The sequence below is a fragment of the Pinus tabuliformis genome, chromosome 6, assembly GCF_031772625.1.
Source record: "Pinus tabuliformis cultivar Carrire ecotype Pingquan chromosome 6, CPIR1, whole genome shotgun sequence".
Taxonomy (NCBI): Eukaryota; Viridiplantae; Streptophyta; class Pinopsida; order Pinales; family Pinaceae; genus Pinus; species Pinus tabuliformis.
In genome coordinates, this window is record NC_142292.1 from 37,367,243 (window position 1) to 37,439,331 (window position 72,089).

Genomic DNA, 72,089 nt, shown 5'->3' on the forward strand with positions numbered 1-72,089 from the left:
AAGATTTGGATTTGGATCTCTGTTGGAGAGAGGAATGGCAAGGTTTTATTCAGGAACTTAATCGCACAAATGTCAGGATAAAGGACTCTCCAGACTCTCTGGTTTGGGCTCATGCAGAAACAGGTCGATATTCCCCAAAGGCAGGCTATGACTTTCTGATGAAAAGAAAGGGGTGGGAGCCCCCGGTTTGGTGGGCGAAGCCCCTCTTCAAGTTAAAATGCCCCAAAAAAGCCAGAATTTTCCTATGGTGTGCTTTAAAAAACAAAATCCCCACGTGGGATATTCTTCAAGCTCGATTCCAGCTGGGGCCGAGCAGATGTCCTCTTTGCAAAACGGAAGCCGAAACGGTCTCGCACCTTTTTGTGAGCTGTCCTTTCACTAAATCAGTTTGGGTGGAAACAAAACAGCTTCTGAATTTTTCAGGGAATTGGGAAGGCGTAAATTTATCAGCTGCATGGGAATATTGGTGGACGCACTATCCTGAGAAAAACATGAGAAATCTCCCTCCTATCGTCTGCTGGGGCATTTGGATCGCTCGAAATGGTAGCATTTTTAATGAAAAGGTCACCCCTGTGAACGTCATCGCTTTGCAAGCCGCGGCCATTTTAGCTAGCCTACCTGAACCAGAGGAATCCCAACCTAACCAGCGAGCGGATGTCGCTATCAGAGAGGGCATCCCCTGGGCATTCTTTGACGGGGCAGCTCAGAACAATATCACTGGTGCCGGAATTATCATCCACCTTAGTCCCTCGCACTCCCTAAAAGCATCTGTTGGTCTTGGGTCGGGTTCAAACAATTTCGCTGAATTATCAGCTTTAAAATTGCTTCTCTGCTGGCTAATTCATAGGAATATCCTCACAGTCCAGATTTTTGGAGACTCGGCAAATGTGGTTAACTGGGTCAATGAGAAATTTATTTGCAGAAATTATATGTTGATGCCTCTATTAGAAGAAGTCCAAAGATTAAAGTCCCATTTTAATATTTTCTCCATTGCTCACATTTACAGGGATAAAAATGAAGAAGCCGACCGGTTTTCTAAAACAGGCCTACAGCAGGCTCTGGGATCTTGGAGGATAACGGAGCAAGTTCAGGATCAGATCCGTGTGTCGGATCTTCCTCCTTACTTTTAGTTACTGTTTTTCTTTTTATCTCATCAGTAGTTTCTTGTTTTGAAATACTCCTGAGGCAGGAGAGACTGTGTTGTATTTTTGGTTCTTTTTTACCTATGAACTTGTATTGGGCTGTTTTCCTGTATAAAAGGAGGCCCAGATATTATGGTGACAGGTATTGAACTACAAAATTTTTGACAGGGCTGTTTCAAGCCGTGAACAGGAGTGCTCACTCAGCCTCTTGTTTAAAAGTTATGGTAAAGCGATATCACTGAGGAGATGTAAACATCTCTCTGGCACAAGAAAACTCAGTTGAATGTTTACACATTCTTTTTTGTAGCTTTTTTATTTCTCGATTAATAGAAAAGCGCGGTATTTTTTCCCCGGAAAAAAAAAAAAAAATCATGGATTCCTTGATCACCATGATGAATATGATTTATTATATTAGCTATGCAGGTGTTATTTGATGTGTGCTTGTTTGTGATTACAGGTTCTCAAAAGGAAGCTCTTTCGGATGGTTGAAGCATGGTTGCCACAAACTAGCATTGGACTTAAGGTAGGGTCTAAAACACCTCTTTAGTTTTTATTAATGAATCGAAATATGTTTAGAGAAAGGTATATTTGCTTGTCCTGTTTGTTGCTAGATATCTGTTGATACTAGGGAGATCAGTTTTGTCCACAAGAATGATTTATCTGGCAAAAAAATTGGCGACTCCGCTGGGAAATTGAATTTGGTTCTTTGGTTTTCCTTTTTCTTTGACTTGAGAAACTTGTTCCTTTTTCTGGTTTTTACTCGATGTGTGTGGGATTGGGTAGTTTTTAGGATCTAGATTCTTTTTGTTTTTTCCGAAGTTTATAGGGAACCACACTGTCGTTTTACAGACAGTGCGAACCTCTTCGCATTTTTCCTTTAGTACACAGAGTGATACTGCATTTGGTTCTACTGGAAGCCTACGGACCTTGTTAAAATTTTTGAACAACCTAAAATTTTTTCTTCCAGTTAAGTTTAGTTTTTTATTTATGACTTTTAGTGTCTACCCACATCTGTATGTGCTCTGTCAAGAATCTCTTGTGAGTGAGTTCCATTGGAATTTTTGTTTTAGGTGATTTTCTAGAAGTTTTGCGTGCCTGGATTAATTTTCGCTTGGTCTTTGTAGTGACTCAGAGATTAGAAGCCTAAGAAACCTTAGACTACCCTGGTATTTTTTTTCTTCTTGATGAGTCTAACTCATTTGTGAAATCTACCCTTGCTGAGAAATAGATTTCGTTTTCTCTTTGCAAAGCTTTGAACAAACTTGCTTGTAAGTTTTGAATTTCATTTTTATAAAAGAAACATAGCTGGGTGTTTTTTCTTTTCGTTATTCTGAACGAATTAATCCTTAGTTTACTAAATAAGTAGGTAAAACTTCCTCGAAAAGAATTTGAAGCTTTTATTTCAATTAGTTTTTTAGAAGTTTTTAGATCTCAAGATTATTTTCTTATAGTTTTGAGTGTTTTCTAGAAATTGTAGAATCTCTTTTGAAAGAAATTGTTTTCTGTAGTTTTTGAGTGTTGAAAATGAAAGTGATTTTCTGTGAGCATAATTAGTACTCTCATTTTGAGTTTATTGAAAAAGACAAAAAAGATTTTCTTTTCATTTACATGTGGAAAGAAAGATTTGTTTTCCAAAGAATTGAATTCTCAACTCTTTCTTTTAGCTAGGAATTCATTGAAGGAAAAAGGATTGTTTATCATTTTAAGTGCATTTTTTAGTGTTTTTGGAGTTGATTCTTCACACCATCAAAGTTTCATCTCCATACCTATTGACTTAAGAAACAACCAATAAAAATAACGCTTAATTAAAATTGATCTAGCAACCTTTTTATTTCTAAGGCTCTTATCACCAATATAGCTTAGGCTAGTATCTTAGAGTAGGGAGTAATTAACTCTCCAAGATAGTTAAAACAAACAAGTAGCTATATCTTGCGGTAGGAAATAAAATCCAATTGTAATTGATATAATCTGGGAAGCTCCTCTTAAAGGAGTCAATCACGATATCATGTCTGAACCTTTGAGACAATCAAGTCTGTCTCATTGGGAAAGATAGAAGATTTGCGCGTATTAAAAACAATAAACCTCATATTAACCATTGTCGAGGAGCCTGGGGTCACTTGTTGGTAAACCTCAAATTGATCATGTCGAGGAGCGTTCAAGGGGACTGAGCTTTGTTAATCTTCCCTTGCGCATAGATCGTATCGTAGACTATTCCCCCAGTTGTATTTGTTACTGTTGGTATCGTTAGTGACCATAATCTGAAGATTCTTTCCTAAGGTGATGGTGAAGGATGGGTCTCATTATACGTGGAGCAGATGTCGACTAGACTCACTTGGACTCTCTGGGGGGTTCTCTTCACTCAAGACATCTTTGTGAAGAAACTTATGCCAGTCTATTTCATTAAGCAGGTTCTCGGGGTAACTGTTCCAACTGCCCTTTCCGTATTGAATTCTGCGACGTTGGATTTAATCACCAACTAGTGTTTTTGGTACGAAAAGTTATTGTTTGTGTGTGGTTTGAACTCTTAGATTTTTTAGGCATGTGATTCAATTGTTTGGTTCTTTAGATACTTTAGGTGGTTTTATTGAGATTTTCTTTGTTTGCGTGTGAAGTAATTAAATATTTAATCATGGCTGAATTACCGAGACAATCCTGTAGACTTCGAGGGAAACCTCCCGAGTATACACCAAGCCATCTTGAAGGGCTATGAGCTCTTGTATCACCTAGTGACAGTAGAGTTGGGTCACCGGAAGTCGGGGAGTCTTTCTTAATTGTTCATCCTGATTATCAAGTTCAAGCAATAGAGTATATTTCTGAACCATTTTCATTTTCCAAAGTTACTGGTAGTATTTCTTCTACCAGTGAATTAGCTGATGAACCTGAAATTTCTGAGCCTAAAACTGAACCTGCTACTACTCCATCTTAAGTATTTGCTTCTCCAACTTCTAGTGGTCTTGGTTCACCCAGGGTAGGAAGTATCATTACCCAAAATCTTTCTTCTGGACTCATTTCTATTGAAGAACTTGTTAATCCGGAAGAAGATATAACTCTCCCCGAAAATCAACCAACTTTAGAACTTAGGGAGTGTGAATCAATTTTCTACAGTCCTTTTAGTAGTGATGCTTGGTACGTCTCATTGACCAACTTTTTAGAAAATCTGGGTCTTAGTTTTTCACCACCTAGAATTCTTTTTCATCCAACACCCAAAGGTTATTATCCTCCATTGAATATGTCGAGACAATCATCCATGTCTTCCCAAACACTGGAAACATTTTTATATGGTGGTCCTTCTGTTCCTTCTGGGTATCAGTCACTCACTTGTACCTTTTTAGGAGCATCTCCTCAACCAATTGAACATGGGATATCAACTGGTAATAACGGAACTCAATCGTTGAGCGTAGAAGAAATTCATATGATGTCTGGTACTATTCCAAATCCGCAACCTCAAGGTTGTCAGTTACCGCCTGGAGGGCAACCTTAAGGTAGTTAGTTTCTGCCTGGAGGGCAACCTGATCTGAATTTGAAACTACTTGAAATTTGTTTGCAAGGTATTCAATTAAGAAATAAACATGTTTAAAAGACTTCCATGTCTTGCAGAAAGGAAACACATGAAATTTTCAGTTGTTTATGACCCATATAAGCATAGCAAAATTATTTCTTTTTACTATTTAACACATTAAAACGAATTTGTTCTGCAAAATAAACCAACCACAGATGCAAAAGAAGTTGATAAAGCAGTTCACCCCCTCCAGGGCTACGTCTGCTGGGTCCAAAGCCCCCAAATGGGCTTGTCCTTGTTTTTATAAAATGCTCAAATTGAAAATAAAGTTGAATAGAAGCATCTACAGGAGAAATAGATGGTATAAATGGATTCATAACACTTGAATCCTTCAGGATTGACTATTGGATCACCTCCAATGGATTCCTGCAACCCTGTACAGTCTTCCCAATACTGGCCCCTAGTGGCTCCTAGAACTTTCACGGCTTCAAACCGTATGAAAATGACCTCTGATGGCTGTAATACCTGCACCAATGGCTTCAGAAGGTCGAAAATACCCAAAATAAAAAAAAAAAAAACGTCCAAAACCGACTTTCTGGGCTAAAGTTATGGCCATTTACTCCTGACTGCCAATTTGGCCTAACAAAACCCCAGTTAACTGTAGTGGAGGCCAGTTAAGCCCGCCAAATATGGCGGGACCGCCAAATTTGGCGCTCCGCCAAATCCGCCGCTAACTAACTGCTGTTAAATTTAATGCTTTCATCGGATTTCGTGGTGGCTGTTTTGGCTGGCGGTTAGAGGTTAGGCTCCTGGTTCTTGAGTGCTGGTCGTATGGTGTATGGGGGCTGGCCCCCTTCATTTTCCCGCCGAAACAAATTTAAACTTTAATTAAAGTTTCCTCCGCCAATTCAGCAAGGTACAGGGCCGTGGGCTAACGGTAACACGTTGAAGTGACTAACCGGAGGTCGGGGGTTCAAAACCCCATCCGACCATGAAAATTTTTAATCATCCTCCGCCCAGTTCGCTGACGTCATCATGGGCCACATGGCGCCCTCCGGGCCTGCCACGTGGCGGCCTATGATTGGCTGCAGAAAAGAGAATATTCCCTGGAATATTCCTTTTTTAATTTTTTTAAAAAATTCAAATTTTCTAATGTTTTGGGCAAAATATTCTTTTGGCCATATCTTCCTCATACGGCGACCGTTTTTCGAACCGTTTGCAGCGCTGGAATCGGGAGGATGAGAAATTTCCAGTTGTTCAGCTTTGAACCAGTTTTGAGCACTTTGAATTTTGAGCATTTTTACGACACTTAGGACATGAGCACCTGATCACGCCTCCCCATTTGGAAGCTTTTGGACCCCAAAAGCCTTCAACTACCTGTTAAAGAGGTGAGGGTACAGCTCCCTCACTCTGTCCACCTCCATCCACTTTGCCTTGTTCAGTTTGCTGCATTTGAAACCAACCCGAACATAATCTACACTGCCCCTCCTTGAAGTGCGTGTCCTTCTGTCAAGGATTGTATCTTCTTTCAGCTCATCTAAGAATTCTGGCGAGAAATCTTCTATAGATGGCAGCTGAACAGCACTTTCATGATCAACAATCAAAGGAGGTTCATACAAACGTAAGTTCTCCACATTGACAACAGAATACAGTTGCATGTAGGAAGGCAAATCTAATTGAAAAGCATTATTTCCAACCTTTTTGAGGATTTTGAATGGACCATAACGAATAGGCTTCAGCTTTTTACCTTCTCCTTGCATCCTTTCCTTACTAATGTACAACCATACCTCATCCCCTTCTTGAAACTTGTGATCGACTCTATGCTTGTCGTGTCTTTCCTTGTACTTGCCTTGACTCTTCTCAAGTTGTTCTTGAATTTTCTGATGTATTTGCTGAATTCTTTCAATGAATGAACGAGCTTTGTCAATATCACTATGTCCCTCAATGGCAACATCTTTCTCAAGTATGAAATCAAGAGGTGATTTTGGCAAGTAACCAAAACAAGCTTCAAACAGTGAGGTGTTTGTGGAAGAGTGCTTGGCACGGTTGTAAGCATGTTGTATGTAGTGCAAATGTTCATCCCAAAGCTTGGGATGCTTGCTGCAATAACCTCTCAAGAGGTGCACAATGGTTCTGTTCACAACTTTGGTTTGTCCATCTGTTTGCGGATGGAAAGCAGTACTTTTCTTCAACTTTGTGTCCATCATCTCCCATAGGTTGGACCAAAAATTCCCCACAAATCTGGAATCCCTGTCACTAATAATGGAATTAGGCAAACCAAAGTGAATCCATACATGATGAAAAAATAATTCAGCAGTTTGTTCAGCAGTTATAGTTTTCTTACAAGGCATAAGTATACACATTTTGCTGAAACAATCAACTACTACATATAAATAATCATGCTGCTTTCTAGATTTTGGCAAACCTCCTACAAAATCCATAGAGATGCTCTCCCATGGTCTAGAAGGTACCGGCAAAGGAGTATACAAACCAAGATTCCTATTGCTAGGCTTGCTTGTAGCACATAATGAACAACCTCTTATGAACCGTGAAACTGAATCTACCATGCGAGGCCAATAGCAATACCTCTGTAGATGTGCAACTGTTTTGCTCACACCAAAATGGCCAGCAATAAGAGAAGAATGAGCTTCTCTTATGACATTTATCCTCTCCCCCTGTGGTATACACAACTTTCCCAAATGAAACAGCAAATTGTTATGCATGTGATAATCATTTTCCTCTACATGATTCCCTTTACTCAAGTTAGCATACACATCTTTAAAGTCATCATCAGATGCATATTGTTCTATGTAACTATCATGTACAATGGAAGCATTCTTAAGTAAAGTAACAGCACCAATAATAGGCCTTGAAAGCATATCAGCAACCTTATTCAAAGTACCTTTCTTGTACCTTATTACCAAATGGAACTGTTGCAAGAAGCCCATCCATCTGAAGTGTCGTGACTTTTGTAACTTGCTTTGTGATTGCAAGTACTGTAAGGGCTGATGGTTGGTATGTATAACAGTTTCTTTGCCCATCAAATAGTGTTTCCACTTTTTGACGCTTTGTACCAACGTATACAACTCCTTATCATATGTAGGATAATTTACAACAGCACCATTAAAAGTTTCAGAATGAAAAGCAATAGGCTTACCATGCTGTAGAAGAACTGCACCCATAGCATAATCACTAGCATCAGTTTGTATCTCAAATGGCTGTCTCAAATCTGGTAATGCAAGGACTGGAGCTGAATTAATCTTCTCTTTCAAAGATTTGAAAGCTTTTTGCTGCTTGCCTCCCCATTGGAAAGCATGCTTCACACTTGTCACTGCATGCATAGGAGCTGCTATAGAAGAGAAGTTAGAGATGAACTTCCTCCAATATTGAGCTGCACCCAAAAAACTTCTTACCTCTGTTATGGATTTGGGAGTAGGCCACTTCACAATAGCCTCAATCTTAGCAGGATCAATTCTCAAAGCACCTCCTCCTACTATGTGTCCCAAATAAACCAAAGAAGTCTTTCCAAATTCACACTTTGACATTTTAAGAAATAACTGATTCTTCTTCAAAACATCAAGTACTTTTCTAACATGCATGACATGATCTTCTCTAGACTTGCTGAAAATTAAGATGTCATCTAAGTAGACAATAACGAAATCATCAAGAAAAGGACGCAAGACATCATCCATTACACGCATGAAAGTTGCAGGTGCATTGCACAACCCAAATGGCATCACAAGCCACTCAAAGAGTCCTTGTTTGGTTTTAAAGGCTGTCTTCCATATGTCACTTTCTTCAATTCTTACTTGATGATATCCACTACGCAAGTCTAACTTAGTGAAATATCGAGCATCTTTCAGCTGATCTAGCAAATCATCTATCCTTGGGAGTGGGTAACGATTCTTTACCGTTATCTTGTTCAAGACCCTGAAATCAACACACATACGCCAAGTGCCATCTTTCTTTGGAATCAATACAATCGGTGACCCACATGGCGAAGTACTTGGCCTTATGAAACCCTTGTCCAACAAGTCCTTGGTTTGCTTCTTTCTTTCAGCATTCTCCATAATAGACATGCGGTACATGCCTATGTTTGGAAGAGGACAATCTGGATGCAAATGGATTTCATGTTGAATCTCCCTCTTAGGAGGCAAACCTGTTGGCTCCTGAAACATCTCATGATATGCATCAACTACATCATACAGATCTGATTTAAGTTTTGGATCACAATTGTCAAATGACTCATGATTCACATCAACCTTGGGCTTAATCATAAGAAAAACAAAATTCTTACTTGAATTGACCAGCCTTTTTACCTGTCCTGCATTCACCATCGCTATATTTGTCTTCTTGCGATGAGCTCTAACAATGAACTCCTTGCCATCTTTGAACAGATGATATTTGTTTTCATGGCGATGAAAGATAGCTTTCCTGTCAAACAAGTAAGGACTTCCCAAAACAATTCCTGCTATATCAAAAGGTACCACATCAAGTTCAACTGTGTCAATAAAATGTGCAGTAATTGCAAAGCGCAATGTGCACTTTCTTGAAACTTGTAAATTTGCATCCTTGCAAATCCATCCAAGTGGATATGGCTTCGGATGTGGAACGATCTCAAGTTTAAGATGCTTGACCAAGTCCTCTGATATAAGGTTTGCTTGTGACCCACTATCAAAAAGTGTGTCAATCTTAGTATGTTTTGAAATCACCCTCACATGAAACAGTTCAATTCTTTCTTCCTCATTAGGAGCTTGTACATGGCAGTTTGAGGTACTAGTGCTGGCTTGAGTTTCAACTTCTTTTCCCTTCAAGTTTTTCAAACCCATGGCTGTAATTTTGGTTTCATCACCTAAATCTTCCCCTAAATCTTGTGGTGTAGATGTAGCAGCAGCAGTTTTCTGTTTCCCTTTGGATTTGTTAGATTGAGGTCTTTTTTCAGGATGTAATTTCCAACAGTTTTTCTCCTCATGGCCTGGTTTAGAACAGTGTTTACATATCACTTTCTCACTCTCCTGCTTGACAGATGCATTCTTTTTGCCCTTTCCCTTGGAGGTTTTCTCTTTGCTTTTCCCGTTGGGGGGCTTGTTTCTACCTTCTTCAAATGTGTTTTTTCCCCTTGCCTCTAAATGGGTAGCTTGGACACAAACCTCGTCCAGGCTAGTAGGGTTAAACATCAAGATGGTGTGTCTAAGGTAGCTATGCAAGCCACCAATGTATTTCAGCAAGTTGTCTTGGGTCTGTAAATCTACCCCTAACAAGAGAGCTCTTCTCCTGAACTCTTGGGTGTAGTCTTGGACACTCTGACCCTTAAGTTGTCTGAAATTTTGCCAGTTCATAATGGCTTTCTGCATGTGAGCAAGAGGATAAAACTGTTTTTTAATGGCTAACAGAAATTCAGGCCATGTTAAGGTAACCTTACCAAATTTCTTGATCTCCTCTTTAGTCTTGGCCTCCCACCAGACCAAGGCTGCTCCATCCATTCTCAAAGAAGCCAACTGAATCTTTGTGGCATCATCATGCATATTTTGGATCCTCAAGTAAACTTCCAACTGTCTAATCCAGTTGTCAAGCTTTTTTGCATTCACTTCACCATTAAACATAGGTAATTCGAATTTTACATCAAGCTTCAAAAAAGGACTTTTTCCAGAGGATCTATGCTTATGAACAGAAGAAGACGAAGATGAAGAGGAAGAAGGTGAAGATGGGGGTGGTGGATCACCATTTCCTCCATGTCCTTTCTTGGAATGATCATCATCCTTCTTACCTCCTGAAGAGCCCTCTCCTTCATGTGGATGTTTGGACCCTTCTCCAGCCAATTTCTCATTTCTTTCTTGGTACAATATCCTCACCATTTCAGTGAGATCTAAGAAAGCCTTTCTGAAGACTCTTTCTTCTTCTCTTGGATCTGTCTCTATAGGAATTTCTCCTTCATGTTCAAACATCCTTGAAGCTTCTGCTGAGACTCTTGAGGGTGAAATTGAAGGTGGAGGTGATGGCTCTCTGGCCTTCCTTGACTGAGGATTCTCTCGTTCTCTAGTCAACTGTCCTTCCCCTCTTTTAAGTTTCAACCTGGTAAGCATCAATACTTGCAAGACAATTAGAAGATCTTTGCACAAAAACAATCAAAAGACAACTACACCAGAGATTGACTGAAAAGAGCATTTATCTACTTTGCAATTGTATAACAAGAGCATTTCGAAGGCTTCCTGGCTCAGTTCAGGCTCTGTCTATAGCTTATTTGACTGATTTTGATACAAAGAAGCAACAATCTAGCTCTGATACCAACTTGATCTGAATTTGAAACTACTTGAAATTTGTTTGCAAGGTATTCAATTCAGAAATAAACATGTTTAAAAGACTTCCATGTCTTGCAGAAAGGAAACACATGAAATTTTCAGCTGTTTATGACCCATATAAGCATAGCAGAATTATTTCTTTTTACTATTTAACAGATTAAAATGAATTTGTTCTGCAAAATAAACCAACCACAGATGCAAAAGAAGTTGATAAATCAGTTCACCCCCTCCAGGGCTACGTCTGCTGGGTCCAAAGCCCCCAAATGGGCTTGTCCTTGTTTTTATAAAATGCTCAAATTGAAAATACAGCTGAATAGAAGCATCTACAGGAGAAATAGATGGTAGAAATGGATTCAGAACACTTGAATCCTTCAGGATTGACTATTGGATCACCTCCAATGGATACCTGCAACCCTGTACAGTCTTCCCAATACTGGCCCCTAGTGGCTCCTAGAACTTTCACGGCTTCAAAACGTATGCAAATGACCTCTGATGGCTGTAAGACCTGCACCAATGGCTTCAGAAGGTCGAAAATACCCAAAATCAAAAAACAATTCGTCCAAAACCGACTTTCTGGGCCAAAGTTATGGCCATTTACTCCTGACTGCCAGTTTGGCCTAACAAAACCCCAGTTAACTGTAGTGGAGGCCAGTTAAGCCCGCCAAATATGGCGGGACCGCCAAATTTGGCGCTCCGCCAAATCCGCCGCTAACTAACTGCTGTTAAATTTAATGCTTTCATCGGATTTCGTGCTGGCTGTTTTGGCTGGCGGTTAGAGGTTAGGCTCCTGGTTCTTGAGTGCTGGTCGTATGGTGTATGGGGGCTGGCCCTTAGGGGCTGGCCCCCTTCATTTTCCCGCCGAAACAAATTTAAACTTTAATTAAAGTTTCCTCCGCCAATTCAGCAAGGTACAGGGCTGTGGGCTAACGGTAACACGTTGAAGTGACTAACCGGAGGTCGGGGGTTCAAAACCCCATCCGACCATGAAAATTTTTAATCATCCTCCGCCCAGTTCGCTGACGTCATCATGGGCCATGTGGCGCCCTCCGGGTCTGCCACGTGGCGGCCTGTGATTGGCTGCAGAAAAGGGAATATTCCAAGGAATATTCTGCAGAATATTACTTTTTTAATTTTTTTAAAAAATTCAAATTTTCTAATGTTTTGGGCAAAATATTCTTTTGGCCATATCTTCCTCATACGACGACCGTTTTTTGAACCGTTTGCGGCACCAGAATCAGGAGGATGAGCACTTTCCAGTCGTTTAGCTTTGAACTAGTTCTGAGCACTTTGAATTTTGAGCATTTTTACGACACTTAGGACATGAGCACCTGATCACAACCTCAAGGTAGTCAATTACCACCTGGGGGGCAACCTCAAGGTACTCAATTACTGCCTGGGGGGCAACCTCAAGGTAGTCAGTTACCACCTGGGGGAAACCTCAAGGATAGTACATACCTCAAGGTCAACCCCAAAGTCAGTACATACCTCAAGGTCAACCCCAGTATCAATATATACCTCAAGGTCAACCCCAGTTTCAGTGCGTGCCTCAAGGTTATCAACCTCAAGGTCAGTACCCAACTCAAGGTTTCCAACCAGCTTTTGGTCAATCATTTGTACAAGGAGCTAGAAATGTACCATTTAATTATCAACCCTATGCTCAAGCTAGTTATGGCCTTTCATATGCTCAACCTTTTATGGGTCCATACCCTGGAATGAACATGGTGTGGGATCTATCTCAAACTCAATAGATTTTGAAACCTAACGTGCAGTTCTTAGCTCAATCTGGACAATCTTTGGTTTCCCGTTCAACCCAAAAACCTGTCCAATCTACTATTCAAACCTCTGCACCTAATGTAGTTCAGCAACCTGGGCCTAGTTTGCCTTGAACTTCACCTCAAACTGTTGCTACAATTACTGTAGCTTCTGTTCAATCTTACCCTACCTACTTCTGGAGTATCGACAGCTTCGGTTTCTACTGTTCCTGCATCAGTGCAGACTCCTCAAGCCTCTTTACCATAGTCGGGACCTACAATTCAGACTTTGGTTCAGATGCCTATAGGAAAACCTGGTCCAAGTACGGTTGTCACAAGTCAACCATAATTCACTTATCAACCGTACCAGGGAAAGTACCAATTCAGTCCTATTATTCGAAGCCCAGTTTACCAGTATCAACCGTACCCTGGATATACTTATCAGCAACCTCAATAAGCCAAGTTTGGTCTGGTTAATCTTGGTTTTCTGGGAGGATATAATATTCCAAATGCAAATCCAATTCCAAGTTATCCTGGATATCCTCCTCCTAGGGCTGGTCTTATGACCCAAGGTTTTCGCGACCCTAACCGTCAGTTACCGTTTATTGAAACTTTGGACTTGCCTAATTTTTCACACCTTACGAACGATCTAATTAATTATCCTCCATTTTGGCTGCCAATGTCGAATAAGTTGCCCAATGATATCTTGAAGTTTGAAGGTAAATCAGGAGAGGATCCATCAAAACATGTGATGACTTATCACCTCTGGTGTGCATCTAATTCCATTATCGATGATTCAATTCGCATACGTCTTTTTCAACGCAGTCCGATTGGTCTTGCTGCCAAGTGGTACATTGAGTTACCACGAGCTTCTTTTTATAATTTTAGTCAGTTAGCCACTCCTTTCTTAACTCATTTTCAGTTGCCTATCAGATATGACAATGGCATGGAATTATTAACTTCATTAAAACAGTCAACGTCCACATATATTTCAGATCATATTCATGAATGGCGACGTAGATGACGTTTAGTGAAAGTTTTTATTCCGGATCAAATTTTAGAAAAATGGTTCGTTAAATCATTATTACCTAAAATCACTAAGGATGTAGCTAAGGCAGGATTTTTTACTGAAGAGCAAGTAATTGCTCAAGCTCAGTACCTTGACCTCGTTTATATGCAGTCAGGTACTTTACACGAAAAAATCCCTGATCTTCCGAAACAAAATCAAATAACTATAGCTCTTCAGGGTCTCATGCCGCTGATGGTATGATTGGTTCAGCTAGTACCAAAAGCAAGAATAAATCTCCAAAGAATTCTTCTCCTATTATAAATTTACCACATTCCCCGACAGGAGACTCTTCCGCTAAAATTCTTGCCGATATTCATGTCATAGAATCATCTGCGTGTTGAAATTGTAATTTCAACTACCGTGCAACGGCAGCGACCATAAACAGTTTTTGGAAACCGCCAGTCTTCCATCACACCACTTCTTCCCTGAGCGGTGGTTTTCCTCTAGTGGGCAATGATTACAATCAGCTGCGGACACGTGGATCAGCAGTTTTGGAAAACAAGTTTTTTCCCGGAGCATAGCGTTCGGCAAGAAGTGGTTGTTCGATATTGTTGTCAGCCGTCCAATTGAAAGAAAAGTTGACCACCATTGATTGAAGCTAAAGATTTTGTACAGGCCTGCAACATGAAGATTGATGTGAAATGAAAGTTTTGAGTTTGACCACCAGTTTTCAGTAAAAGTAATATAATGAAATTGTACTATGGTTGGTAAATATAGGTGAAAGATTTAATTTTATTAATTACGGGAGTATGGCATAGGAAAATGCATTGTTATGTTTTTTGTTGAACTTGCAATGTAATGTGAAAAAGCGCAACAGCGCGGAAAGGGAGAAATTTTTACACAACAGTGTCAATTTCTCTTGGTAATGCACAGTAGTGCAGAGATAATGTTTCTTTGTTGAGAGATGAAAATGTAATGAGAGACGCAATAGCATGAAGGTAATGTCATTTGTTTTTTGTTTTGTTGACCATGAATGGTAGTGTACCAGAGCGCGAATGAAAGAGGGCAAATATGCAGCGGGAGCATAGGGAGCACGCAGCAGCGTGAATAAATGATTTTTGTTGTTTTGAAACATGTAATATGCAGCAACATAGAAATAGAGTGGTAGTAGTGTTAATCCCTCTGCAATATAGCGCAGCAGCGCCCGAATGTAATTTCTGTTGTTGAAAAAGGAATACGCAGCAGCGTAAATATATCATGTTTTCTTTGTTGAATATCTAATGTAATATGCATCACGCAGCAGTGCGAATGCAAGAGGAGTATGAAGAATTTTTACACAACAGTGTAAATCTTTTCAAGAAGAGTAAAAAGAAGACTTGGAATGTTTTTCACACAGCAGTGGATGTAAGAAATATTTACACACATCAGTGTAAATTTGTAAGCTAGGATAGAGTAATTGTTCCAGTAGTGACAGAGTAATTTTTTTTATGTGGAACTAAATCATTCCTTGGAGAATCCCTCTGAGAGAGGAAGACCCATTTTGTAACAGCAGTTGTTTTTTTTTATGAATACAAGTTTCTCATTCTTCATGTGGAAAAACTCTATTTCTCTCTGTCAAAAACAACGTCCCTGTGTTAATTTCCCGTGTTTAAAAACAGAGTATTACTCTCTGTTCATAGTTATTTTGTTTTGGAATTAAACAGAAAATTCCAAACATGGTATCAGAGCTTGTCCAGGCTCTTTGAAGGTGTCAAAGAAGCTGAAGGAAGGATTTCTTGCAGCAGCAGCTTCTCCAACAGAGTGAAGACTCAGTCAAAAATCCAAGGTATTTCTCAAGCTATTTTTTTGTGTTACTGTTGAAGACAGTCAATTATTTTAAATACATAGTCAAGTATTTTGAAGCACATTTAAGAGTGCAAGAACACAAATGGTGAGGTCAAGGAAGAAAGTCTCCAATCCTCCTAAGGATGTGTCTTCCTCTACTACTAAAATAGAACACAATCAATTTGATGAGGCTCCAAGGCTCAATGGGAACTTTAATATATGGGAAGCTAGAATGAGGACTTTCTTACAGTCTCAAGGGATTGAAATTTGGTAATCAGTGATTGATGATAGCAGGATGGATAGAGAATCCAAGGAGTACAATGCAAAAGCAGCAAAGAAAATCTTGAATGGGCTACCTGATTTTGTAAAGAAGAATCTAGGATTAATCAGCAAGGGATATATGGGACAAACTTCATGACCTTCACTCAAAAGGAGCATTGACCATGACCATCAATCAAGAAGGAGATCCTGAACCCATCATAGAAGCTGAAAATGAGAATGATGACATCAAGGCTGAAGCAGCCCTAGAAGATGAAAAGAATGAAAAGGAATTTGTAGAAGAACTCCTCGCTCAACTTATGATTGCCATGGAAGAGATTAAAAATTTGAAGAAGGAAAATGAGGCACTTAAGAAGATAGCTCCAGTTGGTAACCAAGATCAAACAAGGAAGAAATTTGACCTCATCAAGCTTCAAGTACAAGAAAGAGATGAAGAGCTTGCCAAGCTTAAGAAGGAGTTTCATCAAAGAAAAAGGAAGCATCATGAAGAAGTCATATCCATGACAAATCAATTGAATAAAGCAAAGAAGCAAGAAAATACCTTGTCAAGTCAACTTAAACAAAGGCACAAGAGCATGAACAAAATTGAAGAAGAGATTGGTCAGTACGATGTAGAGGTCTCCTCCCTTAAGTCTCAATTACAAGAAGCCAGGAATTAGGCACAAGGAGCTGAGAAGAAAATGCAGAGTAGTCAAGCAAAGAATGAAGAAATCTTCAAAATGAAGTCAGATATCATGTCCCTTAAAATAGTAACAGCTGAAGCTACTCGTAGCAAGGAAGAAACTGAGGAACAACTTGCAAAGAAGAACAATGAGTGTGAAAGATTGGAAGAAGAGATTGTCCTCCTCAGAAAAAAGGTTGAAGGGATGAACAAAATCATGAAGAGCTCTCAAGCCTTAGATGACATGATCAGCTATCACAGATGTCCATCTGATAAATCAATACTCGGGTATGTAGGTGAACCCTCAAACAAGAATTAAAATGCTTTAAGCAAAAGAGTTGTGAAGAAGCCAGAAAGAAATTGTGATGCTCCTAGTTCCAGCAAAGGCAAGGAGAAAAATAAAGGCTACAATAGAAGAAATCCTATTCCAAGAAGAAATCTTGCTCCAAGTAGAAAACCAGCTCCAAAAAGAAATGTAGATGATGTCAAAGAGGCAGGAGGCAATGGTTATCATCAAGGGATCTCAAGGTAGAAAGGCTTCAGAAGTACATCAAGGAAACCTCCATCTCCCAGGTACCAAAGTTCATTTTTTGGTTATTGTTATTCTTGTTCAAACTTTGGTCATATGGCAAAAGACTATAAAGCATCTCATAGAGATAGATGTTATAGTCTCCGACAACCTCTAAGAAACAATTTTACAGGAAGAAATCATGAAATCGTATTGATGAACAATGTAGAATGCTTCAAGTGTCATAACATTGGTCATATGGCACGTAATTGTAACTTAACATGGGCTCTTACACAAGCTAGAACCATGCAAAATAAGAAAGTTACACAAGTATGGAGAAGAAAAAAAATACAGTCCGAAAGTCCCTTGAGCTCTCCATCCAATCTAAGCTTTTTTTGAGAAGAATCTACCAAAACGAGACGATGCATACAGTTAGGGGGAGCCTGTAATTCTTGATCATTATCGCTGAGAGCAAATGACCCACTGATTTTCCCAGAAAGTACAAGTGTAGATCATGCCCAAATGGATATAGCCAGCTGCAAGGACAGTACTCTGATTCTCCAAAAGAGTAATCAGGCACAGTTTTGTGGCTTGAGATTGATTGGAGTGCCTGATCACAGCAATGAAAGAGATGAAAGGAAAGATGATACAAATAGGCAGAAAGGTTTTGAATTCTTTGAGGAAATGTCTCGGTATGACTGATAACCCAGTAGTTGAAATTAAAGGGGAGTGTTGAAATTGTAATTTCAACTGCCGTGCAGCGCCAGTGACCATAAACAGTTTTTGGAAACCGCCAGTCTTCCATCGCACCACTTCTTCACCAAGCGGTGGTTTTCCTCTGGAGGGCAGCGATTACAATCAACTGCAGACACCTGGATCAACAGTTTTGGAAAACAAATTTTTTCCCGGAGCATAATGTTCGGCAAGAAGTGGCTGTGCGATATTGCTGTCAGTCGTCCGATTGAAAGCAAATCTGACCACCGTCGATTGAAGCCAAAGGTTGTGTACAGGCCTGCAACATGAAGATTGACGTGAAGTGAAAGTTTTGAGTTTGACCGCCAGTTTTCAGTAAAAGTAATTTAATGAAATTGTACTATGGTTGGTAAATATAGGTGAAAGATTTAATTTTATTAATTATGGGAGTATGGAATAGGAAAATGCATTGTTATGTTTTTTGTTGAACTTGCAATGTAATGTGAAAAAACGCAGCAGCGCGGAAAGGGAGAAATTTTTACACAGTAGTGTCAATTTCTCTTGGTAATGCACAGCAGTGCAGAGATAATGTTTCTTTGTTGAGAGATGAAAATGTAATGAGACACGCAGCAGCATGAAGGTAATGTCATTTGTTTTTTTTTTTGTTGACCATGAATGGTAGCGTAGTAGAGCGCGAATGAAAGAGGGAAAATATGCAGAGCATAGGGAGCACGCAGCAACGTGAAGAAATGTTTTTTGTTGTTCTGAAACATGTAATATGCAGTAGCATAGAAACAGAGTGGTAGTAGTGTTAATCCCTCTGCAATATAGCGCAACAGTGCCCGAATGTAATTTTTGTTGTTAAAAAAGGAATATGCAACACCGTAAATATATCATGTTTTGTTTGTTGAATATATAATGTATATGTAGCACGCATCAGTGCGAATGCAAGAGGAGTATGAGGAATTTTTACACAGCAGTGTAAATATTTTCAAGAAGAGTAAAAAGAAGAAGAAGTGAAATGTTTTTCACACAGCAGTGGATGTGAGAAATATTTACGCACAACAGTGTAAATTTGTAAGCTAGGACAGAGTAATTGTTCCAGAAGTGACAGAGAAATTTTGTTTGTGTGGAACTGAATCATTCCTTGGAGAATCCCTCTGAGAGAGGAAGAACCATTTTATAACGGCAATTGTTTTTTTTTTATGAATACAAGTTTCTCCTTGTTCATGTGGAAAAAATCTTCTTCTTTGTGCCAAAAACAACATCCCTGTGTTAAGATCTTGTGTTTAAAAATAGAGTATTACTCTCTGTTCAAAGTTATTTTGTTTTGGAATTAAAAAGAAAATTCCCAACACTGCGGCTAAATCAAAATCTGGTGGTAAAAATAAGGGGAAGAAGAAAAATAAACAAAACTCAAAAGAGAAATCATATAAAACTAAATCTACTGATGAGAAATGTAAACCTCGCTATCCTTGTCTCGTTTGTGACAAGGAGCATTTTACAAGAGACTGCTCACATTGAGCTGAGGTTTCGAAAATCTTCAAAGGTTCTCAAACGCCTGTTGTCTTAAAGGATCTTTTTCCTAGTCAAGATAGTAAGATGATTGGTTCTTCCTCAAATGCCTCAAAAGAACCCATAATGATGATGTCTCATGTCAGGGTTGCGATGCGATCGCAAGATTAGTAGTAAAAATCCTGTTGGTGGTAAGGAAGCCGAATCTTCTAATTCAAACTCATCAACTTCAACTTCTTCTGGTTCTGATCCACTACAGATTGAGAAACCTAACCCAGACTTAGTAATCAATCCGCCTGCTAAAGGTATACTTCAGAAGTCAGCTTTCAATCCACATGCGAGAGCTGCTCAGAATTATAACATTGTTGAAGACTTAGCTATTTCCCCTTCGGCAATGTCAGCTTTGGAGGTGTTGCAATCATGTCCAGCACAACGTAAATTACTATTGTCGGCTATAGGAGCTATTGATATTCAGGATTCGAACCATATAATCTTCGATTTAGAGAATAGTACACCTTGCCTACCTCATCAAATGGCTTTCTAGATTCCAGTGCTAGCCAAAAATAGACCTTGCTTTAGGACTGTAATTGATGAGGGAGCTTCTACGTGTATTATGTCGATCCAGTTTTGGAGATCGCTTGGTTCTCCTACACTCAATCAATCCCCAATGGTTCTAAAGGCTTTTGATGGCCGAGGGTTTCATCCTTTTGGCATTTTACAGGATTTACCTATATGGGTTGAAGGCAAAACCATAAATCTAGATGTGGAAGTGGTTGATGCCCCTCTAGATTACAACCTTCTCTTGCGTTGCAGTTGGTCTTATGCTATGACTGCTATTGTTTCATCGGTCTTTCAGCCTATCAAGTTTCCTCATAATGAAAAGATCGTTACCATAGACCAGCTGAATTATTTTTCATTCGACCCAGCCTCTTCCGAAAGTATCCAACATGTCGGTAAAACAAATATCCCTTACAAGGATGTTGGGGTAGGATTAGTTAAGGTTCTAGTTTACTAGGAACTTTTTCCTTCCCTCCTCCTAACGTATCACCTTCTATTGCAACTATTCATATGATTTCATCAAATGCTATTGCTTTTGATGATCCTTGGATCGTACCTTCCAATTCTAGGGTGGATTCATTTGGTGATGCGATGCCTTTGAGTCCCTTTGAAATTGCATATCAGGTTGTACAGTCGTTTTCTGACCCTTGTTCAACCGAAATTGACCCAATGAATGTGGTCCATGGAGAATTGCTTTCAATATCAACCTTAGCTTCAACAACCTTTTCTGAGCTTGTTCATACGGATGAGCAGATTCAGGAACTTTTGTCTGTTTATGATTTACCATGGGAAGATCTTCATCATCGATCTTCATTTTTACCTGAGCTTGATCATTTTGAAAATGATTTTTCATCTACTTTTACTATTGATTATGTCAAAGAACCACAGAATCCATTCCAACATCCCGATTCTGAGTTAAATTTGGGAAATATCTCTTGAACAGTTCCTATTGACATTTCAGTTAAACCCAGAATTATTGAAAACATTCATATAGGTGCTTCCTGTATGGAAAATGAAATCCAAACTGATAAAGCCCTATCTTAGGAATTCCGTGATGTGTTTTCTTGGTCATATGAAGAAATGCTAGGAATCGACCCATCAATTATTGTCCATGAAATTAAAACTTACCCAGATGCTAAATCTGTCCGTCAACGTTTGTGTCAGGTACATCTATGAAAAGCTACTGCTATTAAAGCTGAAGTTAAGAAATTACTTCTAGCAGGTTTCATTTATCCAATTCCCTTAATGGATTGGGTATCGAATATTGTTCTCGTTAACAAAAAGCAAGGAATGATAAGAATATGTATCGATTATAGGGATATTAATTGAGCTTGTCCTAAAGGCAATTACCCAACCCCCTATATCGATCAAATTATTGATGATTGTGCCAACAGTGAAATGTTCTCCTTTATGGATGGTTTATCTAGTTACAATCAAATCAACATACTCCCTGCTAATCAACCAAAAACAACTTTCATTTGTCCATGGGGGACATTTGCTTATTGCAAATTACCTTTTGGATTGAAGAACGCTACAACAACTTTTCAAAGAGCTAGGTCTTATGCATTTCATGACATCAAGCACATTGTGCAGCCTTTATCTCAATGATTTACTTACCCATTCATTCTGTAGATCCGATCATCTCACTCATTTACGAGAAATCTTTATGAGATGTAGGCATTATCGAATTAGGTTAAATCCACACAATTTTTTTTTTGTATAGAAAAGATTGTTTACTAGGATTTTTTGTTTCGAAAGCCAGAATTAGTGTTGATCCCTCGAAGGTGGAAGCTATTGTCAAATTACCTCCTCCTTCGACTCTTCGCCAACTCCAAAGTTTGCAAGAGAAAGAAAACTTTTTACATCGTTTCATTTCTAACTACGTCGAGATAACGAAAGGTTTTACCAGGTTGTTGAAACATAATACTCCATTCTTTTGGGATGAGATAGCTGACAAATCTTTTGATGCACTTAAACACGCGTTGACCCATGTACCATTATTGCATCCTCCCAACTACAACCAGGATTACTTTTTGTACCTCATCGCTTCTCATTCCACCATTGGGATGGTTTTAGTTCAGGAAGATGAATTCAAAAGCATTCTTTAACTGATCTAATAATTCATCAATGCGTGGAAGAGGGTAACGATTTTTTCACCATGATTTTATTTAGTGCTCGGTAATCCACGCACATTCTCCATGTGCCATCTTTCTTTGGCACTAAGACAATCGGTGAGCCACATGGAGAAGTGCTCGGCCTGATGACCCCTTGGTCCAGCAATTCCTGCACTTTCTTTTTGATTTCGTCCATCTCAATGGTTGACATCTTGTACATGCCAATATTTGGTAAAGGAGATTCATCCTGCAAATGGATCTCATGTTGGATTTGCCTCTTAGGAGGTAATCCAGTTAGTTCCTAAAACATCTTTTCATAGTTAGAAATTAATTCAATAATTCCTTTTTATGTTCCTGATCACAACCCTGGAAAGTGTCGACTAATTCTGCCTCTTTTCCTCTTACAACCATAAGCATGCAACCCTTACTGGAATTCACCAACCTTTTCATTTGTCCTACACTTACAAGGTTGGCATTGATTTTAGTTTGATGAGCCCTTACAATATATTATACCCCATCCTTTGTGATTTGGTATTTGTTTTCATGATGAAAAAGATTGCCTTTCTATCACATAGATATGGACTCCCTAACACCATGCCACAGATATCTAATGGTATCACATCAAGTTTTACCTCATCCACTAACTTAGAAGGAATCACAAATTTAACCTTACACTTCTTAGTTACATTTAGTTTTACTTTATCATGTATCCATCCAAGTGGGTAAGGTTTTGGACGTGGTGTAGTTTCCAAGCCTAGCTTCTTTACCAAGGACTCTGAAATTAAGTTTGGTTGGGATCCGGTATCAAATAGAGTTTCCAATTTTGTATGATTTATGAAAACTCTAATATGAAATAGCTCAATTCTCTTTCGTTCATTAGGAAGAGGCTTATCTATTGAACTAGTGCCTTCATGTGATTCAGAATTGACATGAGGTGTAAGAGTAGCTTTTTTTCCTGCTGCTGTGATCAATGCTTCATCTCCGAAATCAGATCCAAGGTCTTGCTACGCAGTTTCCACTGTCTTCTGCTTGCCTTTTCCTCCAAACTTATTTGGTCTATATTCCGAGTATTGTTTCCAACAATGATCGTCGTCATGACATTCCTTTTTGCAGTGATTGCAATAAGGCATTTCTCCTTCATCTTTCTTCGTCAATGTCATCTTCTTCTCCTTCCTTTCCATTTCACTTTAGGTTTGCCATTGGGAGGTTTGAATGGTGGTTTCTTGGAATGATCATCTCTTTCAACTTTTCCCCTGTTCTCAATATGAATTGCCTTCACATTCATGGAGCCAATAGTAGTTGGTTCAAACAACAATAATGAATGCCTAATGTAACTATGTAATGATCCAATGTACTTAGTTACTACTTCAAGTGTATCAAGTGCAATACGCAAATTAAGTGCTTGCTTTATAAAATCCTCTGTAAAACTTTGAACATCTTGACCTTTGCCTTGCCTTAAATACTGCCAATTCATTAATGTTTTTTTCTTGTAACCCAAGGGATTAAATTGTTCCTTTAACGTAGAAATAAAATCAGACCATGAGGAAAAAAAGTTAATCACATTCTTTTTGCTTTGAAATTTGCTCTCTCACCAAACAAGAGCGGTGCTGCTCAGTCGTAGAGAGGCCAGCTAAATCTTTGCCTCATCCTCCACGATCTACTGAATCCTATAGTAGATCTCAATCTGCCTAATCCAATTACTAAGCTTTTATGCATTACTTTCACCTTTAAACACAAGAAGATCAAATTCAACATATAATTTAAGGAAAGGTTTCTTAGATGTGTCCCTTGAATTTATATGATTATGGTGGTGAGAGGAAGAAGAAATTTCACTCTTGGAAGGAGAAGGAGGGGGTTCTTCTCCACCATTTCCATGCCTTGAACATTGTTCTTCTTGTTTTCCTTCTTTTTCTTTCTCCGGCCTTGAAAGAAACTGACCGACATTCTCTGCCATTGAATTGAAGGTCTTGAAAAAATTATGCTACTCTTCTATATGAGCCTCGTCCTCTGCCATGTTTCTCCTTTGATGTGCACGTCCTGCTTTGGGATCAGAAGGCTCTAGTTTCCCTTCACCTCTTCGAAGCCTGTTTCTTATTAGCATAAAAACATCCAATTCACATCTAAAAAGACTTGCTCTGATACCACTTGATCCAGGGATCTTTTGCTTATAGACGTATTAAAGAATCACATGTAGAAATTGCAGCTTAACCATACAAATTTAATGTGCACATGAGAGAAGAAGAAGAAACACATAAAGCATGAGAAGAAGACAAAAAGAATTGATAACAGAGTTCATCCAACTTGGACTACATCTCCGGGCCCTGCTCGATCAATGGGGAGGCCTTCATTCATGAAATGGCATGAAAAAAAGAAGAATACAATCATCAGTTACACAAAAGGAGTCTTATACTTCCATTCTAGAAAATGGCTGCAAAATGCAGAACTAAGATGGAGAAATTGATGGCACCATGGCATTCGTGTCATCGAGAAGGGCCATATAAAATTTGTCAAGTTTTGACAAAATGCACTTTCACCCCTCTTGCAAGCTTCTCCCTCAAACTATGTGCAAATTTCCTCTCCCCTTCACTTTTCTGTGTTCATCTAGTTTTATAACATTGTTTTGTTACAAGCACACTTAAATTTGGGGTCTGTTCATTTATAATAGAGTCTATTCAAACAAAAACCCTGAAATACCTCTTTTTTCATTAATACAACAACACACGGGATACACCGAAAAACCTGACTGAAAAGGTTTAAGTCGAAACTCAAATTTCATTAAACGACCCTATTCTCATGTCGGGTTTGCTCTTATCGCAAATCGCAATGGCCTTTGTCGTGGGGATCACCGATCGTCGATCACCGATATCGCCAATCGATGATATTGTCTATATCGGTGTATCGCTACTGGCATATCACATATATAACGACCCGGGATTCTTCCATATGGCATATGCCAACGCCCATCGCTGATTCCAATTGCTGATGCCTAAATCACATGTCACCTACCCCAATTGTGATTAGTCAGAGATCGATGATTGGGGGTTCCGTCCACCTGCCTTAAGTCCGCCCTTTGGACCCCTTCGATTGCGATTTTCCTTTAGAAGGATTTAAACCCATTTTTTAGAAGAAATGCCTCCTTTTTCAAAGGAACAAAGGAAACTTCATTTCGTGATAAATTCATCATCTGAAGTCCATTTTAGCCTTTTCAAGTTTTAGTAGATTCAGAATGAAAAGATCTACACAATGGGACTATTTCCAGGAGCATCCTTGGACTTTCATTTTCCCTTGTTTCCTGCAAGTCAACTCAAAACTTTGACTGCTTCTATCTCCTTTATTCAGACTCAAACTGGAGTGTTCTTCACACTGTTGGAATCAGGGCGACAAGCACTTCGATCTGATATCAAGATAATTTCCTTTGTGCCACTTTGAATTTTGAGCTTTTCCCATGCCTCTCTGTTTGAATATCCACCTAGATCAAACATGGAATCGATATCTCTCTAATTTAGTTTTTCATATAGTCAATTTCCTCTAAAATTAATTATGTAATGGTTTAGGAAAAGACTTTTGTGAACCCTATATACTAGTGTTTGTGAATTTCTGACACTAACAAGAAAAGAGGGAAGAAAAAAAAACAAACTTCTCCTTGCAAATGAAAAAATATCCATGTTGTAGATAGAGACAAAAGAACAGAGGAGAGTCCCTCCTTGTCTGGGTCTTCTTCACAGCAGGAGGATAATTCTCTGGAAGAGTCTGAAAAAATCTCTAGTAAACCCAAGAATATTGAAGTTGAAAGCAACATTTTCAATTGGTATGCTGATTATGAAGATGCTGCTCCAGGAGTTTGATCTAAGCGTGGAAGAAATCAAACCCTGCTACTTAGATTCTAGGACTATGTTCTTGAACCTTGGAAATGAGTGTCTCGATAGAGGGTGAAACCTTCCACCCAAGAAAACCCTAGTTAGGGATGGACAACTGTAAAATCTTGTGCAATTATTAATTATAAACAGATTATAACATTTATAGTGTCCAAAATTTCAGTAAGTAGCTACTGCATTGTTGCATTACGAAATCCGTCTATGAGGTGATAATGCCCAACTTCACTTGTTTCCAAAGATATCAACCCACTGCACCTTAATTTGGAGTATTTATTGATTTGCAAGAGAGGAAGCAGAGAAAATGTCATCTTATATTAGGTAAAACTGCCTTACTGGAACAATGTTTTCAAGCCGTTTCCTTTGTTCTCTGTGTTCCTCTACCAATTGTAAGCAATTATCACATACAATCACAAAATTGTGGAACCTAAACTTTAACCAAGTAGCCCAAGCCTATTACAATGGTAAAACTATAGAAGGAGAAGAAAGTTGTTTATGTACCAAGGACCCAAACTCCCAGGCTGGTTGTCTGCTTATACTTGTGAGATTGTTCTCGTACATATAAAACCATGTTTATTTTGATGGATATGATTCAAAAAGAAAGCAAACTTAGTGATACAAAATATTAATTTGTTTATATGACAACTACTAAGAAGAGATCCCAGACTTAGATACTTACATTTGTACAAGAGGATATGTAAGGTTTAACATTAACATAATTGGTGGAGAGTATTTTACCTATTGTAATGCCTCTCGCACCATTCTTTCCTAATGCACAAAGAAGTTTGATGAAAACAATTTGGCTCAGTATCACAATAGCAAGAGACAACAACCAAGGAAAAGGAATGATTACATCTTCCTCAACCAACACAACACCTTTAGAGACATGACCTATCGATAGCAGATGTGGCCTTGTTTTCATTACAAGGAGAGTACTCTAAGTAGGAATTCAGTTGTAGGGAGAAAAAAGGTAAATTTGTTTTAAAACAGGGTAATTATGCAAGTCCAAGGATCACCAAACTCAGATTGAAGTCATCTACGCCAAAAGGGAAAGGGGTTCTTCAAAATGAAGAATTTAATTGGGTTTGCCAAAGTTTGAAGTGAATGGTTGGATAATAATCGAGGTTTGTTTGTGTTTAATGATAATAGGTGTCATACGGAAAGAGTCGATAGTGCGGACACAACCGACCTCCCTAGAAGCAAAAGCTTTCTAGTGATAAACAAGACAAATAAACACTACCTTTCTCTAAACATGCATTGAGAATACAAGTAATCAGGGGATCCTAACATACCTTTAGTCCAACGCTTTGTAGTAGTCCAGCCTCGCCGATCTGGATGAGCTCCTCCTTCTCTTCGAAACCTGCATTCACTAACAAGCCAAAAGATTAAATAGCACCTAATAAACTCATAAAACAATACATATCCATAATACAGACCAAGGAGTATATGAAACAAATCATGAATAACAATCTGTTGAGAAAAATGAGTTCATTTGTATTAAGAGGAAACAAAAGGAACCATTACAACCTGAGCCTTGGTGTTGTGCAAGTCCCTCCTAGGGTCCAGCAAGAGTTTTCCTTTACTTGGATCAGTTCACCCACTCTCAAATAAGGCTAGGAAAGGATGGGAATCTCTCCTCTCAAGCTTTACAAGGGATTCCTAATTCCAGCAGCATCTACCCTTAGGAATGTTCAGCTTTCAACCTCCCCTCCCTTTGGCCCAATGCCTGTATTTATAGTGCTCTAGAAGAAGTTATTCAGGTCCACCATCAATGGGATAAGCCCCTCTTTGGATGGGATAGCTCCCCTCTTGATGGGATAAGTTCCTCTTTGGTAGGGATACATGAACCATCTAGAGGCACTTCATACACGTCAAACAAGCTTCTAGAATGCTCTAGAAATGACCACAAGTAAATTTTTGGGAGTGAAACTTGCGCCTTTTGACCTTTACAGGAGTACGCACCCATTGCTTTATAGACAGAGCGTACAAGTACGCAGGTATTGTGAACTTGGGGTGCGTACACGCAGGTAAGGCTAAGAGGAACTGCATACCCAGAGATATATAGATTTTTAATGACTTTCTCTCTTTCTTGGAGTTTGACATGGAGAGCAAAGGTATGAGGCTTGCCAAGGAGGATAATATGACAGTTGATGAAGCCATACTAACTGCAAATAGTCATGGTGACAAATTTTAGTGTAACAGATTGCCCCCTAAAGTCCGAAGCCTGTAGTAGATTAGGGTTTCATATCATCTAGGAAGGGTGAAGTACTTTATCATTTCAAGGGTTATCTTGTGGAGAGCCGAGTCGGAACCTGCAAGTATTCAACACAAAATACATATATATGATCATATCATCGCTGAGGTAGGCATTCCCATACTTAGATTGAAAACTTTAACTAATTGACTATCTACTACTCTGATACAGGAATGATTCTGCAGTACATCATAATCATAGACTTTTGTAGACACAGTATGGACGCAGCCATCTGTTTATAGTTAGTCTACTGTATAATGAATACAAAACTCCTCGCAACCTAGATGGTGGAAACTAGATCCAGGGTCTTCATTTCTACTTCTCGAACAGGTACGATTCTATCCATGCGAATAAATGAGTTGATGTCGAACATGGTAGAAACCACTTGATTTCCAGTCAATGATGTAAACTGTTAACAAGCGTGAGAGAGACCAGCAGTGATGTCAATGGTTCTCAAAGTACCCAGTACAATCCATGAGATGTGAATGAATGAGTTGATGTCGAAGATTTCACGGAATCCTTCGATCGAAAGTCAATGATGTAAACTGTCGTCAAAGTCGAGAAACCTGCCATTGATGCATGCAGACTTCAAGGTACTGACGATTCCTAGGTCATCTTTCTAGATAATGTGCTGATGTCGATAGAAAGCGACCCGTTGCAGGCAAGCCCACAACACGAAATCATAGATCAAGTTGAAGAAATGTAGCTGTAAGGACTGACTCAGGGATGGTCAAGATGGACGATGGGTATTTTGCGGATGAATGGTTTATATGTAGAGACCTCTTGAACACATAACGACACGACAGATGGCTTGGTGACATTTGACCCAAAGTTAATACCCGGCTAAAGACTTTCAATGTGGTTTGATCAACTGTGAGGCAACGGATTTCCCAACCCAGGTGAATGAAAAGTGTCGTGTTCAAGAGTGGTAATAAGGCTTCTTCTGAGACAAAGGATAACAAATGGGCTCATTTTTCTCTCTTTTCCCCCACCATTTCTGGCAAGTACCTCTTTATTTTTTACAAGCTTGAGGAGGATAACATATGCTTGATTATAAGCTCATCCTTCGGATGAGTCCAACTTAGTTTTGATTTGATCCCTAAGAAGGAGTGGTTTGTTCCTGTTTGTAATCGAACAGGTCCTTTACTGTGAAATTTTAACGAGTCCAGTATAGGAGAAACTCGGCGTTTTTCATTTTTAGAGAGTCTGAAAAAACTTAAGAAGACTCCAGGTTGAACTTTTTCGTAAAGTTGTGTCTCCCAAGCCCGAAAAAGTATAAAATAATACTTGAGAGAATCGCTTGATCTTGCGACCAAGGAGTACTTTCATAATTAGTGCCTTTGACCTGAAAAGTAAAAAGCGATCAAGGACACGTCGTTTTATTTCCAGTATCGAGTTTGAAACGAAAAAAACCCGGCAATCTTTTCCTATTTTTACGGTCAGAAAAGAGCTATAAGGGGACCGTTTTTTAATTTCGTTTTAACGAGTGTAAAAGAAACGCTCGGCAATCTTTTCATGTTTTAGGAGTCAGAAAAGGGCTTAAAAGATGACTCTGATGTTTTGGTTCGTGAAAAATGATAATTTTCTTTGAAAGTCTTTTTGTCCTGCACAAAAACGACACATTACTCATACCTGTTTAAGATAAGCAAAAATGCATTGAGAAATATCCTTCCATGGTGAAAAATAAACAAACTTAGCATTCATTTATCCAAAAAACCTATAAAAAGACCTTTTACCATGTCATTTTTACCATTTTACTGTTGAGGGAGAGAAAAGGGCTTTTGGCAAGAAACTTCCCGTGGACTTTGCGGAGAATCCGACCGTCGAAATCGAGTGCCATCTCTTTCAGGTATTTCACAACATCCTCCTCTTTGTTTTTATCCATTTAGAATTTCATTTTAAGCCCTAGTTTGATTTTTTGGGGGCTTTGGGGTTTTAGGATCCGCTTTTCGGGGTACGCAGGTGCCCCATGGGCGACCTGCGTACCCCGACATTTTCGTTAATGGGAAAATGGCAGGAGTACGCAGCCTACCTTCAGAACAGCTGCGTACCCACGCTCTGTTTTCTGAAAGCGGGGTGCGTACTCCGCGCAAAGTGAATTTAAAACCCCAAATCTCAAAACTAAACCATTAATTTTTTATTTAATGAATTCTAATGAATGTTTTCTGGTGTGTAGATTGCCCACCATGCTTGATTGGCGCGAAAGAGAACACGAAGATGTCGATTTCGCCGCAATATATCATCAACCTTCCATTGATGCTTTGAAGGCATGCGGTCTCTAAAAATACTGGGCCATACCTGGCATGAGGGCCCAAGTGCGATTCTTAGAATGGCTAGTTGAAAGGTGGAATGTTCAGGATCAATGCTTCTACATCGGAGGGCACCAGCTCGAGATAGAGCCCTCAGATATATATTTTCTCACTAGTTTGCCTAATAAGGGCGAGCAACTGACTCTGTCCGGGACTAGGCCGAGTGGCCAATCCCTTGCTAGCCTCCGGCTAGAGTGGTGCAATAATCAGCACTAGGAGAAAGGGATAGAAATCAAATACATATCCCTGCCTGAACTTATGGTAATTGCCTTTACAGTTACCAGACTCTGCGGCGCAGCGGCTTTGCATATTGCCACCGGGTCCTAAATGCGGATGGCGATTGATTGCTACCGAGGCACCATTTTCAATTGTTGTGACGCTGTGTTGGCCAATATGAAGGGCCAACTGACTAGGGCAAAGAACGGGCAATTAAAGACCTTTGGGTATGGGCCTCTAGTTGTGAGCTTTGCCCTAGAGAGGGTTCCGATGCTGATCCCACAACATCTCACTGTTGTAGCTGGGCCTCCTCGGGAGCCAAAGTTGATGCGATGGGTTGCAGTGATGGCCCGGCATCCTGATGAGGGAGCGGGAGTTGTCCGATTTCCTGCAGGTTACTTTCACTGGTTGGAGGACTAGGTCTTTGCGATCCAGGATTTTCCTTATGTCGGAGTAGATTTTCGCGGTGATCCGGACATGGTTCTTCCACAGGGAGAACAATGGGACGACAGAGGTACTTCATTTTTCATAAGTTTTTAAATTATTTACTTTTTTGTTTGTTTTTTATATCATCTCAAAACTGACAGTGACAATTTTCAAAATGCAGATGTAGGTCCACAGCGTCCGGCCAATCTCTGGCCATTCGAGAGAAGAGTACCAGTTGCACCAGCACCGGCCCCACAGGATGCGGCCGCAGAGACCTTAGCCGAGTTGGAACAGGACCTAGAGCGTCTCACGGCGGACATACCAGAGAGGACTATAGACGATATTCCTATCCGACTTCAGCGCTATGTGGTCGCAGTCCCAAGACCTTTCAGGAGGTTCCTGTGTAGGGTAGCGCGGGCAGTGGTGTCGTACAGAGAGCACCACAAGTGATTGGCTTAGTCACTTTTTGTAGACACATGTGACATTTTTGGTATTTTGTACTTATCATTTTTGCCGATCATAAGGTGTTTTTCAACCTATAATCGAAGACGATGTATATTTTTTGACACACTCCTATCTATATATATATCATTATTACCGGCTTATCTTGTTAAACATGTATGATGAGATGTTTTTAAATTTACATTTATGATTATCACAAATGTCTGTCTAACATTCGAGAAGCAATTGCATCTGCTAATGTATTTAATGACCTTGGAATATGTTGATATTCAATGTAATCAAATTCACGTTCCAAGAGGTGCACTCTCAAAAATAACCTTAATAACACTGGATTTCTAATGGCATATACTCTATTAATCTGTAATACAACGAGTTCAGAATCTAACCTCACTATCAAACTCCGAATCCCAAATGAAATAGATTCAGATAATAACTCAATCACTGCACTGTATTCTGCAATGTTGTTTGTTGTTTGACCGAGGCTCACCCCATGCATAGAAACTAACTCGTCAGAGGGCGAATAGATAACCCAAGCTGCGGAAGAGATATTCCGTGTACTACGACAAGCACCATCAGCAAATCCAATGTACGTTTGGAGAGGCGTCGACATCTGCAATATCAAGAGTAAAACCAAGATAAGCCAGAATAACGACGAAAAACACACTCTCTAAGCTAAGCACACTGTCTATACTAACAAACACACCAGCTAGAAAGAAAAACTAACCTAACTAAATCTCCATACCCATCATTTAAGCATAATACCTCTTTAGGTAAAGTCCATTTCTGGGCTTACCCAAAGAGTCCCCATCAAAATCTACCAGCTCATAGGCCCCTTTTGCTAGCTTTCGCTTGACAATGTAGGGCCCATGCCACATAGGAATGAATTTTCCAGCACCTAATTTATCGTTAGCTTGATCATATAATAGCACTAGGTCTCCTTCCGAAAAATTACGAGGGGTCACGTTGCGATCATACTGAGCTTTCATACTTTTTGCGTGAGTCTCGATTGCCAATGCAGCGTCACGTCGAGTCTCATCTAATTTAGCTAAGTATAATAGAAGCTTCTCCTCTTCGGAAGTAGCTGGAAGTAATTCGACAGCCATTTGAAGTGATGGGATTTCGCATTCAATGGGAAACACTGCTTCCAAACCATAAACTAGTTGGAAAGGAGTGAACCCTGTTGATGTTTTCACTGAGGTTCGGTACGCCCAAAGCGCTGAAAATAACATGTTGTGCCAATTCGACCGATGAATACCAATGATTCGTCGGATCATGATAACTAGAACTTTGTTGATGGACTCAACCAAACCGTTTTCTTGGGGATAATAAGGAGTAGAACTATCATGACGTAAACCAAGCTGGCCTGTAAGTTCTGTCATCATAATGTTTCGAAAATGGCGCCCATGGTCAGTGATTATCGCTTGTGGGACACCAAACCTAGCAATAATATGATTGAATACGAAAATTGTAGCTGTCTTGCCGTCTGCCTCGAATGTAGGCATCGCCTCGACCCACTTAGTAAAATAATCAACCGCAAGGATGATATACGCATGCCCCCCGACCGAGTGAGGGTTACATGTAATAAAATCGATACCCCATTTAGCAAAAGGACCAACGACAATTATAGGGTGGAGAGGAGCAGGTGGTGCGCGCATCTTGCGATCAAACACTTGACAGTTGTGGCATTTTCGGACCACAATGATACAATCTTTAAACATGGATGGCCAGAAGTAGCCAGCACGAAACACCTTCTGGGCTGTGGCATACCCAGACATATGACCGCCACACGCTCCAGAATGACAGTCATTCATAACCCTTTCTGCCTCTTCATGAGTTAAGCAACGACGAAAAACCAAATCTTCCCCACGACGATAAAGAGTATCTCCAATAATTTTGTACTGTTGGGACTGGAATCGAATTTTCCGACGTTCCGACTTTGAAGCTTCGGGCCGAAAGGATTGGGTTTGGAGATAGACGATTATATCCCCATACCACGGATCTAAAGTGCTGATGAGAAATAGAGATTCGTCCGCAATGGGTTCCTCTGCCACAGTTTCCGTGTCAGCACGCGGGAAGTCACACATCAACTCTGCAAAAACTAAAGATTTCTTAGACTTAGATTTTTCAAACTCCAAGTCGAACTCTTGCAAGATAACAATCCATTTAGAGTACTTGCCCCCTAGCAATTGTTTAGTCAAAATGTAAATCATAGGGTTGCAATCCGAAATGACTATAGTTTTACGGAGAAGAATGTAATGACGAAAACGTTGGACAGCTGCCAGGGCCAATTTCTCCACATGCGAATATTTTAGCTCAGTGGGATTTAACGTCCTACTAAGATAATATATCACATGTTCCGTTTCGAATTCATCTTCCTGTACTAAGACCATTCCAATGGTGGAATGAGCGGCGGCGAGGTACAAAAATAAATCCTGGTTGTAGTTGGGAGGATGCAGCAACGGTGCATGGGTCAATGCGTGCTTTAGCGCATCAAAAGATTTCTGAGCTATCTCATCCCAAGAGAATTGAGCATTTTGTTTCAACAACCGGGTAAAACCCTTGGTAATCTCGGCGTATTTAGGAATGAATCGGCGTAAAAAGTTTGCTTTCCCTTGCAAACTTTGGAGTTGGCGCAGACTCGAAGGAGGAGGCAATTTGATGATAGCTTCGACCTTCGAGGGATCGACGCGAATGCCGGCTTTTGAAACTACAAATCCCAGCAAACGTCCCACTTCTATGCAGAAGACACATTTGTGTGGGTTCAACCATATATGATAATGCCTACACCTCATAAAAATTGCTCGTAAATGGACAAGGTGATCAGCTCGATGTAAGGAGTGAGCGGGAAAATCATCGAGATATGGTTGCACAATGTGCTTGATGTCATGAAATGCATAAGACATCACCCTTTGAAAAGTGGCTCCGGCATTCTTAAGCCCAAAAGGTAATTTGCAATAAGAAAATGTCCCCCATGGACAAATGAAAGCCGTTTTTGGTTGATCGGCAGGTAGAATATTGATTTGGTTGTAACCAGAAAAACCGTCCATAAAGGAAAATATTTCACTGTCGGCACAATCATCAATTATTTGATCGATATAGGGCGTTGGATAGTTGTCCTTGGGACAAGCACGATTGATATCCCTATAGTCGATACATATTCTTATTGTTCCTTGCTTTTTGTTAACCGGAACAATATTCGATACCCAATCCGTTAACGGGATCGGATAAATGAAACCTGCTTTCAACAGCTTCTCAACTTCTGCTTTAACTGCAGCCGCTTTCCGAGGGTGTATCTGACGCAGACGTTGCCGAACGGGTTTAGCGTCCGGGTAAGTCTTGATCTCATGAACAACAATGGAGGGATCAATTCCTGGCATTTCCTCATAGGACCAGGCAAACACGTCGCGGAATTCTTGAAATAGGGCCTTGTATGTTTGAATTTCGTCATCTGAACACGAGGTACTTATATGAATGTGTTCAACAATTCCGGGCTTCATTGAAATGTCAATGGGAATAGTGCGAGAAACATTTCCCAAATTCAGCTCTGAATCAGGATGTTTCATTGGACTCTGAGCATCTTTGACATATTCAGCTGTAAAGATTGATGAGAAATCGTTTTCAAAACGATCATCCTCAGGTAAAAACGAAGATCTATGATGGAGATCTTCCCATGGTAAATCGTCTACACACAGGACTTCACAAAGTTGTTCGTCAGATGACACAACTTCGGGAAACGTTATTAACTCCGAGGTTGACGCGAAAAGGGATTCCTCATGGACCACATTCATTTGGTCAATTTTGGTTGAACTTGGGTCGGAAAAATACTGCACGGCTTCATAGGCAATTTCATATGGACTCAAAGGCATTGCATCACCGAATGAGTCTATCTCAGATTCAGATGGGACAATCCAAGGATCATCGTAAATAATAGTATCTGACGTAATCATATGAATAAATGCGAATGAAGGGTCTGCGTTGATTGGAGGAAAAGGAAAAGTTCCCAGTAAACCGGAATCTTTAACTAATCCTACGCCAACATCCTTATAAGGGATAGTCGTTTTACCGACATGCTGGATACTCTCTGAAGAGGCTGGGTCGGATGAAAAATAAGCCAGCTGGTCTATAGTCATGATCTTGCCATTATGTGGAAACTTTATAACTCTGAAGACCGATGAGATGACCGTTGTCATAGCGTAAGACCAACTTCGACCCAAGAGAAGGTTGTAGTCTAGAGGGGCATCAACCACCTCCACATCCAGACTAACGGTTTTTCTTTCAACCCCTATAGGCAAATCCTGTAAAATGCCAAACGGATGGAACCCACGGCCATCAAAGGCCTTAAGAATTGTCGGGGATTGGTTCAGCGAAGGAGAACCAAGCGATCTCCAACACTGAATCGACATAATACACGTGGAAGCTCCCTCATCAATTACAGTCCGATGAATAGGCCTGTTTTTTACTATCACTGGAATCTGAAAGCCATCTGATGAGGGAGACGCGGTGTACTATTTTCTAGATCAAAGATTATCAGGTTCGGGTCCTGAACATCAACAGCTCCTATAGCCGACAAAAGTAATTTTCGTTGTGCTGGGCATGATTGCAGCACTTCTAAAGCCGACATTGCTGAGGGTGAAACAGCTAAATCCTCAACAATGTTGTAATTCTGAGCCGCTCTCGCATGTGGATTGAAAGCAGACCTTCGAAGTACACCCTTGGCGGGCGGTTTTATTACTAAGTCAGTGTTAGGTTTCTCGATCTGTAGTGGATCGGAACCGGGAGCTGAGGTTTATATCCTTACATGAGACATCATCAATATGGGTTCTTCAGTGGCACTCGAGGAAGAACCTATCATCTTACTCTCCTGCTTTGGAAATGGATCTTTCAAAACAGCAGGAGTTGAGGAACCTTTGACGATTTTCACAACCTCAGCCCGATGGGGGCAATCTCTTGTAAAATGATCCTCTTCACAAATAAGACAAGGATATCGAGGTTTGCGCTTTTCGTCATTATTTTCCGACTTTTCTGTTTTCTCCTTTGGAGTCTTGTCTGCTTTACCCTTCTTCTTACCCTTCTTTTTCCCACCGTTTTTTGATTTAGCCGTAGATGACTCTACAGCGTGAATATCGGCGGAAATTTCAGGAGAAGACTCTCCTGTCGGGGAATCTGGTAAGGTTATAATGGGCGAAGAATTCTTTGAAGATTTCTTCTTGCTTTTAGTATTTACCGAACCAATCATGCCATCAGCAGCATGAGATCCCGAAGGAGCAGCAGTAATTTGATTTGACTTTGTAAGATCTGGGATCTTTTCATGTAACGTACCTGACTGAGTGTAAACTAAGTCAAGGTACTGTGCTTGAGCAATTACTTGCTCCTCAGTAACTACTCCGGCCTTAGCTACGTCTTCAGTAATCTTCGGTAATAATGATTTAACAAACCATTCAGCTAAGATTTGGTCCAGGATAAAAACTTTCACTAATCGCCGTCGACGTCTCCATTCATGTATATGATCGGAAATATAAGTGGACGTCGACTGTTTTAGTGAAGTTAGTAGCTCCGTGCCATTATCATATCTGACCGGCAACTGAAAATGAGTTAGGAACGAGGTAGCTAACTGACTAAAATTGTAAAAAGAGGCCCGTGGTAACTCAATGTACCACTTGGCCGCGAGACCAATGAGTGTACGCTGGAAAAGACGTAAGCGGATCGAATCATCTGAGATGGAATTTGAAGCACACCAGAGGTGGTAAGTCATCACATGATTGGACGGATCCTCTCCAGACTTACCTTCGAACTTGGGTATATCACTGGGCAACTTATTTGGCATTGGCGGCCAAAACGGAAGATAATTTATTGGATCGTTCGTCAGGCGCGACAAGTCTAGTAAATCCAAAGTTGCGATAAATGGTAATTGCCGATTAGGATCCCTAAAACTCTGGGTCAAAAGACCAGTCCCAGGAGGAGGATATCCAGGATAACTTGGAATAGGAATCGCATTCGGGATATTGTATCCTCTTGGAAAACCAGGATTAATCGGACCATACTGGGATTGCTGAGGCTGTTGATAAGTGTACCCAGGATACGGTTGATACTGGTAAACCGGCCGTTGGACAGCAGGCCCGTATTGGTACTGTCCCTGGTACGGTTGATAAGTGAATTGTGGTTGACTAGTGACAACCGTACTTAAACCAGGTTGTCCTACAGGCATCTGAACCGTAGTTTGAATCGTAGATCCAGACAATGGTAAAGATGTCTGAGGAGTAGTTGCAGAGATAGTAGAAACCGGAGCCGTCGACACTCCAGAAGCAAGTGTGGTGGAAGGAGAAGATGTTGCGGTAGTTGCAGCAGCCGTTTGAGATGGAGTACTAGGTGCAATTGGCGGCTGAGTAACTACTGAAGGTACCGAAGTTTGAACATTAGACTAGACCGGTTGCTGGGATGGACCAGCAACTAAGGGTTGTCCAGCTTGAGATGACAACTGTACACTTGGCTGCAATACCTGTTGAACTTGCGATGAATCCCACACTATGTTCATTCCGGGGTATTGACCCATGACAGGTTGAGGATATTGAGATCCATAACCGGATTGAGGATAGGATTGATAACTGAAAGGCACAGTTCCCGTACCTTGAACATATGATTGACCTTGAGGTGGTTGATAACCTTGACTCGAGTATTGACCTTGAGGTTGATAACCTTGAGGTAAATACTGATACTGGGGTTGACCTTGACCTTGAGGTTGATACCCTTGAGGTAAATACTGATACTGAGGTTGACCTTGGGGTACATATTGAGGCTGGGGTTGACCTTGAGGAATGTATTGTACTATGGGTACATACTGTCCTTGAGGTTGCCCCCCAGATGCAATTTGTGTACCTTGAGGTTGCCCCACAGGCGTTAATTGAGGCTGCCCCCCAGGCGGTAATTGACCACCTTGAGGTTGAGAACCGGGAACTGAACCTGACATCATGTAAATGTCTCCTACACCCAACGGTTTATTACCATTGTTTCTAGCTAATAACCCATGTTCAATGGGTTGAGGAGATGCTCCTGCAAAAGTACCAGAAAGTGACTGATACCCGGAGGGAACAGAAGGACCGCCGTACAAGAAAGATTCAGGAGATTGAGTGAACACGGACGACTGACCAGACATATTTATAGGAGTATAAATACCTCCAGGTGGAAAAGGAGTACGAGGTGGAGAAAAACTTATCCCTGAGTTGTATAAATAATTGGTTAATGAAAGGTACCAAGTAGTACTTCTAGGAGGACTGTAAAAGATAGATTCACGCTCCCTTAGATCAATAGTAGGTTGATCTTCAAGGATAGATACGCCAAATTCTTCCTCTGGAGCAAGTCCTTCAATAGCTATCAAACCAGCAGGAATATTTTCGGTGATGACTCTTTCTACCCTAGGTGAATCAGGTGCACTAGAAGTTGGAGTAACAGGTTCAGATATTTCAGGTTCTTCGCCTATATCACTAGTAGATGAAAAACTACCAGCAAGCTCGGAAACTGCAACAGCTTCAGGATTATAACCTGTTTCTAGACCTTGGTAATCTCGATGGACTACCAATGACGATTCTCCTTCTTCAGGTGAACCTACTTTACTGCCACTAGGAGTTACAAGGACCTTCAAACCTTCGTAATGACTCGGGACCTCTTCAGGGGGTTCGCCCCGCAATCTACGGGACTTCCTCAACAAATCGGCCGCGGTAACAATCTCAGGAGACTTTCCCCGAAGTCTACGGGACTGTCTCGGTAATTCAGCCATAGTTAAAAACTTTTAACTACTGCATACGCAAACAAAGTAAAATCTCAAAGAAAACCACCTAAAGTCTCTAAAGAACCAAACAAATTTGAATCACACGCCTAAATAATCTAGGGCGTCAAACCATACACAAACAGTAGCCTTCCGGACCGAAAACACTAGTTGGAGATGAAACCCAACATCGTCGAATTCAGTACAGAAGTGGTGGGTGGAACAGTTACCCCGGCAACCTGCTTAATGAATAGATCGGCACAAGTTCCTCCACTTTAACTATCTTGAGTGAAGTGAACCCCCCGGAAAATCCAAGTGAGTCTAGCCGACGTCTGCTCCAGGTACAGTGGGATCTTCCCTCCACCGTCACCTTGGTAGAATCCTAAAGATAATGGTCACTAAGGTTACCAACAGCAACAAATGCACCTGGGGGAACAGTCTACGACCCGATAGCACGCAAGGGCAGAGTAACAAGCTCAATCCCCTTGCCGGCTCCTTGGCAATAATCCAAGGTTTACCGACAAGTGACCCCAGGCTCCTCGACAATAATCCGAGGTTTTACCGTTTGTAGTACGTGCGTATCTGGCGTCGTTCCCAATGAAGGAAGATTGATCCCCTCACTGGTTCGGACACGGTCTCGTGCTTATCCTTTAAGAGGAGCTTTCCCAGAGTACAAATGAAACAGTTGGATTTATCCTACCACAAGATGAGCTACTTGTTTGGTTTTGCTGTCTTGGAGAGTTAATTACTCTCCTACTCCAAGACACTAGCCTGATCTATATTGGTGTTTCAGAGCCCTAGTAAATAAAATTTACTAAGTTGATTTTACTTTAAGCGTTAATTTTTATGGCTTTCTTTAAGACAAAAGGTAGTGGAGATGAAACTGGTGGTGTGTAGACTCGACCGAAATCCACTAAAAATATGCACTTAGGATGATTTATACTAACTTTTCCTTTTTCAATGAATTCCCTAGCTAAGAGAGTTGGAGAATGCAAACTTGATATAAAGACAACTTTCTTGGCAATGAAAAACAAAGAAACAAACTCTTTATCTTTTCAAAACATACGACACATGACCACTAATCACTTCACGAAAGTTCCTTTTTTTTTCAAAGACTCAAATGCTACCAAAGAAAACCTTCCTCCAAAAGATATTTTTGTATTTTTTCCTAATTAATAAAGCATGTAAAACTTACTTTAACAAAAATCAAAGTTAAAAAAGCTATGGCAATCAAATCAACTCAATTTCACTCAAAAGCAAATCTAAGAGAAAAGCACCTAAAAGTAAATCTAACGAGTCAAAAGCTTACTAAAGATGATTCCTGGATGTTTTACTCAGTCAAAATGTAACTAAGGACTAGTTAATGCAGAACCAAAAACCAGTCAAAAACAAAAATCAAAATCTTTTGTTCTTTTCTCAAGAATAAAATTCAAATTTCAAACAACAAACTTTTTCGAGATTCGCAAAGAGAAGACGCAAAGGTAGGTCTCTCACAAGGGTGAATTCTATGACAGGCCCGACTCCTAAGAGGACTGAACAAAACCAAGGAGATCCAAAGTTTGACAACCTCTAACGCCAAAGTCACTACAGGACCAGTTAAAAATCAAACCCTAAGGCAAAACCTCTATGAATTTCACTAAAACTCTCGACACTGACGAAACAAGCTTAGGTGAAGATTTATGGCTGAAAACCAGTGGATCTGGGCAGAAAAAACAAATTAAAAACAAAATCTAAAAGGCAAAAAGAAGAAAATTGAAATTTTCTTAATTTTGACAGGGTATGCAGGCGACCTGTTTGCACAGGTGCGGGTACGCTTTGTGCAGAAAGCAACGATGCGTACAAGTACGCACTGTGCTCAACTCAGAGGCTGCGTACTTCTAGCAAAACAAAGAAAAACTAAAATCTAATTTAACCCTAAGCTAGCCCACCCAAATACACAGTCAGACAGCCAAAAACCAGAAAACAAATGACTTTTCTCAGATCCAAATTTGATACAAAGGAAAAAACATTCACATCAATAGATTCCCCAGTGGAGTCGCCATTTTGTCATGCGGAAAGAGTCGATAGTGCGGACACAACCGACCTCCCTAGAAGCAAAAGCTTTCTAGTGACAAACAAGACAAATAAACACTACCTTTCTCTAAACATGCATTGAGAATACAAGTTATCAGGGGATCTTAACATACCTTTAGTCCAACGCTTTGTAGTAGTCCAGCCTCGCCGATCCGGATGAGCTCCTCCTTCTCTTCAAAACCTGCATTCACTAACAAGCCAAAAGATTAAATAGCATCTGATAAACTCATAAAACAATACATATCCATCATACAGACCAAGGAGTATATGAAACAAATCATGAATAACAATCTGTTGAGAAAAATGAGTTCATTTGTATTAAGAGGAAACAAAAGGAACCATTACAACTTGAGCCTTGGTGTTGTGCAAGTCCCTCCTAGGGTCCAGCAAGAGGTTTCCTTTACTTTGATCAGCGCACCCACTCTCAAATAAGGCTAGGAAAGGATGGGAATCTCTCCTCTCAAGCTTTACAAGGGAGTCCTAATTCCAGCAGCATCTACCCTTAGGAATGTTCAGCTTTCAACCTCCCCTCCCTTTAGCCCAATGCCTGTATTTATAGTGCTCTAGAGGAAGTTATTCAGGTCCACCATCAATGGGATAAGCCCCTCTTTGGATGGGATAGCTCCCCTCTTGATGGGATAAGTTCCTCTTTGGTAGGGATACATGAACCATCTAGAGGCGCTTCATACACGTCAAACAAGCTTCTAGAATGCTCTAGAAATGAGCACAAGTAACTTTTTGGGAGTGAAACTTGTGCCTTTTGACCTTTACAGGAGTACAAACCCATTGCTTTATAGACAGAGCGTACAAGTACGCAGGTATTGTGAACTTGGGGTGTGTAGACGCAGGTAAGGCTAAGAGAAACTGCGTACCCAGAGATATATAGATTTTTAATGACTTTCTCTCTTTCTTGGAGTTTGACATGGAGAGCAGAGGTATGAGGCTTGCCAAGGAGGATAGTATGACAGTTGATGAAGCCATACTAACTGCAAATAGTCATGGTGACAAATTTTAGTGTAACAATAGGGTTGGGAAACTATTTATTGAGTGCAATTTGGGTGAAAGAGGAAAGGGTTTCTTAGTTAATATAAATTGTATAGTGGATTATCAAGAGGAATATGAGAGAGATAAATGATCTAAAATCGACCATAAACTAAAACTGAAATAGAATTGATTAATTTCCAACAGTGAATTGATCGTTAACCTTAAGTGTTAAATGTGGAAAACGGAAGGAAAGCAATTGATTTTAGACTTAATAAATAACTTAAGAAACATAATTAAGGTGAATTTGTGGTAAGAACAGAGATAGGAGACAACAAACATTGATTACAGAGTTCATCCCTGATGGACTACATCTCTGAGTCCACTTTCAAGATGGACATCTTATTTATTAGGATTGATCAAAAGAGGTATTTTACACAACAAACGCACCAGATTGAATGTGTGCACATGCAATTTTGGTCTCTTTCAACAAAAATCTCTCTCTCTCTTAGCTTTCCAATTCCTATCTCGGTTCCTAATTCCACCTGTTAGAGTCGGTCCTTACAGCCCTCCGTCAGAGATCTTTTCGCTTTTGCATATCATTTTTAGGTGTCTCGCTCGTTCCACTTCGTTGCATTTCGTTAGGGGCATGCCATTGACTGACGAGGGGGTCTGGCTGTCTTGTGTTTCCTCATGCTTGTCCCTGCAGGGTTAGTCAAAATTTTCTCAAAAATCACCAAAGTATATGATCATTGCATTCATCGTCATAAAAGATTAGTTTCTTTAAAAAAGTCTTTAGTCCTATAGTCTAGGGTTTTCAGTCCTTTGCATACACATAATAAAAGCCCGCAGGCCATGAGGTTGGTTTCAAAAGATTCTCATTTAATATTTTTCTCAAAAAGCATTTAAAAACATTTTTAGTCCAAAACTCTGTTTTGGAACTAAAAATTGTTATTGTAAATAATTGTATTTGCTTTATCTCAAAAAAGTTTCAGAGCAAGCTTTTGATCTTTTCCAAAGCCAAAATGCTGGATCCCTGCAAAAGTCAACAAAGAATTATCAGTCCAAGACTTAGAAAAAGCAAGAGAAAGTCAAAGAGCAGTATTGTATTAAAAGATCAAATGTCAAAGTGACAAACATTATAAAAGTGGGTTAGCAAACCAATTTAAATCAAATCTAATTTGGTGAGATATTTTCTTCACATATAAAAGGGGCAAACAATTTCCTTTGTTCAAAAATCCCAAGGCAAAAATTGTGTTTGAGCTTTTGAAGGCCGAAGCCGTGTTTTCATACCCATGGACAGCGTTTGGAGGCGTGCGCTACCCATACAGGGTGTGCGCTACGCACATAGTGTGCGCTACGCACTGGGCCTCACCATCCAGTGTTAAAAACCACAGGCGCTACGCACATAGTGTGCGCTACGCGTTGGGTTCGTGCACTACGCACACAGTTACAACACCAAGAAATTTTTGCTAATGCGACCAGATCTTGCCAAATCGACTCCAAAGCTTGCAAGTAGGTTTTCGATGGCTGCTCAGTCAATTTTAAAATGTTTGTAGTGTGTTTAAGGTGGGAAATTTGATGTGTTGGGTGTAGAAAAGTGAAACCCTATGCTTCATACCAGATTTATTCCTTAGGGTTTTAAAGACATGTGGGTGGCTTTGTGAAGATTTTCCCATTCTCCATTGATGAAATACAGTCCCATACTCATTTGTCAAAGTTTAGCCAACATTGCAAAGGGTGCACATTACACTTTTGTTCATTTGTCAAAATTTTCCTTGTGAACAAAACAGTGACTATTTTATGCCAATCCACTGATGCTTGGTACATATGTAACCTATTTGGGTTTTGAGTATGCATTGAAATTTTGATTTCACCACACCTATATCAACATACATATTGCAGACATCTTGTTTTCAAAGCCATGTCAGACACAGATTCAGTTTATGAGCAGGAGTATGACAGCAATTCCACAACAGAGGGTATTGTGCCACAGAGGCCTCGCAGAGGTGGCAAAGGTGGTAAGCATCTCAGGGAAGAGCCTACTTCTTTGGTTCAATTGCAGGCTTGCCCGCTTGCAATGGATTGTTTTCGCTATCAGTCATGCTATCACTATTGTCAGTTAATTTCACAAATCCAACATCATCGTGAACTAGCTCATTTTTTTGTTCTACATTTACATGATGGCCATCTAAACCTCGCCGGAGTTGATTTCATTTTGTCACCAGAGACTATTGCAGAGGCCACTGGGATAACAAATATTGGAGAAAAATGGAATAAACATCAGCAGTTAGAGAAATCCTACTATGAGCCGTACATCAAACCTGGGTATATGAGGCACCTGAGCAGGGTTTTTCCTTTCCAATCCCTGAGTGATGAGTTTGCACCTTTGATGAAACTCATCATTCGGTATTTCAGTTGTGAGGGCAGATTCTCGCGTCTTTATGCGTACCATGTCCGTTTGTTGATGCATTTTTCAAGGTTACGTATGATGAACATTCCATAATTCATGTATCGCAACATAGAGAGGATGGTGTTTCTTGTACAAAAGAAGACCCCAGCACAGCAGCATAGAAGTATTTATCATTACACGCTGATCAAGATCATAGTGGTTCATCAGTTGGCACAACAGGGAATTACTTGGGAGGATTTTATTTCTCATGACTTTTTCACAGCGCCACAGCCACCTCCAGAGATAGTTCATGATGAGGGAGAGCCTTCACATTACTTTGACATTCTTGAGACCGATCATGTCAATGCTCCAGTATATGTGACATATCAGCGAGGCCACGGGGCCTTATTTGCAGCTACACAACGAGTACTATCTCCACATGGCGTGGAAGGGGTCTCGCCTTCTTCTTCAATACAGGTACAGGTTCAGGACAGGGGAAAGAGGTCAATACATGAGGAGGGCCATTCAGGAGGTCATGATGTTGATGTTACATTGAGTGATGTGGATAGGAGCTCTCCTAGCTCGAAACTGAAAGAGATCATCCAAGAGCAGAAGACCGAGATTGACAACTTGAATGAGAAGTTACTAAAGGCAGAATGTCTGATCAAATATTTGGAGTAGTGCAATAAGCAGCTAGAGGATCAACATACACTTATAGAGCTACGACAAATCCGTGAAGACCGAAGGTTGGCCCGAAAAATACCTGGGGATTTGACACCTGTTGAGCGGCAATTTTGGCTTGAGAAAGTAAATCGACATCTGGAGGAGTTTTTGGCGAAGGCCAATAGAGACAAAGACATGCTCCATCACATGAAACGTCATTATTGGGCTCGCATGCATGTCCGCAAAGCAAAAATGAAGATTTTGAAAAGGAGGTTGAGCAAAGCACTAAAATGACGAAAGAGGCTAGATCCACTTCGATTTTTGGCCGAGGCTTCACTAGCTGGGCATGACACATGATGGAGGGTCTTCGCTCCAAATTTGAGCAAATTCAGAGAAATTTTTGTCATTTTGAAATTTTTGGTCCCAAAAACAGTTTTTTCAGCTATACGAGTAGCGTGTCGACGCGTTCGCTTTTGATTGGGAAACTTGTTGGAGGGAAACTTTGTATTTTTTGGTTTTTCATGGTAAGTTATGCATTCTCAGATATTTCAGAAGCATTTCATCAAATTCTGGATGATCAAAAGGCCCAAAAACACCATGAAAACCACCTTGCTGCCACCTTTTGCAACAGCAGGAAGTACTTCTGGGAGAATGCAATTTTGAGGGGGCAAATGAGCTCCAAATTGGGGAATTTGACTTGGGCTGGATAGCAAACATCTAGAGCTTTCCAACCAGATATTGTGAGCTTTATTTTGATGTCGGGAAGTGCCTCAAAAATAGGCTGAAAGGTGCGCTACGCATAGAGATCAGGGCGCTACGCATAGAGGTTTTTGGTCAAGTTTTCATCCTCCAGCTCAGGAATTCAGCCAATTTTCACCAGTTTCACTTCTTAATGTGATTTTTGACCTTGTTTGATGTAATTTGATGTGTATGAGGTAACATGGCACTTATTTACCTTATTATAGATGATTCATTCACAAAATCGCAAAAATTTAATGTAACGGATCAGTTTCCTTCTTTTAGAGGCAGGTTGTTTTGGTCACCTAGATTCTTGCTCCATGTTTAGAATTTGTTCAAACTGCTCCTAGAAGGAGGAGCTCGACCCTGAGAGGTTAGGGAATGGGTTGGCTTGATCTATATATGTAAATTTTCAGTCAGTAGCAAGGGTTGGACTCGTGGGAAGATTTTGGCACACTATTGTACATATTTTTCATATTTTGGCTAAGGAAAGATCAGAGGTTTTGCAGCACCTGTTGCGATTCTTGTGGCTTTCGGTTCTTGATGGTGTTTTCTCTCAGTTATTGTAAGTTTATTCATATTTAATGTATGCCATTCCCTTCTTATTCTTTTGAAACTAAATGAATGAGTAAATGAGGTTGAAATCATTGTTTACAGTGCTCTTCCTTTAAATTTGTTTAGTTTTACATGTTTTCGCCAGTTTGGAGAGGATCCATGTTCTCCCTTGCCCTCTTCAGCTCCTTGTCGTTCTAATCCATCCATACATCTGATCAAAGGCATCAAGACTACTGCCTACCTTGCCCCAACTCGAATTCTGCAAAGATCTGGCCTTATCCCCAGACCCAAAATTGGTTTTCCCTTTTCTCCAACAAAAAACTCAAAAATCTAAATCAAACTTTCCTATCTCTTTACTAGCCTAAAATCAGTATTAATTTTGAGTCATCTCAGCCCCTTTGAAGACCTTTTGCCGAGATAGACCTGGAGAGAGCCCTCTCTTGTCCTCGTAGGGCTAGCTACGAGGCTGAGCTTGGTTTGATGTGGCCTTGAGTTTTTCCTTCCTAAGCCTGAGGCAGATTTGAGCGCTAACATAGTGGTGACCATACTGGGAAAGAAAAATGGTTTACTTGTTGATGTCATTTGTTTTATAAGCTACAGACGGAGCCTGAAGTTATGCCAGGTGTTACAAGGAAAAGTGTCTATTTAGAACTGCTCTATCCCACTAAGGTGTGACAGCTGCCTTAGAAACAAACAGAGAAAAACTACTTTTGTTTTTCCTTTATGAATTATAGATAGAGAGGAACAGAAAGACTACCTCTGTCTTGCGCCAATCTTCTGATTTGATCCCTCTCTTCTTTGATAGTCCTCAGCTACCTGCTCCCTTGCACGCCCAGCTTCACAGAGTACCTGTAAGATCACAGAAGCATAGCACTATACAAAGACATGGATCTATAATCATAAACAATCTAGGGTCAGATGTAAATTGACCATACAAATGTAACAAGCATCAATGACACAAGAGCATGGAGGAAAACTCAAATAGCTTTTATTGATAAATAAGAAAAGAGCCAAGAGGAGTTACAACCAGTTTTTCTGACCCAGCATCAACCTCCCAGCAAAGAAGCCCCTCTCCACCTCAAACAAAGCTTAGATCACCCAACAATCTGATGTTTGTCTCAGGAAACCAACAACAATTCCTTACAATATGCAAAATTCCGGCCTCTGGATCTCTGGGATGAGGGATCCATATATAGATATCTGTAAGGGGGATGAGTCAGCTTGTGATTTGATTAGTGTCTTCTCTCTGATAGTTCTTGCTTCCATTTGGAGACTGAGGGCCTCTTACTCATCCTTGGTCGAATTCAGTGAGGCAAGTGTCACAGGAGAAGATTCTGGAAGCTTCCATTGCCTCTCCACCTCGCAGAATGACACTGCCATTTGTCACTTCTCGCCCATCGCACCCCACAGAAGGGAATTTTGAAATGCAACGCACCCTCACAGTGTATTTGGGTGAGATGCAACGCACTTAGCCAGTGGAGCAACTGCAATGATCCTGTTTTGACCAATTCTGAGCAGTTTCTCATGGAGAACTTCTGGGAGAAGCTGTAATCTGTTGACCTTGTTCCTTTAGGGGTTAGAACAACACTTTTAGGGACTTAGGAGCCCTTGTTTTATGGACATTTCATGCTTGGGGTTGTAGGTCCCAAAAATGTCTATAACACCAGGTAGCCTTCGAAACACTTTTGCTTTGCATTAGCCGAAGTAGATAAACGCTGCTTCAGTCAATCTCCGGTCTAGCTTGTAAATGTGACATCTAACTTGTTAATTGCCCCAGTACACGTATCAATTTCAGATCTGATTTTTGATGGTGAACAACGATCATGCATCAGAAGGCTGAAATCATTCACTTGGCGACTCCATTCACTGAAGAATCCAGCAATCAATGCTTCATGGTGATTTCACTGCAGAGAGATCAATAGCTTTGACATTTTCAAGATGAATCAAATTGCAAGAAGATAGGCTCCCATGAGCCGAGATCACATCCCAAGTTTTCCAAACAAAATGCCTAAGGTGGATTGGCTTCAGAATTTGCCTATGTTCAGAAATGTGGAAGGTAATGATGTTGCTCTTCATCTGGTGAAATTTCACATTCATGTGCATAAATTAAATATCAACTTTCCTGAAGACTGCTTGATGAAGATGTTTATGGCTACTCTGGAAGATGAAGCCTGATCTTGGTATGAAAGTTTGCCATCTGCTTCTATTTACTGTTTAAAGGATTTTCATACCATGTTCTTGAGAACTAGAAGTTCAAGTTTGTAGTTTGGGACCTTGGACCTAACACTTTTGGTTACATCAATGGAAATATTTGGGACAATATAGGCATTGTTGCTCTAGAATTGGCCGTGAGCGCTCTTTATTCTCTTGGGGTTTCACTATACTTGTCAACATCTTGTGTTTGTATATTTTGAATTTCCCAGACTAATTTTCTGTTGAGTGCTTTGTCAATTGTTGGGGGTTGGCGAGGGTATATTTTGGCAATAAAAATCATGGCCCTGTGAGTGCTTGTTTTTTTGTGCATGGTGCACGGGAGCGAGGCTAGTTCTAAGAATTGTGGGGAGCTTGGAGAGAGCAAGGTTCGACCTTTGAACCACGCTATGGAGGAAGGTGACTGCAACATTATATTTTTTGTCTCATGGGGTGATAGGTTGACTTGAACGCGAGGTGGAAAGGGTCAATGGGAGTTGTAGGTGTGGTTGTCGATGTGGCAAGCCGAGCCAGATCGCAGTCCCTTTTAATTGAAGGTGGTATATTAGGGTCTCGCCTGTGGTGTGCGAGTGGTGAATCACTTTTGAGACGTGACATGCAGAGGCAACGAGGAAGAGTAAGGCAGGATGTTGGCTCAAGAGGCCAGGGGGCAGTTCACCATGGAAAACATCAAGACTTTGGGGAAGCAGTGGAACAACCCAGAGACCAGTCGCTAGAGTGGGCGTTCTTACTACCTCCTTTCGGTTCTTTGGAGTCTCAACTTCACTTGGTCACAGTGCTTATGGAGCAGCTAGCTCAGGACCACCACAATGATAGAAATAAGGTCATTTCTTTCATGAATGACCTCCAGAACAACCAGTGGTAGATCTTGGGCTGAATGGCCTCCCTCCATTGTGGACAAATGCATCGGCAAGAAAGTCTAGACCATCTCGAAGGACGAGTGATGCATGCAAAAGCCCATGTACATGAGGCATTACGCTAGCAACATGGTGACTTGGGTGCATTTGGATTCTTGGGGATTTTGGTCTATATGAGTAATCTGTGTTTGGGCAAGCAATGTTTTGTCATTATTATCAGTTTTTTTTGGTGTATACCTTCAGACCAACAAGACTGATAGGACTAAGGCCAATAACATTTTAAAGCAAAGCACATCAAGATATAATATTTTTCTAAATTAATACAACTTTTCAACTTTATATATGTAAATAATTATATAGTTATAAGTTAAATATAATTAACACAAAAATAAATTTTAAATATTATTAAATAATAAATATTATTTCTTAAAAAAAAACTTAAAATATATTTGGAAAACAAAAAAAATTGTCATATAAATAAATAAAAGGATAAAAAATATTTTTTTGAAAAAATATGATTTGGATTATCCATATTAACATATTCATTATGTAAACGTTTCAAAAATTAAATACACTTTTATTAAAATACCTACAATCCATTACATTTAATCTAATTCTCTAATTCTCAAAACATTTATAGAAAAGGATTGAACTCCATCACGTCTTATCCATTACTATTAACGTTTTCATCCACGCACTGAATCTCTAATTCTCAAAGCATTTATGAAAAAGGATTGAGATCCATCACGTCCTATCCATTAGTATTAATGTTTTCTTCCACGCACTATTTAAATCTTAATTTTCGGAAAAGAAGACAATATTAACAAATAATAACAAATAAGAGTTGAGTTTAGCGCGAAATGCCCCATCTCATTAACACTCGAATTGCCTCTCGTCAAATTGCTCGGGGAATCTTCGACGATAGTGTGATTGATATCTGCCCGCCTCCCCCGCCCAAAACACCACACAAACACATAGTCACAGGCTAAATAAAACTACAATTTTAACACCTAGCGCTGACAGACACCGTCCGGATTCAAGAGATTATAAATCGAATACGCATGCTTCCTAATGGAGTAGTCTACCTGGGCGGAGGAATGGCCCGATTTCCGTCACCGCCCAGAAAAACCTCCGGCTCCGGCCGCCGGAAATTCCTCCGCCCAGCTCCGCCACCCTCAGCGAGCTCCGCCCAGCGCCGCCGCGAGCTCCGCCCAGCTCGTTTCCATGAACTTCCAGATACTAATAAACATCGATGCGTGGCGCAATGGTAGCGCGTCTGGTTCAGATCACAAGGTTACGTGTTCGATTCTCCGATGGATTTGCTTCTTACGATTTTATCCATGTTGCCCGTGCGCGTTCTTGCCAGAATGAGGACTCTTTCGCGAGAATGGAATGAATTGATAGCTTCCCTGGATGCCCTGCAAAGAATTGATTTAAATTTGGAAGTGCACTCCATCCCGGGACTTTTGCTTCAGTTGGACTGGGACACACCTTGTCTTACGGGAACTTGGGTAACTTGGGTTATAGAATATTTAGGAGGCGATAGTTCAGACATGAACATTTACAAAGCTTCTTTGCCCGTTGATGACGTCATTGTGGGTGCCTGCCGAAATATCTACTTTTCTCACAGAAGAGGAAATATATTGGATGTTTGCATAGGCAATTTAGCTACAGGGTCTCGTAGACCCCTGCCTTCTCCTCAGCTTCTCCGATGGAACTTCACTGCCATGGATTTTGATGCTACCATCTGGTCCGGTAAATGTTCATGTCTGGACTCTGAACTCTGAACTATCTCGCCTCCTAAATATTCTATAACCCAAGTTCCCGTAAGACAAGGTGTGTCCCAGTCCAACTGAAGCAAAAGTCCCGGGATGGAGTGCACTTCCAAATTTAAATCAATTCTTTGCAGGGCATCCAGGGAAGCTATAAATTCATTCCATTCTCGTGAAAGAGTCCTCATTCTGGCAAGAACGCGCACGGGCAACATTGATAAAATCGTAAGAAGCAAATCCATCGGAGAATCGAACATGTAACCTTGTGATCTGAGCCAGACGCGCTACCAATGCGCCACACATCAATGTTTATTAGTATCTGGAAGTTCATGGAAACGAGCTGAGTGGAGCTCGCGGCGGCGCTGGGCGGAGCTCGCGGCGGCGCTGGGCGGAGCTCGCTGAGGGTGGCGGAGCTGGGCGGAGGAATTTCCGGCGGCCGGAGCCGGAGGTTTTTCCGGGCGGTGACGGAAACCGGGCCATTCCTCCGCCCAGGTAGACTACTCCCTTACTAATCTATATCATAAGTGCGTGGGTATAACAATGAAGAACGTCTTTCCTCAATCCAGGTCATGAGTGGGTAACAATGAAGAACATGTGTGTTTAAGCGGGTGTATGTAATAATGAAGAAGAATTTCTTCTAGAATGGTAACAACGAAGAATAGATGTTTCATTTTTACATGGCTATCACAATTAAAAAAACATGTGTTTTTTGTTTTTTTTTTTTTTTTAATTTGACATTTTCCTACACTTTCCTATTTGTGGCATTACATGTGTTTTTTTAATCTTTTTTAAATAGACACTTTCCTCTCTTTGTGGCATTACACATGTTTTTTTTTTTAATTTGATATTTGTTTTTGGCATCACATGTGCTTTTTCTTTTCTTAATCATGATGTTTCAGGGAAAACTAGTGTCGATTCGAACTGCTAGTCCCACTAAGACGGGTAGCTATCTTAAAAATAAACAATGAAAACTTTTTAAGAGTTCCTTTAAGTGTGATAGATGGAAGAGAAGAAAAGAGGACCAACCTGGATCTTCAGCTTTGATCCTAACTTGATTTCTTCTTTCCTTGATAGAATTTGCCACTCCTCTCCTACTTGTCCCGCTTCAAAGAGTACTTGTAGAGTCAAAGTAACAACAGACTATCAAAGCATCTCTATCTAAAACATCATAAACAATGCAGAATCAAAAACACATTGACCATACAATTGCATTCATAAACAAGATTCAGAAATATATGATTATATGGAGGAAAACTCAAAGAACTTTATTAATAGTAATGTAAGAGAGAATTACAACCTAGTGGTTTGATCCAACATCATCCTCCCAGTTGTAGAAGCCCTCTTCACCTCATGAACAAGCAAATCACCCAACAATGCAATGTCTCTTCTCACCAACAAACCAACACCACTTCTTTACAAAATACAAAATTCCAGCCTCTAGATCTCTCAGATGAGGGATCCATTTATAGATGTCTTGCAAGGGTGCGAGTCAGCTTCGGGTTTTTGATTAGTGTCATTCCACTGATAGTTCTTGGTTCCACTTGCAGATTTCATTGATCTCTTACTCATCCCTGAGTGAATTCAGAGAGGCAACTGTCATAAGAGAAGTTTCTGGAAGATTCCATGATCATTCACCTTGCAAACTGTCTCTACCATTTGTCTATTCTTGCTCATCGCACCCCACAAAAGGCCATTTTAGTATGCATCGCACCTGCCCAATTTGGCAGTCAATATGCATCGCACCTTGCCCATGGAGCAGTCTGTATGGTCCAGTTTTGGCTAGTTCTGAGTAGTTTTTTAGGTGGAACTTCTGGGAAATGATGTAATCAGTTGACTATGATCCTTTAGGGTATGAAACAACACTTTTAGCGACTTAAGGAGAATTTAGTTTATGGACATATGAGTTTAGGGTTGCAGTGCCCAAATATGTCTATAACAGGTGCCCCCTAAAGCATGAGGTCGTAAATCTTCTGATGTCGGGTGAAATGCTTTATCATGAGGATCCGATGTATTCGTACTGGAAGGTGACCTGTATAAGATACAATACAATACATCATCATCATATTATTTCATGATCTAGTTGAGGTGGGCATTCCCATGCTCAGCTTTATAAATACATAGGACAGACAATCGTCTACTATTGCAGACTGGTGATCCTTCGTATGAAGAGTCGTCTTCCCTGGATTAGATGACTATTAGTGTAGCTTCTGTGTACACTTGATGTCTTTATTTTCCTGAATATATCGCAGCCCGGATGGATAAAACTAGATCCGGGGTCTTCAAAACTCGTCCAATCTTCGCCCAATGTACAAGTCGATCCATGTGAAAAGATGTTCTGAAGTCGAACATGGAAAGACATTGCGTGATTACTGGCCAATAATGTAAGCTATTAACAGACATGAGAGGAGTCACTGATAATGATGATGACCCTCAAGGTACTACAGTACAATTCATTTGGCGTGAATATACGTGCCGATGTTGAACACCACGCAAAGTCTTTCAGTCGAAGGTCATTGATGTAAATCTGTTGCCAGAAGTGAGAAACTTGCCATTGAGGCATGCACGCTTCAAAGTACTAAAAGGATTGTTTCTAAGTAAACTTCTTGGATAATGAGTTGATGTCGACAAGAAGTGACCTGTCGTAGGAGGGCCTTGATGTATCCCACATCTACGACGTGAAACAGAGAAAATGATTTTTGTGGAGGTGAAAACGATCTGATGATATAAGGTTCAGGAATGGCGGCCATGAAAAATGAAGAGTGGATGTAATGTAGTGGATGAGGCATTTGCTGGATGGTAAATTCTCTGAATGACTTCTCTTAAACATATTAGCGACACTTATATGGACTTGGTAGCATTAACCCCATGGATGGTACAGAGTACCAATGGTGATGGTGAACGGAAAAACCCAACCCAACTCAATCACGGTGATGGAGTGAAAGTGTCATGTTCAAGAGCGACATACTACCAATAGAGTTCTTCAAGTTTTCTTCCCATTTTTCCCCAGTCATTACTGACCAGTACCTCTTTATTTTTGACAAGCTTGAGGAGGATAACATATGCTTGGTCTATAATTTTCCCTTCCGGCAAACCTGTCGCTTTCTGTTTAGCGAGCCTAGCGTCACTGAGACTCGTTCTTGTCTGTGTGGATAAGTTTTTCGCTATTGTTTTAACGAGTTTAACGACAAAGATAACTCGTTCCTTTTCATGTTTAGAGAGTTTGAAAAGGGACGAAAAAGAGACTCCAATAGTTCTTTTTCGTGGCATAGTCCCTTAAGTCCGAAAAAGTATAAAATAATACGGAAGGGATGACTTTTCGATAGCTTTAATGAGCTGACAAAAACAAGCGCTCTATCTTTTTGTTTAATAATCCCTCAAGTCCAAAAAAATTAAAATATATGAGAGGGATGGCGTTCCCTTTACGTTAACAAGCTAGAAAGGCCAATAGCTCGACAATCTTTTTATATTTAACGAGTCTAAAAAGAGTTTAAAAGAGACTCATTTCTGCAGAACGAGTGGTATTTCTGGGTAGTAGTTGGTTTCAGGTAAGTTTGGAACTTCTCAAAACATGGCAGTGTGAAGAGGGTGGAAATCAGAATCACTCATCACAGATGTTCCTCAAAAGGGTAAATAACCAAGTGGAGGTGTATGGTCGGCCAAATGAAATAGAAGTGACGGAAGGAACATAGCCAAAAAGGGTTGATAGCAAAGCGATCACAAAGGTTATTTACCAAAGGCAGGTTTAGTTTTTAATGAGCTTGAACCTTGTGCCAACATGTGCTCAGTGTAGGTTGATTTTTTAACGAGCTTGAGCCTTGCTGGAACATTTTTATTACCAGTCTTTTGATAATGTCTCTTGGTAAATTTATTTTTTAATGAGCTTGAACACTACTATAACATGTGCTCATGACCTTTTTAAGCAAACTAGAAACGACCGAGCTACGCGGTTAAAGAGTTGAGAACTTACAAACTAATAAAATCAAAGGTCGTTTTTCACTTGCATGCAAAGGTTTGCATGCCCCCAGGTCTTTCAGTAAAAGGAGAGTTTCCAAGTTACCAAATGGATGTCCCTGCGGTTAGGCCCCGGAAGTGATGATTGATGCTATGTGATTCGTTCTCCACATTTCACTAGTTTCAATCCCACTTCTTCACCCCTGTGAGCATCACCCGATGCAATGAGTGCTAAGTGAACTATTCAAAAATCATGAGAAATTAGTCAGTTACGACTACCTCTCATGGAAATGGTCATACGTGAATGATCTTACTTAACGCAGTTGAATCCCAAAATGATATCTAAGGATTATTTTTGTCGGCAAACAAAAACTCTTCCTTTGCTTTGTCCATCGAAATAGATGAAGGTGATTTTTGTGAGCTTCCAATCACATAACATGCGAAGGTGAATGCTACGAGCTTCCATTCACAATCATACAAAGGAAATATGTGCGTCAGACTGATTACATAACATATACGGGAATGTTATTCGGTCCAAGTATTATGACCTTTCAAGAAAATCTCTCTTTTCCTCTGGGTTCGCTTGCTGAAGTAGACTAGGGTGCATGCCCTCTAACCTTCATCATAATCACTGAACTACTCACAGTAATCAGGTGGATGGAATGAAGGTTGAAGAGACATTGTTGAATGATGGTTGATTCATAGCTACGTTTGAACTAGGATATGAAAGCTAGTTGACAAGTTGCACTAGTCTGCCTTCATGTGGAAAACACATCACTCGAAAGAATGTGGAAATAATGGCTTCCATGCTATATATATAGTCACGTCCAAGGAGTAGATTGTAATCTAGTGGACCTTGGACTACCATCATGTTCAAATGAATGGTTTTCTTTCTCAAAGTTATCGACAACTTTGGAAGGATCCCTAATGGTCGACTAGTTCCTTTGTTGAAGCCCGACAAATTTTGTTTTTCAGGCAAAAGCGATGGCGAACCAAGCGCTTTCCAAGCAGTTGAGGAAAGGATACTCACCGCATCCCCTTCATCTATGATAGTGCCAGACACGATCATTTTGTAAATTTATACTATGATTCAGAATGGTACATTAGATGGAAGGTGAGGTTTCACTAGTTGATTCCAATCAAAGAAAATGACTAGACTGCTTGGAGGAGGTACCAGATAAATGTCCCGATAATTTTCATGAATTGGGGGGTTCTCTTCCTATTGTGAAGGAATGGGTGGATTTCCCCCAAGTTCATTAGACTCTGTATCGACAAAAGGAATTTGAACGGTGTCGTTCTCATTCTCTTCGGGAACTGTATCATTTGAAGATGGGCCTTCTGAAGGCAAGACTGGGTCGAGTGCCATCTCTACCAGTTGACTTTGGTATGGTGTGGACTCAGGAGGTTCACTTTCAATGATAAGCGATTCGATCGACAATTAAATTATGTCAATCGGGTTTTCAATTAGCGAAGGACTTGGTAAGAGTTTCTTGTATCCAGGTGGAAGTTGTTGCGATGAAGCAGGACGGTTATCCAAAATGCTTTTGGCTTCGTCCAGAAAAGGACAACGGTGAAGAGTATGATCACCTTCACATAACCTACATGGAACTTTGACTTTTCCTTTTTTTCTATTGACTTTGTTTTCACTAGTTGATGGTGTGTAGTCAACCTGACTGTCAGGGGTTGATGACACCGAATGGTTCAACCGGGGAGACCATTCTCTCAAGATCTGTGGGATGCAAGGGCAATATCGATGGTAATGTCTCTCATTGCAAATTACGCATGGAGTTTTGGCTTGGAAACTTTAGTGTTCAGATTTTCGCCAGATGACGCATTGTCGTTCCCTTGTTTAGTTGGCTTCTTCTTCTTCTCCTTCCCTTTCTTTTTCTTCTCAGTTACTTGGTTTTTATTGTCACTAGTTTCACCAAGTGAAGAGGAAGAAGGGGAAGGAGAGACAAACAAAGTAGAAGGTGAAGGGGTAACTTCAGTATCATCTGGTTGCTAATTAGATTGTTGAGGAATTACATTGTTTTGAACGACAGAGGTCGAGAAAAGCCATACCAGCAGGCCGATTGTGATTCCTGGAAGGGACAATGTAGCCATATTTGGAGAACCAATATCTCCCCAAAAGGAAAAAGGACTAGGATTCCCTCCAAGAGGGATTCCTTGATTGGTAGACTCCATTATCTCAACCTTAGATCAACGAAGGAACATGGATGTTATTCCAATTAAAATAAATTTTAGACACTTTGATGCAACTTTCTTTTTCAATTTTTAAGAGTTGAGAAAAAGCTAAAGGTGACTCTAGTTGCCTTTGATTTTTAGTGAGCATGAAGTGACAAGTGCTCAGATGGACCTTTTCTTTTAAGGAGTCGAAAAGGAACGAAAGTGACTGCTCTGGAAGTTTAGATAGAGGGTTTACCAAACCAATTGCAAAACTGAAAAATACAACTTGGTGATAAATGATAGAGAAATTACCAAGGACTTATGTACGAAAGTCAATCTTCCTGAATGCCGTGTTCAGTGCATTGCGATGGATAGGGCGGCAGACATGGCTTCCTAAGGATAAATAATATTATCCCTATTGTTGTCTCCCAATATATACTCGACGGTATGGGGAGCACAAGTCTGTACTGGCACTTGTCATATCAAAGAGGAGGAATCACCCAACCTTTGATGAAAACAATAGCTACCAGGTTTTACGACGCCGGAACACATCTCTAGCCTAGACTCTAGATGTGTTGTGTTAGATTCCAAAGCGTTTATGTTCATTGAGGTTTATTTTAGAGTTAATCTTTCTTAGAAGTTTGTCTTTCAAGGTTCACCGCGTGATGTAGATGTGAAATTCCTAAATATGCAATATAAAATGATAAACAATCGTTTATGTTCATTTAGCAATGAAAATCCTAGCTACAAAGGAAAGAAGATTATGATTTTCTTTCAGTAGAGAGCATAGAGCACACACTAAATGCACTTTCCTAAATCAAATTTCGCATGCAATCAAAATACAGATGCACATGCATGTATTTTTTTCCGATTTCTTAATGTGTGAATACCAAAAATAAAGCTAAGTACAGATCTGAACTATTTTCTTTCAAAGCGACATTACTAACAATTTTCTTTTCAAAATGAAAGGAAGACTAAGACGACACTTTTTTTATTTCGAATTTGAAAATTGTTTTCGACACTTCAAATACTAATAACTCAAATCAAGTACAATGACAAAAGTACAATCAACTATCTAGAAGAGGAAGACTTTATGAAACTCTTCTTTTGATTTAAAATGACAATTATGACACTTGCATAAAAAACGACAGTTCGATTAGGCTACTTTCGACAAAGGAAGATTGTAAATGATTGACAAATACACAAAAAAATTTACAATTCCTAACTAATGGAGGCTAAAATATGTGAAGGAAGAAGGTTTCAGCAAGAAGGTACTGATCATGTACAACAAAACTACTGAATAAAGCTGAAAACAAGGAGGAAAAAACCAACTTTCAGAGAAGAAAGCAGTATCACTCAATCATTGCACCTGCAACACAGGGAAACAGGGATGCATCTCACCTACAACACACGGGAGGTGCAATGCATCCAGGTTACATAGTTATGGACAGTGCGATGGACCAGGGAGTGAAACTGAGCTTGGTTTTTGCTCAAAATTTGAAGGTAAGTTCAGTGATTTAGGCTCAGTAATGATGGACAGCAAAAACAAAGCATAAGGGTAAGATCTGATGAGGTTCTGAGCTACCACAGGGGCACTTAGAATGCTTTGTAAGTCAGATGTTCAATTCATAAACCAACCCAGAGATTGACTGAAGCAACATTCATCTACTTCGCAATTGCATAGCAAAGGAATTTCAAAGGCTAGCTGGCTAACTTCAGGCTCCGTCTGTAGTTTATAAACCAAACAATAAACAAACAAAACAAACTATTCATTCCCCAACGGAGTCGCCATTTTGTTTCAGGCAAAATTAGTTTCGGTTCGAACTGCTAGTCCCACTAAGACGTGTAACTATCTTAGAAACAAACAATGAAATATTTTTAAGAGTTCCTTTAAGTGTGATAGATTGAAGAGAAGAAAAGAGGACCAACCTGTATCTTCCGCTTTGATCCTAGCTTGATTTCTCCTTTCCTTGATAGAATTTGCCACTCCTCTCCTACTTGTCTCGCTTCAAAGAGTACCTGTAGAGTCAAAGTAACAGCAAAATATCAAAGCATCTCTATCTAAAAAATCATAAACAATGTAGAATCAGAAACACATTGACCATACAATTACATTCATAAACAAGATTCACAAGTACACGATTATATGGAGGAAAACTAAAAGAACTTTATTAATATTAATGTAAGAGAGGATTACAACCCAGCTGTCTGATCCAGCATCATCCTCCCAGTTGTAGAAGCCCTCTTCACCTCATGAACAAGCAAATCACCCAACAATACAATTTCTCTTCTCACCAGCAAACCAATAACACTTCCTTACAAAATACAAAATTCCAGCCTCTAGAACTCTTAGATGAGGGATCCATTTACATATGCCTTGAAAGGGTGTGAGTCAGCTCCAGGTTTTTGATTAGTGTCATTCCACTGATAGTTCTTGGTTCCACTTGGAGATTTCATTGATCTCTTACTCATCCTTTGCGAATTAAGAGAGGCAAGTGTCACAGGAGAAGTTTTTGGAAGATTCCATGATCATCCACCTTGCAAACTGTCTCTGCCATTTGTCTATTCTCACTCATCGCACCCCACAGAAGGCCATTTTAGTATGCATCGCACCAGGCCAATTTGGCAGTCAGGATGCATCACACCTTGCCCATGGAGCAGTCTGTATGGTCCAGTTTTGGCTAGTTCTGAGTAGTTTTTCAGGTGGAACTTCTTGGAAATGATGTAATCAGTTGACCATGATCCTTTAGGGTATGAAAAAAATATTTTAGGGACTTAAGGAGCCCTTATTTTATGGACATATGAGTTTGGGGTTGCAGTGCCCAAATATGTCTATAACACATGAGACTTTCTTCTTTGTGGTATCATGCAAATTATTGAACAAGCGATCTTCATGTTTGGTTTCTTCCTAGTTGTTATTTCAATTACCTTAGTGAAATCCAAGATAATTTTGACTCTAGAGCTTTAACTAAAGCAATTCTCGGTGAGATGAAAAGGGGTTGATTAGTAGTTTTCTTACTGCGAACATGTTTAGTGGTGTGCCATCTTTGAATAAGGAGTCTAGCTTGCTGGCTAGCCCCAATCCAGGGAGCACCTGGAAGGAGAATATTAGTAGGAAATGCATCAACCAGAAAGAGATAGAAACCAGTCTTATGTTGTGGGTGGGAGTTTGTCTAAATGAAATTTCAACGATGAATTAATATACTGTAGTCGAGATATTTTCTAGCTGGAGAATGAACATGGAGGTACTAAAACATAGGTTTTCTAGTACATTTCAAGAGGTGTTGGGTTATTTACAAAAAATTATGGTTCTAGCAAAGGGATGGTTAGCATGGACTGTGAACTCACCAGAGGATGCCAACAAGTTATTGGCACAACATTGCTTTTGGGGTTCTCAAACCCTCTTCTTGAAAAACTAGCCCTGGTTTTCATAAAGGTAAAAGCCCTGGTCTAGATGCCTTGCTTATTGATTTTTTCATAACCTACTTTGAGATCATTATCCATTATTTTATTCAACTTGTGGAATACTAAATACTAAATGGCCATGTTTTTGGTCCCTTTGATTCCACTTTCATAACTTTGATCCCAAAAATGTACAAGCCTACTTGTTTTATGATTTTCACCATATATCCCTTTGTAACTCTATATACAAAATTATTTCTAAGATTATTGTCTCCTGTATAAAAAATACTCTCTTTGATCACATCTCTCCCAAAAAAATTAGTTTTATACATGGCAGGAAAATTCGCAATGCCATTGGGATTGCCTAGGAATGTTTCCATTCGATTAAAAAATAAAGGAAGTAGGTGGTGTTGTATAAAGTGGATCTTTATAAGGATTTTGACTAAATAAACTCGATTTTAATTTATATCCTCCTTCTACATCTTGGGTTTCATCAAGATTTTGTGGCCTAGATCTATAATTGAATCAAGTCTTTGTCCTTTTCTCTTTTGATCAATGGAGCTATCTTATAATTGTTTGATGGGGAGCAGGGTTTAAGAAAAGGTTGTTCTCTCTCACCTATTTTATTAATTTTGGTTACTGAAAGTGTTAATAGACTCATTTCCTCTACATGTGTCCAAATAAATTTCAAAGGTATGCAACTAGGTCCGAATTTCTTCATCTCCCATATACTCTTTATTGATGACATCCTTATTCTTTGTAAAGAAATTATATATTATATCCAAAATCTAAAATCAATTTTGAAGGATTTTTGTAAGGCCACTGGTATTTTTATACACCATGAAAATCCTCCATATATTGTTGGGGTATCCACGATCAATTCAAGCAATAGTTGGCAAGGATTATTGAAGCAAAAGTGGATGATATCATGGGGGGTATCAAATACTTAGGCTTGTTACTCAAGCCCAATAACTATAAAAAAGAAACTCCTAGTGGTTGATTGCAAAAATTGAAGAATGAATCAGATTTTGGTGTAATAAATGGTTATCTCATGTGGGTGGGTTGGTTCTCATTAAGGAAGTCATAGAGGCCATTTTGATTTTTTGAGAAACTTTAGCTTGGATCCGTAAAGGAATCATTAAAAAAATTAGACAAATCTCCCTTCACTCCGTTTGGGCCGGTAGAGAGGACAAGAGACCATTTTCTTTAGCTTCCTAAATTCAATCAATTTCCCCAAAATACTTGGGGGTTTGGGTTTAAAGGATAATTTTTGATCCTCCTATGCTCTGGTTGCAAAAAGTGGTTGGAAATTTCTTCTTAGGTAGGTGCTATGGGAAAAATTATTATACAAGGAATATGATTCCCCTACTTCTCTGTATGAATAGGTACCTGCGAATTCCAATAGCCATAAAGGTGAATCAATAATCTAGAAGGCTATTTCTAAAGCTTTTGGTCTCATTAGGATGCATCTTTATTGGCAGATTGGGAATAGTATGGATCTTATATTGGGCAAGGATCCAGGGTGGTGTTGTAGCATCCATTGTCATTTGAATTTTATTTTTTAATATTATCACAAAAAAAATATTATGTTTAATGTTTTGAAGAATTAAAAGAGGATTTAAAAGTCCGAAGTAGTGACTTGATTTATGCTATCGGCAACATTCAAAGCAATATAAGGTGGGCCTGACCCATTAGCTAAAACTCGAGAAGTTTTATGAAATGTGATCAACCAACGGCTTAATAGATGGGAAAATCACTCTACGAGAGAACAATGAGCATGAGTTATAATTTAGGCTCAAGCCCCGCAGTTGACCATGATGTCAATATGGTTGACCAAGATCTACGGCTTGTGATCGCTGCAGGGTTTCAAGCCTGATGAACCTCACGTACACTCCCTAACGCTGTAGTGGGCCACCCACACCGTTTCACTCCACCTCACTTCCTCCACATCACTCGTCACTCTCATTCATTATCGTCCACCTCACCCACCGTACCTCGTCACCTCTTCTTCCACTCCATTAATTCATTACATTAGTTATAGGTTTCCCTCCATTTTGCTTACCATATATATAAAAGAAAAGTAAAAAACCCCATTGCATTAGTTATTTTCTTTCAATACTGAGCAACCTCACTTCAAGTTCAGCATTCCTAGTTAGTAACTTGTTGGGCGCGGGATACCCCCAGGGCAGTTTTGGGGCTTAGAGCCCAGATTTCCAATGTAAATACTCTGCACTTTGCGGGTGCGAAGTGCGTAGTTGTTAAAGAGTCATAGGGTTGTTCGCCCTTATTTTGATAATGTAATGTCAGTTTTAAAAGACCTACCCATGGTCTGCGGACCATGGGATTGTATAAATAGAGCGAAGCTCTAAGTAGATAGAGACATACAAAATGGAAAAGCAATGAGGATGTATGTGAGATAGCTCTGAAGTATAAGTCTAGTTTTGGGTCATAGCGTAGGTAGGGGCTCTGCAACTGAGTGCGCAGAGGCCTAGAAGTCCACAACTGAGTGCGCGGGGCAAGTTGAGTCTGTAATCATCTAGAAGTATTAATCAAGAGAAGTTTCTATCATTTCCACGTCTTTATTTCCTGTTTATGCATTTGTTATTGATGCAGGAGCATCATGGTTCTGAAAATGTGTACATTTACTAGAATCTAGGTGGTCTTGTGTTTTCAAAAGAGTGGTTTTCCTAAGGATATAATTAATGTAATTTTAAATATTTTGAGTGATTTAGGTAAGACATTTAGAATAGGAGTTAATTAAATATTGTGAGTATATTTGTAAATGTTCTGGAATGTGGGAGAACATGAGTGATGATGAGTAATTAGTATGGACTGAGATATTGTAAATCTTAGAAAGTAGCTCATGATTTATGGAGGATCCTTAGGATTAGTTGAAAGTTGAGATCTTAAGGGATAAAGAAGATATTTTAGGAACTAATTGAAGACTCAGAGGATTCTTAGGATTTAGTTGAGACAATTGAGGATCTAAACCAAAATTGGTTAACAGAATCCTTTTGTGTATAATTTGTAAGTCTCGAAGAGTTAAAAGAGGGAGTTAGAGAGAGAGAGTTAGAAGACAGAAAGGTTGGATTGTGATCCTATGGGTATTGAAATGAGAAAGGGCCATTGATACAGACCATGTAAAGGCAGATCAGGCCAAAGCTAGATTGTAAACAGGTTTTTATTTGTATTTGTACATTTGTTTAATGAATAAGGAGATTGAATTCATTGTGACTCTGTGTGTCATTCCTTTTATGTACTGAGTGATCCGTAATTGTGAATTTATGGTTTCTGTGTGATAAACCATGATGAATGAATTCAAGTTGAATTTCTAAAAGTCTTTTTGAGTGACAAAAGACTTACCGTATGGGTAGAATCCATGTGATTCAAATTTGGATTTAATAGATGTATGTATAGGTCAAATAAAGAACGAATTACGAAATCTGGAAGAAGGGAAATAACACAAAGAGTATTATGTATTCCAGTTCGAAGTGGTGTTAAAGAAATAGAGGTATAGTTGCAAGGTAGAGTAAAGAAATCAAATAAGTATCGGCACACTGTTTCTAAGTGGAGAAAGGAGTTGGCAGAGTTGAACTTGGTATCAAGTCGATCTAGAGGTAAGAAGAAAATTTAGTGGAAGTGCCAAGTTTGGTGGAAAAGTGAAACAAGCCAAAGTGAAATGCGTAACTGCAGAGGTTAGGAGTCTACTGATGTCTTAATCGGGGTTGAAGCGCTGTACTAAATCCTAGCCATCGATCTAAATTTCAACCACTTACATCACAATCAACTGTGGGGGTTAAGTTGTTTGGTAACCCTTGTGTTAGTTGAAGGGCCACAGACCATTGGATCACTTTTGATGCTGACCGTTGGACTAATATCGCATCGCATCATTCATGAGCGAATGAACCCTAGCCAGGAGAAATTGCAATATGCGATGTGCGATGATTGGGTGACTATCAACCGTCGTATTAGATGATAAAATCAACGATGTGGAGTGAAGCGCTAGTGAAAAAAGGGAAAGTCAACGTGGGACCGGTCATTGTTCAATTGTTTTTCAATTGCTAAGTGGACCAGAGGAGTTTATGGATGCGAGTTTAAATCATTCTGACGTTCAGTCTTATGCATTTAGGTGGGACTGACGTTAGTTGGCAGATTATGTGTTATATCATTGTTAGGTGATTGGTGGGGTTTTTTTGCTTAAAACCACAATGTAAAGGCTTCCGATTTGTATAGGTGGGCCATAACCCACAGGTTCACGATAAGGTCATTATGAAAACCAGGGAAATTGCCATTAGGAGGTTTTTCCTATGCAAGTTATATTGTCGAAGAATTCCACTTCTAATGATTATATGATGTGCGAATGTGTATAAATGTATTGGTTAAGTGAATGCAAGTAAGAAAATTTGTTTACACAAAGCTAATTAAGGTTTGTTAATAAGATAAGTAGGATACTTAACCTAGTTTGTGAAATAGCGCAGTTCACTACCCTAGCAACACAAAAGGACTTCAGCCCCTGGTCAGGGCTGCGGGAAAGATGATTGTAACAGATCGTGAAGGTACTAAAGGTTGGAATAGAGCGCGAAGTGACCTGCACGAAGGCAGGTATAGTTGGAATAAACCAACATCACAACCATCTCAAGGGTGCGTAAACTTGGTTCCAGCATCCCCCCATACTGCTTCGGGTGAGACTTCAGTCCACGCTCCACGGGCTGATGTCAAAATAGCCAGTAGTGTATGGATTTGTTTGTCTAACTAACGCTCAACCTGGGTTAGGCGCCCTCAAGCCAACAAATGGTTTCGTTGTTGGGACCAGAATTTGAATAGAAGATGTGTGATGTCGTTTCACTGGAAAACAACTAAGAAAGGAATCGAAGGCTGGTAGGATAGAAGAATTCACAAGTTCACAGTGTAGGAAAAAATAAACCCGCGACTGTCAAAAGAATAGTGGTTAGATAACGACCTGTATACAGAAATCCATGAAATATTTTTCACGTCCTTCCCTACTGAACTATACAAGTGGATCGTGAAGCTAGCAGATAGCCAAGGAAGGTGGAAACTTGACGGTCCTATTGTGTGGACCCTAGAGCTAGTGCGAAGGTTGGAAGCATCGGAGGATAAGATTGCACGCATCGTTGATCATTGGCTTGATCACATTATAGGGGGATTTTTTACTGAGTTCACGGTCGACACTTCAGTTAACTACAATGAGGTAGAATGACTCTTTATCAAATGATCGCGAGGTAAGTATGTAAAGTCTTTGAATACTTGGATTAAAATGTTGTTGTGGGAAAAGTGGATTATGCAGTTCTCTTGACATTCGAAGCTACACGAAGGGGAAAGTTTTACAGGAACGAAGGAAATAAGGGTCCAGAAAATATCCCCTTGATTTCACCTCCACAAGGGAATGAGGAAAAACTCGTGAAGGTCTCTCTGCAAAGTGCTATTCATCTGATAAGATAGAGAATTCCGTGAATACCACCTCCACCCACACCACCACTGGCTTCACCATCGTCACCTCCATCTTCACCGATACCACCTCCACCACCACTGCGACTCAATATGGCGAACACAATAAAGTTTCCTTTATTCAAAGGCTTGGGAAATGAGAATTCGGACCAATTCTGGTTCGTAGTGAAAGTTGTATGGGAAGCTCAAGGTGTTATAGATGACAATATAAAGAAAGAAACATTGGTTAGTTCCCTTCAGGACCATGCGTTGACTTGGTATATTAAGGATTCCAATGATAACCCGAATGCGAGAGTAGTAGACATCGAAGCAGCACAGAATAGGGAATTTAGCAGGCGTAAATCTGAAGTGCAATCGATTATTGGATTCAAAGAAATCATGATGATACCATGCGAGATGCCTTGGGAACTGTATTAGAGGCTGAAATGTACGTTTCATGAAGCAAACATGAATCTGATGGATGGACAACATCGCGAGTGCTTTGTAGCTTCACTACAACGACACTTGAGGGGTGGGATATCGTAGTAGAAGATAATGACTCAAGTAGAAGCCTTGGAGATTTCCATGAGACTTAATGAGACCTCAATGCAAGATCCTAATCTAGTAGTTCAGTATATCCATGCACGACTGATGAATCTATGCCTTGAGATGCAAATCTTGAAGCAAGATCGGACGGTTCGACGAAAAGTGCACGAAGAAGTGTGGTGTGTGAAATGCAAGAGTCAGGGTCATGACAAAGACCACTACCCAGTCTTTACGAATTACCTTGCAGGAGGAGGATCGATGCCTCTAAGGCTGGAAGCTCAAGCAGGACCTAGTGTGGCGCCTACTTTGTGGTGCGCTATCTATCAAGTAGTTGGAAAGCATGCCACGGATAACTGCCACTTGTCACAGAAGCATACACAAACTCCGAAATAGTCATTCTGCAACTTTTGTAGATCATTGGGACATGATGAGCGCACTTGTAGAAGCTATAAAGTAATGATCGATAGAATGCCCGCCTACAGAGTTCATGCCGAAATGCGGCCCCTTGACCAGAATGCAGGGATGGCATGGATAGGATTTCAGGGATGCGGACAAGGCAGAGGTGGAGGAGGACCTGGTCCAGGTTGCGGATAGTTGATTTGCTATAATTGCAGAGGACCAAGACACTATGCCCGTGATTGAACTAATCTAACACATCCATCGTGTAAGTATTGCACATTGTTTGATCATGAAATAGAAGATTGTCCTACGCTGATAGCTAGGATACGTGACAAAGGAGTGCTACCACCTACCCTGACTTAGAACCTGCAGATGATGAGGTCTGAGCCATGCAAGGAATATCCAAACATAAATATTGTGCTCCAAAGTGGAATCACAACAGGAGATGACAAATGGAAACATTCGAAAGGCAATACTTGGGTCGCAAAGGCCCTATGAAATAAGTTGAGTTTTATTTGGAGCACACTCGAGAAACCTTCATGGAAGCTAAGAAGAGCTTTGTTAAGGCCTCCACGTCAGGAAGCAAGGATAAGCCTAAGCTGGAGGTGGATCCCTCCATGCTCACAACTTTCCTGGAAACCTGTATGAAGTTACTGCGCGACAGTAAGGCTGCGAAAGGGTTACAGGAACTCATCAACAAATGCATTGGGACTGCACCAGGAGAATCGCACATAGTCCAGAAGATCAGAAAACATAAAACAAGGACGAGGCATGAAATGAGACTCATCGCATAGATCAAAGAATACGAGATTGATCAAGTCATTCTAGATTTGGGATTAGATGCGAATGTTCTACCGAAATAGACATGGGAGAGAATGGGAAGACTTGCACTGCAATGGTCTCTGATTTAGTTGAGAATGGTGAACCAACAGAAAATCATACCCATGGGGTGATTGCAGGGGGTAACTGTGGATATTGAGGGAGCAAGCACGCTAGCACATTTTGAAGTAATAGAGATTGTTGATGACAGCAATCCCTACTCCGTGCTCCTGGGAATTGACTGTGCTATTTATATGAATAGGGTAATCAATCTAAAGAAGCGAAAGATGATCTTTGAGAAGAAATCATTATGAGTAATAATACCCTTGGATCATGTTGAAGGATCGCGCTATACGGAACTATTTAGCGACTACGAGAGCGATGATGATCTGGAATGCTTCTACAAGATAAAAATGTGATACCAAGATTGGGTGAATCTCACCATGGATGGGTAGATTACATGGGAGCATGAAAGTTCCTACACTTCGGATTCTGATAAAGAAGTGGAATGATGGAAGAATCGGTTACATGAGGTAACTATGTTGAATTGCAACATGATGACCCAGTCGTTTTGTTGCATGTCGACAGAAGTAAGAAATATTCCTACTTATGATGGTTTGGATGAGGTAGATACCTTCTTGGATGCATATGAAAGGAAGGTGCTAGAAAAGAAATGCTTCCAGGCCTTGGACTGGGTAGTGCGCGCTACACCCGCAAGATGGTGGGGTACGCACAAAGGAATCCTTGATGAGTGGCACGAATGTATGAGAATGATGCGAACACGATTTGGGAAGCCTAAGGTATGATTGGTAGACAAGTATGATCGACAGGATGATCTGCGTGAACTTCTGGCCAAATGGACGTGGGCATATGGAGAAAAGCCACAACCTCAGTGGGTGCACCTATTCTATCATACCCTAGATGTTATACCAATGAACTCGTATATAGAAACAAAGCTCCACCATGGGACAGGTGAATGGGATATCCTGCGCAAAGGATTCATGATGACCTTCAGTTTTGAGGATGGGTGGGATAGTATTGATGAAGTGCTACAAGAGGTAAAAGCAACCATATTTATGATACCACAGGAGCCTTTAGACTTGATTCAACCTAAATGGGCTACTTAGTTGAGTAGTGTGTTGGAATGTTATAATGTAATTGCTGAAGAGGAGGATGAAGATCTACGGAATACTAACATTCCAGAAATAGAAAGCCACCACGAGGTTCAAGGAACAAAAATTGAGAACCCTGATATAACTGTGTCGGTGAAAACTAAGCAAGTGAACATTGGTATGGAGGCAGAACCCAAATTCGCGAAGATCGAAGACTACTAGGATGATGCGACGGTGGATAAGGTCGCTGAATTACTTCACGAATATCAAGACTAATTCCCAGGCAAGTTTATGGATTTGAAAGGAATAATCAGAGATGTAGGGGTGATGAAGATCACGTTAAATCCTGAAGCGAGGCTAGTTAAGTAGAGGCCTTATCTCTTAAATCCGAAATAAAAGGAGAAGATTTGCATAGAACTAGAAAAATGCTTACAATAGGCATCATTGAGCCTTTGGAAGAATCCGATTGGGTAAGCCCAATGGTGTTGCAAGAAAAGAAGCAAAAGGATGAGATAAGGATATGTGTGGATCTTAGAAAATTGAATGCCGCTTGTGTGCATGATCCATTCCCAACTTCGTTCATGAATGAAGTGTTGGACAATGTAGGTGGTTAGGAAGCATATTTTTTCACTGACGGGTTCTCTGGGTACCACCAGATAAAAATCGCATCGGAGGATAGGAGCAAGCTAACCTTCGCGACTGAGTGGGGTTGCTTTCAATATAATGTCATGTCGTTTGGATTGAAGAATTCGCCTGCTATCTTTTCGCGTGTGGTTGTTGTGGCATTCAAGGAGTATATTCATAAGTTCTTGGAGGTCTATTTAGATGACTGGACTATCTTTGGGCTGGTTAAGCACCATGTAGTGAGCTTGCACTTGATGTTGGATACCTGTCCAAGATACCAATCACGCCCAACCTCAAGAAGTGTTTGTTTCTCATTCCTTTTGGGAACCTATTGGGGCATGTGGTTTGTAGACAAGGGTTGATGGTAGGCCCCGTGAAGATCGCGGGGATTCTAAACTTGGAAGCGCCAAGAAGTGTGAAATGGCTGCGCACTACTCTAGGATATACGGGGTATTACAGAAATTTTATCAAAGGCTATGCCCAGATCAAGGAAAATTTTAAGGATGGAAAATTTTCTTGAAGTTTAAAACATTGGCGAAACTCACTAATCCCTAATATGCAAATTATAAATGTTTATTCATATATTTGTAAAATTAATCAAATTTATAATTATTTTATATATAGTCTCTATATAATGTTGGCGATTTTTAAGGTAAAATAGTTTTATATTCTAAAATTTGGGCGAATCGTCTTTTATAAAATTGGAAATTGGCGAATCTTTTTTGTGGAAAAATCATGGAAAATTAGCCCACTGGGCGAACATTAGCCCCTAAAATTTTCCATGGCCCAGATCATCGCGCCGATGGAAAAATTGTTGAAGAAGGATGTCACATTTTGCTGGAACGATGAATGTAAGAAAAGCCTGGATATGTTGAAATAAAATATGGTCACTGCGTCGATTCTTGTCTTCTCGAACTGGAAGAAATAGTTTCATGTACATGTCAACGCCTCGTGTACAGCATTGGGGGCAGTTCTGACACGGGATGGCGGAGAAGGCTTGGACCACCATATTGCATTCGCAAGCCGTAGATTTTCCAAAGAAAAAAATAACTATTTGACCACTAAGCACAAGGGGCTAGCTATGGTGCATGTGCTCCAGAAGTACCAAAACTACTTGCTAGGAGGCCACTTTAAGATGTATATAGATCATTCTGCATTGAAGTACCTAGTCAATAAGCCTAGGTTGGGGGGGGACAATTTGCAGGTGGATTCTATTGTTCCAAGAGTACGATTTCAAAGTTGTCGTGAAGCCTGGATGATTGAACACAGGACCAGATCACTTGTCACGCATCGAGAGAGGGGAGGAACCTACTAGCTTGGAGGAAGGATTACCTGACGCGCAACTCTTTGTTGTACACATAGCAGATGGACATTTCAAAGATATAATACACTTTCTAACAAATGGAACTGCGCCGGAAGGATACTCTGTGCGACAAAAGAAGGAAAAAGTGGTGCGCACAGAAGATTTCTCTGTCATTGTTGGGCATGTATACAAGATGGGGAATGATGAGATACTATGAAGGTATGTACCTGAGTTTGAATGAAGCAGCATCCGCACGGAAGCTCATGGGGACGCCTCGGGAGAACATTATGCAAGAAGAGAAACCGCATAGAAGATTCTACGCATCAGATTGTGGTGCCCAACCCTTCATCAGGATTCAAAAGCATATTTCAAGGCATGTGATGTATGTCAAAGAATAGGAAGGCCACCGCGAAGGGATGAAATGCCTTTCAATCCACAAATGACATTTCAACCTTTCAAAAAATGGTCAATAGATTTTGTAGGACTCATTAAACCTCAAGGAAAGACAAGCGCGAGGTATATTATCACTACGATGGAGTACATGACTCGTTGGGCAGAAATGCAATTGGTGAAGGATTGCATGGGCGCGACTGTTGTAAAGTTACTATTTGAACATATACTGATGCAATTTAGATGTTTGAATATCTTGATGAGATATTGAGGTACACACTTCTTGAACGAGATGATCCGCATGCTAACAGAAGAATTTCAGGTGTTCAAAATAGCACACCTTATCACCCACAGGCTAACGAAATAGTGGAGGTGTTCAACAAAGTGCTTGAAAATGTGCCGACCAAGGTATGCATTCTCAACGAAGTGATTGGGACCTACACATACTTGCAGTGTTATGGACTTATTGGACGACATGCAAGAACTTGATGGGACAAACACTTTTTAGGATTGTCTACGGAGTGGAAGCTGTAATTCTTA